Here is a 70,938-nt window from a genome sequence, read left to right on the forward strand (position 1 = left end):
ATATTCTCCCCATGTAGTGCTCATGCTGAGGGTGTTTGCCTTTGTTTCAGGCCAGCAATAGCGAGATACGGGCCAACGCCACCCTGCTGTTCACGGACGCTTTCCCACTGCAGGACCCTGCATTTGGAGGGAGGAGGCAGATGCGAATCTGCAGAGGCAGTTTGAGGAGCTCTTTGTGAGTGTCATGTGCATCGATCAATGCTTTTTTGTTGTTGGTAGAGTTGGGGATATTTACCACTATATATTGTGCTAGCAGTGCCATGTAGATCGTGAGAGCAGCTCCATTCATTAGCCTTTGCACACACTGGGGTTGATAGTCTCAACAAGGAACAGCCTCAGGAAGGCATTGGCTAGCTCTTGGCCACTTTTACCTGTCTCTTACCCATTGATGAAGTAGTAGAGCCGGGCAGATGAATATGTGGGCTCTCACCCGATAGGTGATTTTTTTTCTTCTACGAAAGGGACTTTGACTGACACAGTTAGATTTGCCGTACATGTGAGCCAGTTAACCACGAGCAGTAACCTGGGCCTTGAACTCAGAATCTCAGAGGAGATGGCCGAGTGTCTCAACATTGGCAATCGGATTTCTAAGCCATTCGTTTGCAATACACATCCATCATTGCCGACAGTGACAGATAATGAGCAAGCTACAGAATTTTGCTGAGTTAATTGTTTTAGGTGAAGAATAAGTCCAAAATAAATATTTGTCGTTATTATATTATTTATATTTTCAGAATATTTATTTAGACCAGAAGAATCTGATTTTACACTAAATTAAAACCTATTAATATATAAAGTAATGCATGTTTTTTCATAACTATTCTATGCACATTGCATGACGGTACAATTGAACTTAATAACGTTCATGTATGCGAATGTATATATGTACTGTCTGTACATGTTATTAAATAGTACTGTATATTAAAGCAGTCTTGCAATGGACTGTACTCTTTACTGCAATGCAACACTTTTGAGTATGGCCACATAAATACATACCCACTAATAAGCACACGGTAGTTTAATCAAGCTGAATACGCTTGTTGGCAAGCAGTTGCCATTTTCATTGCATTGATATTAATTACAAGTGATTTATCTGACTAGGATCCTGACACACTGAGCTGCATTACCAGCAATATTTAGGTAATATTAATTGCTGCATACAGATCATCTGGTCAGTAGAGTTAATGTCTTCTCCAAGAGCAAGCTGTTTGATTGGTACTTGTATTTGCTCACAATATGCTATAGCACAACACTAAATTAGTAGCGATGGGCCCTTGAACATGCAAACCTTTAATATGAAGCACAGATTCCCCGATAGCCTGCCTAATATTATGTTGGAATGAGAAAAATGTTGTTGTCGAATTCAGTATGTTAATGCTGTATTGCAGAGAAGACGGTAATGTTCGATGACTGTAAAGTAGCAGCGAATGTCTGACCATGATCTTGTACCATATAAATTGAACAGACTGAACTATAGGTTATGCAGTGTGATTGTACGTACTGTATATTTTTCTCTCACCAAACCCCTTGTGTTTGCTTGTGCGTGCGTACACACGCAGCGTGTGTTGGATGACCCGTGCCCTCGAGTGCGCTCGAGCGCGGTGCTAGGAGTGTGCCGCCTAACCTCGCGCTACTGGGAGATGATCCCCGGACGCCCGCTCTCCGAGCTACTCACAAAGCTTGTCTCCAGCCTCGCATTCGATGCCTCCTCGGCTGATGTGCGCTGTGCCGTCTACAAGGTCCCCATCTCCATCATGATTGTCATCATCACTACCACCACCATATACATTGTTTAAGGAAGGTGATGATCTGACTGGTTAGTCGTTTTTTTTATCCAGGAAAGAATGTTATGTATTTGTCTAGTAAAGCCTCACTGAATCTCAGGATTAATGAGTGTTTTTCACCAGCGTACCCAAGGAAAACCTACACGTATGAAGGGATAACACTCAAAGCTTTACACAGATGGTTAATCATTTATTTTGTTCTGCTATCTTGGATATCTCACAACCCAGCAGGTTTTGGAGTCCCACAAATCTCTGTGCACTTGTGTCGTAAGTGTGGACATTCATTTTACTATGGTAACAGGGACAGCATAAAAACACTGTGCTCGTCCACTGGACCCTCTGTACAAGCAGTAGACAGTTTCATTCCTATTGTAGCCCAGGAATTTCTGCATGGAATTAGCAAAACAATGGCATCTGATAAAGAGTGCATCCTAAATATTTTACAACCTCATTTGCAATAAGATCATTGTGGGACCCTGTCTTTGCCCATATCCCCAATTGTGAGTCCTACTCAAAATTTATTATGAATAAATAATACATTTATATTTCCTCAAATCTCCCTTAGAAAATATATGTTCTCAGTGAGGTTCCAATGTTTAACCAATTTTGCAATGTATTTTTTACATAATGTATATAAATGTCCTTATACATTGGCATTATATTTGCATGGTGCGGATTATTGTTACTTGTGTGACTGAAAGGAATATTGTCACCTTGATTTTTGAGGGTTGTGGCAGATAATGGTCTTAGCTGTAGCATATTCCATGCAAAAATAAAATTGTTCAGTTGTGTGGTTTTATAATTGTTAATTAGACAAGCACAGTCTATTATGTAATCACAACAGCTGCAGTTTTGTCACAGTAACATTTCTTTCCAGTGGTCTGCAGGGAATACTAACCATGCCTGTCAAGTCTCCATGCTCAAATAACCCAGGAACTCCTTAGCAAGAGTGTTTAGTTATTTGCTGGTGATGGTAACCACATTAAAAAAAAAAAATCGTAATGTGTACACAAAGGTAACATATCCTATTTACAACCTTGTAAACATGTAACAAGCTTAGGGTGACAAAACTAAGACATTGAATTCAGATTCTTTTTTTGTAAGTGTTATCCTGTGTTTAATGTTAAAGAACTGCCTTTGACAGAAAGCGCATTACATTTTCCTCGGCCACTTGGTCTTAAGCATACTGGCCAAGTAAATAATGTGCATGTGATATGTGCCACGCTTGAGTCAGAGGTACAGGTACCCCAAATATCACCAGCCTCTACACATACCTCAAGATTTACCAGCATTATTTCAGACATTTAAGGCCATGAAGGCCTTGTTTGTGTCACCATACAAAGCAGGATAGATCCCTAAATTCAAATTTCTTGTGTGTTTATGACTTAATTTGTGCTTGTGTGTGTGAGATTGCCTATATGGGTGTATGCACATGTGTTTCGGGGATGAGTCATGTACTCATCACGCTATGCTAGTGAACACGGTGTGATACCTATACGCGTATATGAATAGCAGTTGGAATCTTATGTGGTCTGTGTCAAGAATTACTCATAATAGTGACAGCCGAGAGACAGTCAGCCAAATGTAGTGCTTACCTCTTCACTGATTCATGTTGTGAGTTTTTATGTCTGCAAATAGCAATTGTTTCGTCAGTCATGATTTTATGTTTGTGGGTGCATGGTGTTCTCTTTCACAGTCCCTGCCAATTGTTCTCGACAACAAATTGAGTCACCCGTTAATGGAGAAGCTCCTTCCAGAAGCCAGGAATGGGCTACACGATGTAACTGAGAGGGTGCGTGTGGCTTTTGTCGACATGCTGCTTAAGGTCAAGGCTGTGCGAGCGGCTAAGGTATAATGCAGTTTCCTCATGCATTTTCACTTTTATCAACCTCTGTAGTGCTGCTACTCGTATCCATTAGCTGCCTTTGCAAGTATACCGACGAAAACCTTGTTGCTTGTTATCATACTCTTTGTTTTTTTCGGTAAAGTCGCGTAGGTAAAAAATTCAAATAAATGAAAGCACACACTTAAGCGGTGTGCTTTTGCTAAGTGATCCCCACCTGAAGAAGGATGCTTGTGTTGCGCCCGAAACGTCGTGATTTAATTAATATAAATTTTTTACCTACGTGACTTTACCGAAAAAACCAAAGAGTATGAATCCTTCCAGTCACGAAAACTTCAAATCTAGAATGCTTGTTATCTTTTGTGAATAAATATTCCATCCACACTGGCAAGCAGACTGGTTACTAAGAACAAATAGCTCTCTTTCACTTAATTATTAAACCCATTTTGTTCGATATGATGCAATTTTATTTCAAGTTACTGTGATAAAGATAAACTTGATGAAATAATGCTAAAAGTAATTAAATTGTTCCCCAATTTATCCATTTCACATTTGTAATTTTAATGTGTCCTGGGTCCATTGTGAAATAGTTAAGAGGAAAAGGTTTTTTCAAGTGGTAATTAAAGTGACTAAAGTGTGAAAAGTCCATTCAACTTTCAATGCAGACATTATTGTCATATCTAGCTTTTAGCATGTATTAGGGACATTACGATTATCATAACTTTTTTTCATCCACAATAATATTCACGAAACAATACATCAAACCATCGTGACAAAAATATAATGATTATTTCCAGTTCGGAGAATTATAATCATAGTACAAATATTACTTTTTATGGTTTGGACCACACTGGTGAGTGGCCAGAACCAATTCAGATATCACTCACTATGGGTGTTAGCCATTGTCAAAAATCTAAATCAGTCCATTGGGTTCATAGCGCAGCGCGCGATAGCACCATGGCTCCGCCTCTAGAAGGATTATAGCTAATAAATAGACAACAGTCTGTCTATCCACGTAACATTTTTGTTCCATTAACCCTTTTGGATAAAATTGTCTAGCAGCATACATTTTAAGTAGGAATACAAGTCATGATAAAAAAAAGAACAAAATAATGAGTCTACTTATATAATAAGTATGCTTAAATGTTAGTGTAAAGCATTCTGGGAGATGAGTTACGTAATTCAACGGGGGGGGGGGGGGGGTAGCAGGTCTCGCTTTACCTCATTTTCTTCTTGTTAAATTTCCATCCCGTTTGCCCCATTAACCTTTCTGTGACCCGCAGTACTGGAAGATCTGTCCGATGGAGCACCTGTTGGCGCGTCTGGCGATGGACAGCCCCGTAGTGACGCGCCGGCTGGTGCAGCTTCTGGCCAGCTCCTTCCTGCCGGTTGAGCAGCCCGAGGAGACGTGGCGTGAGCGCTGCATCACCCTTGTGCAGATGAACCCCACTGCCACCCGCTGTTTCTATCAACACTTACACAAGTTCGTGTCGCCGACGAATATCGGTAAGGTCTGATGTATTTGCACTATCGTCCACTGTACATGAATTGCTAAAATAAAAAACATTATATACCAATAATTTGCAATTACTCGATTGTAAAAGTAAAATACTGTAATATAATTTTTAAGCAGGTGCTACTGAGTTCCTCACTTCACTTAGATCCAGGTTGTCCAAATGTGTTTCCCTCAGTTCTTATGAGCATTCAATCTCTATGTGATTTGTTACAAAATTATTACCCATGGAGCATCGAGTTTTTGCTCATTGATGCTGCTGGCTGTTGGCTTCCCTGACCCTGTCATCTCAGTCGGCTGCAGTGTGTGCTCCTGAAGGCATGTTAAGTATGAGAGCTGTAATGGAAATGTGATGATTGATGTTGACGGCCTTTTGAGTAAACTAGTGGTGAAGTAAAGTTCTGTATATTTGATGTGGTCCTAAAGTGAGTTGAAATTTAAGTAGGGATTTTTAATGTAATTATCTGCAGTGGCAGTGCAGTTCATGATTTGCTTGTGTGTGCATCCTCCCGCAGCCAAACTGATTTTGCAGCTGTATCACTGCCTGAACACGTGTCTGCCAAAACACAAACGCCAGAATGAAGAGAAAGAAGCCGAGGGAGATGAGAAAGAAAATGAGAGTGTAAGATAAGTGCTGATATGTCCTTGGAAGACTTATAACGATTAAATTAGTCATAATTCGAGGTAATTGTGGAAAAATAGTCCTATTGTGGAAATTATAGTACGTTTTGTAGCTGCATAGGTCGCATGAACCGATTTCATGCAAATATATTGATTCTCACGCAAACTAATAATTGCATGCATATCAGAGAGTAATAATCAATTTTAGTTGATCATTTCATTCATCCTTACACTCCTACTAGTCCTTCCTGAATTGTAATTTGTAAGCCAAATTATTGTGTTCACCTGTTAATTCTGTCATATTACCACACTGTTGTCACGTGGCTCACTCGGCTTTAGTGCTGTAAGTGTTCAGGTAATGTGGGAATTGTGCATCAACACCTGCATCAGCACAGTCTGCACGTGAGCGTCGCATGCTGAACCCTCGAGCATGTGCCTTCCAGCAGGAAGATGATGATGATGAGGACGTACCTCTCGCCAAGGACCTGACGACAGTGGGCAGCTTGCTAGAGGTGGTGGTCATCCTGTGGAGCAGCATTCGCGAAGTGTTACTGGGAAACCCGCGCGTGTATCAGCAGCTCGTGATTAAGTTTTCCGACGTGGTGCCCGGTTACTTCAGAACGTTCAAGGTGATTATGCTGGGCGACATCTTTGAATACAAATTGTAATTATAATTGAGCATGCCAGTCCTCATTCAGATGTCTGCTTTGTCAAGTAGGCTTAAAGGGATAGAACATGGTTACGTTTTTATATTTACCGAGTATATATATAAGTTTTTTTTCATTTACATATGTACATATACATATCCTTTCATCAGAATGACACTGTGTGTTGCCTTCGAGTACTTCAGTGTCAAAAATCTTGCATGTCTCGTGGGTTGAACAACTTGGCTGCTACACTGTTTTCTTCCATAAAATAGAACGAGCGCTGTTACCAGGCACTGGTCATTCTTGCTTCCTACATGCCTCCCAACACCATCCCTACTTTCAGGTGAGGGCTGGTGAAATACTTTAATACTTTTTTTCCAGTTACTTCTCACAGAATACCTCACCAGTTTCAAGCTTTGTGTATGCTCACGGTTCCATCAATCGCTGATCTATCGTTTTTTTGCCTGTGTGGTTGGTGGCGGTGGCAGTGGCAGCGTGTTGTCACGGCTACGTGCCTTTGAACTGGGTGTGGATGACATAGATTTCACACCGTTGCTGGACTGCATGTGCTGCTGGGGCCAGGCGGGTCACATTTTGGAGCTCATTACAGAATGGCTGTCTGCCAATCTGGGCCAAAAATCTCCACAGGTTAGTCTGAGAGATAACAAGGGGGCAAAGATAGAATAACCTTTCAATTGACATTACTTAACAATAAATATTTGTCATGATTATTTTCAACGACTTTTTATTTCAATATTTTTACCATTAGCATTTACAGATACTATTTCATTGACTAAATAGTGTATGTACCCGTCTTTCAAGGATGGTCCCCCCCCACCCCCAATATCCCCCCACCTCTCCACCACTGGGTGTCCCCCCTTGCGTGGGACAATCCCCAGCACCCCCCCTCGCCGCAGCCCTCCCCTCCTACTTAGCCCCCTCTCCGCACAAATGCCCGTGGCCATTAGCTAATCAAAAGGCGCTGAGCAGTGAGTTGACGGCAGCCAATCGGAACGCAAAGACCAAGGAACTATACAGAGCCATGAGTACTTATATAAAATATATTATTATTGCTCAATGAAAAATTATACCACCTCTTTCCATCAGTGTTCTTATTTATGAGTATGACCATCGCAAATAGTGCTGCTTATGTTTCAACTATTACTGCTTCAATCACGAATCTTTCTAACAAAATTCGCGGGTGTAAAAATTGCTTGTGGGATTTAGACTCGCACTGAAATGTTTCATTGTCCGAACTTGACCTGTTCCTATCTGCAACTGTCACCCATCAGACAAGAGTCAACCGAGTGCGGATAAGTGTACCCATGTTGCCAAAGCCCGACCTGGCACTGCAGTACACAGAGTACATGCTCCGCTCACCTGTGTGCTGCGCTTCTGTGCTGGATTCTGGTCACAAGCTGAATGCTCTCACTGAGCTACTGGCCACCTCAAAGGTGCTTACGTGACTCGAACATTCGCACAAATAAATGGGGTAGTACAACGGAATGGGGTTGTATTTCTGTGAATGTCTGCTTTTGATTTATATAACAATTTACAACATTTGGTATTTGTGCCATTCTTATGGTGCAAGACTATCATGAAGGCACTTTGTTTCACAGACTGACATAGTTTGCCAAGAGGGAATGATAGTGCTGTGTTTTACCACAAGTAATTTAGGTGTAGTTTTTTTATTTGTACCAAGATGCAGGCTTATATGGCTGCTATTTTGAATTATGCCATGGGATCTTTAACATTCACTGCGGAGTAAACAGTGCATACACCCGCAGTATTGAACATGGCAGTCACAAATCACTAACCTCTGAAAAAAGCGGCAAATGCGCTACTGCTTGGCCATGTCACCTCTATTTAAGCACTGAAAGGCAACAGAGAGACGGCAAAGCTTTGCGACGCTTATAAGTACAAAGAGCGAGCAAGTGGTTTAATTTGCTGATAATCTCTCCCTGCACTCTTATACAGGACACTCTGCGAGCCTTCCTTAAAAACCCGAAGACGATCGGCGTGGACACTGCGAGTGCGACGGCCTTACGTGTATTCCGGCTGCACTGTCTACTACAGATCCTCATTCACCATAAGGTCAGCATCCCTGTGGAGAAGAGCCTGGGACAAATAGGCGATCCCAATTCCAGCCCATGGTGCATGTCTTCATTTATCAAAGCAGCGTCAATGTGGGATACCACTTAAAAATTGTATTCATCAACCATTTAAATGAATCTTAATATATAAATAAATGCCCTGATTGCTGTGGCCTATTTTAGCGGAGTAATAATTATATTGCCATACTGCACAATAACTTCAATATAAGTCAATGTATAAGCAGTACTTCCACAGTATTGTAATGTAGGTAATTCAAAAGCATTGCATTTACTGAATGACCAGGTAATTTTAAGTAATTACATTGAATGGTAATACCTATCTCGTAATGCAACCCATGATATGATGGACACGATAAATGCAGGTACTTGCCTGCCCTGCTTTGGTGTTGTCAAGTCATGGGTATCATATTGTTTAGAGTGATGAAATGATGATGATGGCCAGTGCGACACAGCACCCAGTTCAATGACAGGGATTTTGCGAGCAATAACTAGTATGGCTGTGTACTTATGTATTGTGTGTGTGTAAGCAGTGTGTAACCCAAAAACCTCTATTATAGTGTGTACATATGTTTGTTTGTATTTGGCAGCACAATGGAGAAGGCCGCGCGATTCAGGCCTCCTTTGAGAGCACAAGCAGCTGGGTGGTGCAGTACGTGCTGTGCGCACTCCAGGCTCCACACGACACTGCTAGCAACAAGGCTGAGGCTCAAGCGAGCTTCGCGCTCGACATTGCAACAGTGAGGAATGCTTAATGAGAATCTGTAGTTTCATTGTTCTTTTTGGTTACAAGTCATTCAGTTTCTTTTGGAGTCGCTTCTGTCGGAATTACATTTATCACCAACTGCCATGTTCAAGCCACTGCCAGATGATAGCTTTTTGTGTTGGCTTTGCTGTCTCAGGGCCTGTTCAGCTCCAATTAATTATATATCTCAATTTCTGCATCTTTTTTTATGCATCATTAAGCAGTGCATAAAATTGTGTGTGAGTGTTATGGATTTAAAACAATTACATATGGAGATTACATTTCTTGGTGACTAGTTGCATATCAGGCCATCAGTGGTTTTTACAAAACAATCATTGATTGAAGGGTTATTTTTGTAAACATTGCATGGCTGTTTGTGTATAGAATTTTATGCTTAATTTCATATACATTGTTACACTTACACAGTTTGGCAAAAAAAATTAAACCCAAGGACATATATATATATCCACATACCGTGTAAACATAAAAAAAAATTTGTTGTCTCATGTGCACACAATAAAGTACGTTTGTTGTTTATTAAATGAATGCCTGCTATATCCGTGAGCTGCCCAGACAGGCACTTTCAGCAGCTATGCATTGCCGTTTATTGCAGGATGTGGACAAGATCGCAATGCGTAATGAATTCCACTAATTTTTGTATTTAAGAAGTGCATCGGTTTTGATATTTGTTTAGCTTGGTTGCATTGGATAAATGATATTAGTTAGCACCAATTTAGGCCCCTATTGTGTAGAACATGAGAAAGTGGTGGGGACAGTCCAATGCCCTATCACCTTTGTCTTACCAGATCAAAAAATTGCATAGATGCTCATATCTGACTGTGTTACATAAGCAATGCCCGGTCCTTGCCACTTCTCTGCATACCCACAAATCAAACCTGGATTGTAAAAATGTTAGCGCAATGAGCTATCCCCTGCACTTGCACTCCCCATATGAAGTGTACATACCTACACACGTATATATACACCCATGGCAAGTGACTTGTGCAGCGAAGTGGCAGTGTTTGACTCATGAGCACACTTCACAGCCACAGCATTCAACATGAATAACACAGGAACATATACTGAATAAATAAACTATGCATTGTTGACACCAGTGTGTGCCTAATGAGCCAGACATCAAAGAAAGCATGTTTCTGTAAGCAACTCGTGTGTTGGCAATAATGAGTCAAGTTTCCTGAGAATTACATGCCGCATGAATGCTGTGTCCTGCATGCTAAGTGTTTTGTCTACTGTATCGCCGTAAAATAATTTCAGCAGCATCGTACGACATTTGCCCCGTGCCCATTCCAACCTCCAACCTCTACTCTTTCAAGCTTTGACCACTGAATCCTGATGTTGTCTTTCACAGGTGTATCTGAAGGCCTGTAAGGACATAGTGCTTGTGGGGCTTGCAGACCCTGACTTTATTGGACATTGCCTGGAATTCACCATCAGTGTGGTGGAAACAGGCAAGAGAGCTCAATAATATTGTATAGCACACAGTTCACTCCTTTCGTAAATTATACATCATGAGGCACCGAAAAAGTATATTGCAACAGTGCCTTTATTGTTTTATCATTTATAGTTTTTATTCTCTGAACACCATACATCTGCACTTATTTTCTGGCACCCATTTTCATAGTTATGTGCCATTGGCATCATGTAATGAGACTAATACATATTCACTTTGAATATTTAGCGAGGAGTGGACGACCCTGTATCAGAGAATGGCTCTTTAAGATATAATAAAATTGCTTCTGAAGTCAAAACGTGACACATTAATTAAAATGAACCCTTTTTAATGATAATCTTGACGTTGTGGCCGAATGGCCTTCTTCAGAAAAGTTCACTGAAGCAGCAACTTGATAACTTACTTCTGAGTCTTGAACAGGCTTCTGATTGTGCTTTCATGAAGTGATTCTGTTTTCATTAATTCATCTTTCGAACAGTTCCTTGTACACCTTGAACACAACAATAATGAACACAACTGTTTAATTCCCACGATTGCTCTCAGATAAAGGAGTGCAGTGCCTGCCACTGGGTTTGCAACTTCTGCAGAGCGTGCTGAGGCACTGCCTGTGCCAGGACCACGAGGACGCGACCGAGGTGCCCGGAGCGAGCGCCGTCGGCAAGAACGCAAAGGCCAGAGTGACACGTGCCCGGAGCAGGGCAGAACCTGTCGTTGATGCTGCCGCACGTAGCGCCATCGCCGCCTCGCAGGAGAAGCTCAGAGAACTCGTGCAGGTTGCTCCGACCGTGTTCCAAAAGCTCCTGCAAATGATGGGCCGCTGTACCCGCAAGCAGGCGGATGTCGCGCAACAGGTACCCCCCTTAACCACAGGGTCAATGTAGTTTTTAATCTCTCGATTAACATTTCTGGCTGTTTGCTAATGATGCGTATTATCTGTGGATGTATGTGCTGTGTGTGGTATATATGTGTATGTAGGGAGTGGTAGTTTAGCGGTTAGTGTGCTGCGCTACAAACCCGGCGACCCAAAATTCGATTCCTGCCCACGACCAACACCAGTGGTAATTATTTGAACCGGTTTTGGGCCTCCCCTAGGTCGACTCAGCCTCCAATGGGTACCTAGTGCATTGTGTAAACATCGCCACGAGGGAGACAGGCGGCCTAGTGTGCTCGCTAATAGCACTTGCCCCAACAGTCTGTTAAAGTTATTCGGGGGATCTATGTCTTTGTATATGTGTATATATTGGGAAAAAAATGGGAATGGAATAGCAAGTGTTGTGTAGGAGGTGACACTCTTGTTAGTACAGTGTTCATTTGAGTTGCGAAGGGATGTGGAAGGCAATTCATATCTGTTTAGTGACATCGCGGGATGTCACTGTGTGAAGCTGGGCAGTGAGAGGCACGGCGTGCGATGTAATGACATCGCTGACACCACTGGAATATGGATGCAGTACCGGCCCTAAGCGGGGCTCGGTGAGCGCTAATTGACAGCGACGGATGGTACCACGCGCTGCGTGCAGTGCCAGCCCCTAGAGGATAGGGTGCGAGGGTGCCGGCCACGGAACGGGGTTGCAAAGGGGCTATGGCACTCTGGTTGACCCCGGAGGACACGTGACCGGAGGTGCCTACCCGGGGACCCCCAAAGGGCGGCTGGGGGGATCACGTGTCTAGTTGGAGATGCTCCTCGAGGATTCGAGAAGGTGGTCGTGGCTAGGGGCGGAGTGAGCCCCGCCACACAGGATATAAACCGTGCCCCCAGTGGGACCGGCTGCTGTTGTTATCCTGAAGACTCTACGTTCTACGCCCTACGTCCAAAGACAAGTCACCAACACGGGGACTTGGACCCAAGCTGGGGTCCCGTCCATCGTAGCTACTGCCAGTGCAGTTATTGTAGTTAGCCTGGTGGACCACCACCATAGGTTGTTATCTGGTGAAGGGGCATTTACCCCTTTGTGTTAGTGTGTTGGTATTAATAAATGTCTTGCCTCCAGGAGTATGGCTGAGTCTCCATCTGTTACTCGTTGAGCTAAGACTAGTGGAACACACTTGTAATTCAGAATTTTGGAGGGAAGAGTTGGTTCATTTCGAAATCATTGAGTGCATGAGAGGCTACTAGGTGGCTAGTAAATGCAAATAGGCTGCTGGCCTATTTGTCCAGATTTTTTAAATCGTTATTCTCTAATGAGTGGGATTGTTTTTCAGTTCTGTGGTTTCCCTTCACATGTATATATTACCAATGAAGACCATAATATAGGTTTTTGGGGTTAGATTGCATAAATATATAAATGTGTCGTTAAATGAAGAATTGGTGTAGCAGCTTAAAGAACTAAGAGTATAGCTTAAAGCAGTACCCTCATGACATGGGTCTCAGTACTTCCCTGAATAAATAAAAAACTAGTGGTATGCATAGTATTCAAGTCGGTTGTCCAGTTTACCACCCTTACCCACATGGGGATGTGTTGGTGTTACAGGTGCTGCTGGAGCTTGGTCCTGCACTTGCAGGATTATTGGCCACCGTATGTCAGTGGAGAGCCTTCCAAGAGAGCCTCTTCCATGATATTGTCTCAATCACAATGTTCGCTGTGGTTGCTGAAACTAAGAACATCATACAAAAGGTATGAGGGATGAAAGGCTGGAGTTGCTCCTTAGGAAGAGTGGCGGACTGAGAGATTGTGTTTATGGACTTTGTCGCTGATTTCTATTAGGTATAGGAGTGTGCCAGAGGTGTGGACTCGAGTCATGTGACTTGGACTCGAGTCAGACTCGAGTCATGAATTTGATGACTTCAGACTCGACTTGGACTTGCATAACAATGACTTTGTCCCACCTCTGGAGTGTGCGTATACCTAATACGTGCGATGAGCAGAGTGCCGCTTTAGTCAGGCGCTGTGGCTCGCTGCAAATTATTGTTGAGAACAGCTGATTGGTAATGCTCACAAATTTTATCATTAGCTGAAAGTTTGGTACTGTTGATGTCTTGGAAGAATTTGATTTTAAAAAATCCATTATAGTGGATGGCTATATTAAAGACCATAAGTCGAATTTCTCTTAGTTTTCAATTTCAGGTAGTACAGTTTTAATGGACAATCACTTGAGATGTTTAATGCAAACAGCTAAAGATAATCAATTCAGGTAATGCTAGCCATACACTGTATGACTTTGTGTACATGTGGGGATACACCAATATGCTGCTTACTATATTTACGGTCTGAGTGTGAGCGTAAACTTTAGAAGAATGCAGGTGCTTATGTACCTTGACATTGTTTCTTTCTCGCTGTGGCATGAGGTTTTTAAATGATCGTTCGACAGGTGAGCATACTGCAGATGTGCACAGGGTGAGACTGGTGATCTCCAAGGCATACGGATTCCCAAACAGTGTTGAGCAGCTCACGTTGTGTGTTGTACTTCAGAACATGGCGGAGAGCACCCCCGTGCTCCTGGAGACGTTGTCCAACATGCCCCCACTTTCTGCCTGCATCCTGGCGACTGTGCTTCGTAACGATAAAATTACCAGGTGCGCAAAAAGAGACCGTCTGTTAACAGTGTCTAGTAGACACATAACAACGTATCCATTGATTATTTATATGTTTTGCATTCAAGGTAAATGTGAAATTAATTATTTTAGTTTCTTATTTACTGCGTGTAACTGGTTTACATGCTTCTTGCAGCCAAGAGGGCACTACATTTATCACAATTGCAATAAAATACTTTCATCCTGAATCTGATTGCACTGATGGGGGGCAAATCATTACATGCATTCACTGGCGAGGTTTAGTTCCTTCTTGGAATTGTAAAAATAGCGGTGACTTGTGTATATGATGAAGTAGATTCGGCATTTCATGGAGCAGGGCTTGGGAAGCAGACCTACTTATTGCAGTGAGGATGGATTGCCTGCACACATTTGATTTTGCTTAAAAAAAATTTTTTTAAGAGTATTATTGTTAGATGTTGACTTTAACCTATATCCCACACTTGATTATTCATAGTATTCAGTCTTGAATTTAAGATCACATTTAGGCTATGTAAAGAATGTAAAATTAACTACACGTACACTGGGAGTAGCTACAACGGACAGGACTCCAGCTTGGGTCCAGGTCCACGTGTTGGGGACTCGACACGGACGTCGAACGTAGATCTTCAGATGACAACGGCAACGCTGAACCCCGGCCCCTCTGGGGACCCGGCTTATGTCCTCACTGGTCGTGGCTGGCTCCGCCCTTGGCCACGACCACTTTCTCGAATCCTCCAGCAGGATCTCGCCCCGACACGTGACCACTCCTAGCCCCCACTTGGGGCCCCTGTGTAGACTTTACCAGTCACGTGTCCTCCGGGGTCAACCAGAGTGCCATGGCCTAACCCCATTCCATGGCTGACACACTCACACCCCATCCTGTAGGGGTCGTCACTGCACGCCGAGCGTGGTGCCACTCAGTGCTATGTCTCAGCGCTCGCTCACTGAGCCTTTCTAGGGCCGGTACTACACCCACATATACGGGGTGTCCGCGATGTGAGTACATCGTACGCCGTGCCTCTCCAGGGCCGGCATTACACAGTGACATCCGCAATGTCACTACACATAATGTGCAATTAACTTTAAGCACATAGTCTATTCTATGGATTCATAAAGATGGTACTTAAGAATCAAGCAGTGCAGGTAAGTGTGAGTTTTTATCCTATCCGAATCTTTTGTTACATAAGTGTGTAACTGGCACTCGTTGTGGTAAGGTTTCTTCCTGAAGTATATTTATGCCTGCAATAGTACAGACACATGGTATGTCACTCGTACTTTTAGCAGAAACACCTGCATGATTGGTCGTACTTACAAAAACAACAAAGCAGAGTGGTTATTAAAAAAACATTCTCACTAGATATGTTCCCAACTCTGGCTATTGTATACCATTCAGGTTAATACATCAATGCATTTATTTTGTACAGAGCACATGTTTTTAATAATCTTCAGTAGATATTGTCTTAATATTTTAATACTGACTTCCATGCAGACCATTATGTATACAACACTGAAAGGCACGTAGGTTCACCACTCCGCTGTGCGGCTCATTGTTATGCATGTTTTCTACCTATTTCATATTTATGCATGTGCGCATGCATGTGCATGTTTGCAATAATCTGTGTTGATTTCCCAATGACAAATTTACAGTGCCCAAAATATTTAAATAAACATTTCTACATAATTGATGGTATCCCATCCTATGTTTACTAATGGGATGAAAAGGTCAAACCCACATTGATCCTTTATTTTTTATGTACATCTTCTAAAATGAATTTTACCATTATAGTACTTGTGTGGTAGAGTTACCCACTCGATGTTCACAAACTGGGAGAGCAAATCGTTAACAAGGTTTTCCCGCTCAAACTAACGGTCAGGGTCTCACAAGCTGTGAGAGCTGACCGTAAACAAGGTTTTCCCGCGCGACCAAACGGTCAGGGTCAGATAGGGTGAATTGGGATCGAAAAGCAGATTGGGAACGACCAATCACAGGGTTCCACAAGGTGGCCGGGGATTGGACAACCCGGCCACGAACAAGTATAAAGCCAGAGCGCTCAGAGCTCCCGGGGAGTTCGACTACACGAAGACCCAAGACGGCGGAAGAAGCCTAGGACCCTGGACCAAGCCCTCCAGCCCTTATAAGGGCTAGGGTTCAGAGTAACCAATGGTCGGGGAGACATCTCCCTAGGTCCAGTCAGAGGACACTGAAAGAGCGGGATATTAAGTAGCCTGTAGGGTACGGGGGCTTGTACGTTCTGAGTGCATAGGGACTGTGTTAATAAGACGAATAAAAGTGTGTGCTACAAAAGACGTTGAAGAGTCCGTCTGTACAACACTACATTGGCGTCAGAAGATGGAAACAAGACGAATGAACCGCACGCAAAGTCCCGATGATGCAAGCTCTGACTCACCTGTGGGTGCTGCGGGCGGCGCTGAAGATGTTGGCGTGTTGCCAGCCGCCCCACCACCAGCTGTGCAGCCGATCGCCGCGAGCGACGGCACCCAGGCTGCTCACGCACGCCTCGCCCAGCTGCTGCATGCTGCAGCAGCCATCCTGGAGCAACTTAACCTGGGGGCTGCGGGCGGAGAGGATCGGTCGACAGCGAATGTCCCCGCCATCGCAAACCCGGAAGAGAACGTCCTTCCCGCCGATGGGTCACGTGGGGGCGGAAGCCAAGTGCATGCTGGTACCTCCGGGGGCCAATCACGACACACTGCATCATCAGAGAGCGACGCTGCCTCTGCTGGACCCTCCAGCAACACCGCGTCATCATGGCTGCAACGCCGTACAGTACATGTTGCCGACCAAGCCATCGCTGCGTTCGGGACCGAGTCCGAGCTTGACGAAGACGACGACACAGCTGCTCTACAGCAGCGACTGCCTGTCTTTCGCGAATTCTCGTCCACAGGGGGCGACTGGGCAGCATTTCAACGTCGCTTCCTCAGCCACCAGGAGATGGTGGGCTGGTCGGATGCACAAGCACTTCGTGCATTGCCAGCCACCTTGGACGATGACTCTCTCGCTGCACTCATCTCCATTCCCAAGCGACAAAGGGCGACACTACAAGCAGCACTTCAGCGGCTGTCTGATGTCTACGGACCTCCTTCCACCACACGCCACCAGTTCTACGAGAGACGGTGCAAGCCAAGGGAGTCGCCATTGGCGTTCCGCACCGCGCTACTCGCCATGGCAAGAGCGGCTTACCCCCGCATGGACGATGAGGCTATCGACGCACTCGTCCTTCAGAAGCTGCTGGAGATGGCGAGGAGGCTGCGCCTTGTCATCCAGGCCGTGGATGACGAGGACATGTGCTCACTGTGAGCTGCCCGGAGCATTCATGCTCACTTAATGCTGGACCAGGACGAGACCATCACCGCTTCGGCTACGACATCGGTGCCTGCCAGCAGGGACAACGCTCGCTCTCCTGATCGAGTCTTCTCGACGTTCAGCGCGACGCCCCAGCGATCACCAGATCGCACCAGTCGCCGCAACGACTGGGAGCGGGGACGGCCCTTCCCCCGCAGCGACGCGACGTGTTTCAACTGTGGCCGCCGAGGCCACTTCTCTCCCGACTGCCGTGCACCTCGCCGCCGCTCCGCCGGATCCCGAGACCGGGACTACAGAGCTTCCAGAGCAGCGCAGCATGACCAGGCAAGTCGCGGCACCCCACACGCTCGGTCCTCATACACACCACAACACACCATTGACTTCGCTCGGAACACGGCGTATGATGCGCGGCGTTTGGCCGACTTTTCGCGACCACTGCGACCCGGGCAGTGGTCAGAGCTGGCCCATAGAGTGGTTGCAGCGACGGCGGGTTCCTCGGTGGTCGTTGGTTCGATCGAGGGGGTAGAGGTGCGCGTGCTTGTCGATACCGGTGCATCAGCCACTATCATCTCTGAGTTGATTTACAATATACTGCCCGTGCGATGTCGATCTTTGGAAAAGGTTTCCGTTCCGTTTTTTCGCTGCAAATGGAAGTTCCCTGGGGATTCTCGGCCAAATTCGGGCGCAAATTGCCATTGGAGATATTAAATTGGCCGGCCCTGTTTTTGTGTCTTCTTCCCTTGCGGTGCCGTGCCTTCTGGGAACTGATTTTCTTGCCAAAATGCCCATTAAAATCCTTATCGATCAGGGATGTATTGAACTTCCCTCGGGCCGCCGGATGGCATTTTTACCCACGGCCACGCATTCACGGACGGAAAATGGTTCCGTACAGGCTTTTGCGGCTTGCCATGTACGCATTCCGCCAGGGGCACAAATGCTCGTACCCTTACGGTTAAAGAAACCGCTCGCTCCCACCGCCTCGGTAAATGGCATTTTATTGGGATCTTCCAACACAGCAGTTAACAGCCTTTCGTTGGTGGCCGCACAGACTCTTGTAGCGGGCGACAGGGAGCCATTTATACAAGTTTTGAATGTCGGTCTGTCAGACACCGTCATTCCACAGGGGACAGTGCTCGCTCATGCGACAGTGGCGCCCCTGGGGACCGGGGTTGTCGGACACGTAGCGAACAGTCAGCAGCCTCGCCCTCAACGTTGATGAGGGATGGATTGACGCTCTCTGCGCGGATGCCGGCGATTTATCCGGGTCACAGCAGAGTAAATTGCGGGCTCTTTTGCGGGAATTCTCGGATGTGTTCAGCAAATCACAATTTGATATTGGCTGCACCAAGCTGCTGCGTCACCACATTGACACTGGTGACGCTGCCCCAATCCGCCAAAACCCGTTTCGGCTCAGCCCTGCGGAGAAACAGCATGTTAAATGGGCAGTTGACGACATGCTGGCGGCTGATATCATTTCTCCTTCCAACAGCCCCTGGAGTGCCCCGATAGTGCTGGTCAAAAAGCACGATGGCAGTCTTCGATTCTGTGTAGATTTTCGGCGCCTATGTAAAGTAGTCACTTGGCGGGAGACGACTTTGACGGGTAGCACACCTTTTTATTAACACCAAACTGTTACACGGGTGGCAACTGCCACATAACCCACGAGGTTCCCCTGAGCTATACCCACACGGGCTCTCACGCCCCGTAGCTTCTTGGAACACACCCGGCTGGGTTATTAGTCTCGACTCTGGGTCCCACAACCTGGTTCCACATGGACACCAGGCCCCAGGTCCCACAGCCTCGCCTCTGAGCCGCACAGGGTCCCGGCCCTTACAAGGACAGCGGGGCTAGGGGTCTCAGGGCCCTATCTCTTCAACTCCGTCTTCGATCTTCAGCTGGTAATAACTCCCCGAGTGTTCTCGCGCGTCCCCCTTTATAGTCCTCCATGCGGACGTCGCTGAGAGCACCCACCCAAGTTGACCAATCACTCAGCGCGCTGCCCACGATCCTGTTTCCCATATCGTGTCTGCGTGCACAAGCACGCACCCAGCGCCGCCCCGTGATCCATCACTGTCGGTGTGCGTCAACACCCCCACACTCGATGTAGCCACGCCCGGCGCGCGCACACACACGCCCCCCACCTTGTCAGCGCGCACCGCCACTACATATGTGCCGGAGCAAATGCAAACAAACGGAATTAAATGAACTAAAGTAATGCCTTCACTACAGTAAAGTAATGCCTTCACCATTTAAGGCCACCCCACAGAGACGATCACCCCTCTCTGTACCTGTGTTGCCCGCTCTGTGTATCTTGGTGACATCTGTCTGCTTATATGTCTGTCTATAATTTTTTGCTGGTTAAATTTTATGTCGCTATTTCATTATACCTGATGATGATTGCTTGTGCTGCAATCGAAACGTCGTATGCTATTAATTAATTTATTATTTTTTCTTTATACGTGACTTTACCGAAAGAACCAAAGAATAATTCCTGCAGTCACGAAAGCTCCAAAGTTAAGATTTCACTACACTCATTCATTAAACATGGGGCCACTATTTAAAATATTATTAATAATTCCAAGCGTTTGGAGTGGAAACAGAGAAGGAATTATAATTGAATGCGCTTTTTTTCAAAAGTATAACGTACTTCAATGTTGTGGGGCATCTAAGATTTGTATCGTCAGTTTAACCTGTGAAAATAATTACAAAACCCCGCTATCCCAGTCTACTACTGTGTGTATGTACATGCATCTGTACTTCTGTGTATGTCCACCCGTGTGTTTATTCACACTTGTTTATGTGGATATGTACATGCGTGAATGTGTATGTACAATCATTTGTTTGCACATTTGTTCGTGTAGTAGAACGCAATCCCTTTGTACGTACACTGCTGTGTATGTACACTCGTGTGTGTATGCGCACTTGTATGCATGTGCACCCGTGTGTGTATGTATGAGGCAGTGTGTATGCACATTCGTGTATGTTTCTACAGCGCTGTGTATGTCCACTCGTGTGTGGGTGTGTGTACATGGGGGTGTATATGTGTACTCGTGTATGCTTATGTACTGGAACAAATGAGTTTTAATATTGTGTCGTACAAAGAATGTAGGGGCAACGTGGTAGGAATGAGACTCCCCGCTCGTGGTGCTCAATGAATGAAAACAGCGCCACTGAGCAGACAGAGCCCCGCCCCTACAGCTCGTGCGTGTGACGTCATGAGTGTGACGTCATGAGTGTGACCAGCGGACAGCCACGATGCTGCCAGGTGAGGGTCAACTTGTGTGCTGGAGATGCTTCGCCTGAAACTCGCCTCCACACGTGTTCGCTATGAAGATTGTAGCAATAAGCGACGATCAGTCATCTTTAACCTATCAGGTCTTTATTGTTCTGCAAGTAAATTAACGTTAAAAAGCGTAGAAACACATGCACACTCGTGTGTGAATGCACACCGCTGTATATACAGTCGTGTTTGGATGCACACTCGTGTGTGTATGTCTACTCGTCCGTGTTTTTTAAAGGAAACATGGTAGCAATAACGTACGATCAGTCATCTTTAAAAACAAATCAGGTCTTTATTAATCTGCAAGAAAACTCACGTTAATACTCGTATCGACATCTTTATTAATACGCATGCTCAAACAGGAAGGAACTAGGCAAATTATTTCCCAATAGGAATTCAACAGTTCAAAGATATTCTTAAAATCAAACGCTACCAATTTAAGCAGTAACTTGCCAATTTTTCAAACCTGATACCACATATAGATTCTCAAAGCAAACGGCAATATATATATATTTTATCTCAAATTGTATAAAGCGGTATGATTAACTTTGAATATCGACATGCGGTAAAAGGTTAACCAATTGATATCCTACCACTTTAATAGTTTAGCCTGGCAATTATTCAATAATAAAGGATTTTGGTAAACATTCAAACTTTTTTACATTTCTGTAAAATCGCCTGAAGCTGGTTGTAATCACCAGCAAAACATCATACTCAAATTGTAAATGTTGTGGGTTTACTCTCCAACACACTGGTAAGCTTAAGTAGTCACTAATTGGCACATTTTGTTTCCGCGACAAACCTTACTAATTGGCTGTCAGGTGGTGGTGTGTTAACACATTTATATTTACGCGATCTAACCCAATACACCTTTATGGATATTGGCCACGAAAGCTGATGTGTTAAACCAAATTAATTATACTGTTGTTGGTAAATAGAAAATGTTAGTTGTTTACATTTCCTCAGATACAAGCAGCACGAGACTGACCTGGAGGAGATTTTAGATCCAAATTCACTTTTAATTTCCTCATTTTTTGTTTCACCAGTAATATGGGATGTATTTTGTGAATTTTGGGTTTTCCACCTGCAATTAGAGGCTTGGAAATGTTTACCCTCCACCTCTACAGCATGCCCATGAATTTGTCTATTTTCTGTGACACAAATGTTCGTTCATCAGGATATAGCTGCTTTGGAACACAGTGCAAGGTAACATTATTAAGCTGTTTTTGTGATAGTGGTTTTTGAGGTGTTTCATACATTTTTGCTTCACCTTTTAGTTCAGAACTAAATTTCAGTGGGTGACTTAATATTTGGCTTTCACATGCATGCTTTTTCGCCTTTTCCTCCGCTTTTTCTTTGGCCTTGCGTGCCTCTTCCTCGGCGATCATTTTCCCAGTGAGTGCTTGCAGCTCCAGCTCACTTGCAGACTGCGTGTGCTGGTGGGAGTGTTCGGGAACGGCGTTACTGCTGCCGTTTGACACATCTGGGAGCCAAATGCCACCTTGATCCACATCCACAGACTGACTTGGCACGGAGATCAAACAGAACACAGTTTCTCCCACAGCTCCTCGCTGATGCATGCCGGTCCGGACTCCAAGCAGGCTACGTGGCATCTGACCACCACTTGCTTCATGTGTCTTGTCACCCTGAAGAATACCCTCCTTTTTATCTGTATGCAACACAGATCTATGTTCACCTGCTGTTTCTTGTATGTGGCCCTTTCTTGAGTGAAATGCATGATCAGCACTTGTTGAGGTACTGTCCGGATATTTTAACTGCATGTACGTTATGTCATCTGAATGCATTTTATGCTTGTTGATTTCATGGTTTGACTGCGAATTTCTCCAAAAATATGAATCCTGATTTAGTACAGGTAACACAAGTGATGGAGGTGGTATTTGCTTTGAGTACAACAATTGTTTGTCTAAGCCTTCTTTTACATGAATGTAGTTTACAAAATTGTTGTCATTTGTAGACTTCCTCACACTGTGACCATTGTCTTGATTTTGGCGCTCAGTTTCCCAGTGTGCCTTGGGGACAATTCGCACCCATGGGTCTGTGAATGGAATGTATTCAACACGAGCTGTTCTAAGTTTTTGTTTGCTTTCACCAGTAGAGTCAATGCTGTTTTCATTGCTTGCATGTTGATTTTGACGAGATGTATTCTCTTTATATTGAGGAATGTAATCTGGTGGTTTGATGTATGTGGGCAGCTGTACATTTTGATATTTCATTTGTGATTCAGGAGGCATAAATCTGTCTGGGGAAAATTCTGCTGATGACTTGTATTGCCCATTTTCATGTGTACTCGTATGACAACACACGTTTTTCAATTGAACTTGTGTTGTTGGTCCCTTGTAGCAATCTTTGCTTCTCATTTGGTACATCTCGTATGTTGGCGGTGGAGGCCTGAATGTTTGAGGTTTTTCAATCTTCTCTGTTGGTAGGGGAGTTGCTTCAAAGTATTGTTTTCCTGTGTACAATATTGCATGTGCATCTGATGTTGCCTGGAGGGAAGTGCTTCCTTTGCCTGGATTCACCAACATGTCCTTGCTGTCCTGACCACACTGACTTGAGGAGTAATACATCCCTGACATGTCCTGGTAGTCACTACAGCAATGGCTTGATACATATTTGGAATTCCCTTTTTCTCTGCTATTCCTGTGCATATTTTTACTTTGATCGGTCAATAACGCGTAGTCTGGATTTATTTTACTTTGTTGCAGCTGTGTAGTCTGTGGTGCAGAGTTCTGAGATAATTCCAGGGTCGGAGGTTCAGCCTTGTATGGTGGAGGCTGTGGGTAGGTGCTGGGGCGTGGGATTGTGTCTGCATTAGCTGGGTAGCCGTGCAATCCAGAGTATTCCGAGGGAAGAGTCGAGTCACGAGACACTGCAGGGTACGGTGGGGGGGTTGCCTCGCGAGACACTGCAGTCTGGTTGAAAGGGCCATGCTGCACTGTGTTGTGTGATGGGGCTTGATCTCGTAACCCTGCAAGGTAGGCAGGCGGAGGGACGTCAACATGAGGCGGTTGGTGGATTGCGTAGTCCAGCAGCACGCTGAAATCCTGCCCACGGCGCCGCCAGTAACTCACGCTTTCATCGGATCCCTCCAATAATGGAAGCTGGTTTTCAAAGTTCCTGCAGAACAAAATAAATATTGTGACCAAATTGCATCAACACTAGAACGCTTTTAGCATTTGTAACTTTCTGCTTTTTCTTTTCAATGAGCCATTGCTTAAATCCTGGGTCAGGGGTAGACATCAATCATGTGCGAGTGTGTGTTTTGTAGAGCATGCTGTTTTGCATTCATTTTTTATACATGTTTTTGAAACATTTAGGACATCTTAAAGAGTTTAACTATTGGAACAATATTTTAAGTGCTGGTGACTAATTAATCATATTCAAAAGGATTACAGTGTCTTTGTGAACGCCTTATACAGTGTATACAGCATCGCATCCCCTTAAGAATTTTACAACACTGTCTTTTAAGCAGTTTCTCTGCCAATTCGTAATCGGATGCAGACCATTCATTGAAAACAACGACGGGCCATTTCAAATCAAGACATGCCCTTTGGCTCAGTCTTTGTATTATATTTGCCATGTCTGTTACAAGGGTGACAACATTTTATTGGTATTTCATGGGTTTGGAAGAAACTTTCAGTATGTGGGGTGGGGGGCATGAACATCAGCATAATAATCCCCAAAACGGAAGCCAAGACCGTGAAGTTGATGTTGCCTTGGTGAAATCCAAACTTCAACATACCATGTCTGAGCTCATATGTCTTCAGGAGTACATCTTTCACATAGCCGGTGTACCACCCTGTTGCCAGTTGATTGTGATTACTTTCTACTCACCCACATAAATGATGAGAGTGTAAAACCAAACCGTGGCCGAATGAGTTGTGGCGTAAAGTTAGCACAGCAGTGGAAAACAAACAAACAAATAAAACTGGGAACTGCAGTTGTTCCACTGAGTAACTATCCATGGCATAAATGATGCATGCAGCACTTTAAAACGAGACAAAAATAAAATAATGTGCCTGGTACGGCTGCCAGGATGCAACCACAGCAAGCTTACCAGGGATTCTCATTTCGGTCAATTATATTGTATTTTAATTGCACCAACAGTGGGCATTCATATAATCTGCCCACAGGTGTATATCTAGGCATGTAACTGCATCGATTAACATTTGAAAATGATTCTTGTGATCAGAGTACTTGCAGAGAATTGTGCACGTAAGAATTAATAGTTTAAAATGTGTGTATATTGTTTGACTGGTCAGCATAAATCCTGCAGCCTATTGATGTGTTAGATAGGGGTGTTCAAGCATCACGTAAAGGTATCTATGTGGTGTTTGGAAATCTTAACTCCTGGTTTATTGCCAGAAAGGGTGAAACCTATTCTATTTAAGTATTAATAGTCGACGTAATGCACTCTTGTCACATTCTATGCATAAGCCAGTGTTTTTTTTATAGGCATACAGTAAGTACTGTATAAGCAGCATATATGCATACATATACATTTGTGTAATCTGTTCGTTTCTCAAAGGAAATTATGTTACAGCTGTTCAAACAGAGTACAAGCACATTTCATTTCAGGCAAATGACACAGCAGTCAAAGAAAGGAAATGATGTCTAAAAATGCTGAACTTTTTTGACGGTGCGTTTTTCTCCAGCGAGCTCCTCACCTTATGGTCACAGGGGGGCTTTGGGGCTGCATTTGCCCCTCTTCATAGTTCGCCTTTTCACTTACGAGCTCTGCCCTTTCCCTGGAGGGCTCGGCCCTTGCGGGGTGCTCTTGTAGTGGCAGGCTGGAGTGACGTGTGGCGCGGGGAGCGGGCGGTGCGTCGTGCCACACATCCTGGCCAGGAAACCCCTGCTCCAGCCCTGACCGGGGCGGCTCCATCCGGAGTGGAGGCTGTGTGCTGCTGCTGCTGCCGGATGTCGGCCTCCTGCCCGACCTGAAGCCATGGGAAGCCAGCAGGTCGGCAACGCTGTACATATTCTTCAGTAGCCGGCGGTTTTGTTCAAGGCCACTGTCCTTCACTGCGCGCACACTCCCACTCTCCGCTTCCTGCTGAACGGTTATTCAGGATGAGAGTGCCTGATTTGCAACAACAACAAAACATATTTAATTATTCTTGTAATTGTTTTCGGAATAAAGTACTTCACGAAAATGAATGTACCACAACAAGAAATGGAGTTGAAAATATATTTCATAGTCTAAATACAAAGTAATTTAAACACGTGGCATAATACCAGCAAGCTAAGCAATTACATGAATCGGGATCATCTCTACATTGTCTAAATGCCCTCTAAGTGAAACAAGTATGGAAATTAATGTAATGGAAATTGATGATAAAGACACGTGCCTTTTTTATCCCCACTCTTATCTGTGCCATCTCGTACCGCTTAAAAGTATATTTTTCAAGAGTTAAAGAAACATTGTATTCAAAGATCATTTTAAAACTCTTGTTTTTATCAAACTTAACTCCTCCTTTGCCATTATCTTAGCTCTACGCACATTTCATGGTGCACATTTCTCTGTAAATACTTTTTGACAGCAATGTGAATTTAAATGAAAGGTTCATCTGGAGAAAGGTTCACTCTGGCAAGCGTTCCCATTGTGCAAACACATGGACATTCCACACTGCCGATTTTTTTTCGTTTGAAAAATACTTAAGGTGGTGCCGTCCCACGCTGCAGACCCAGATTTAAAGAGCAATCTGGCCCAAGATTGCTGGGGTTTTTTCACCAACACAAGTCTGTAAATATGGGCAAACATTTTAATTACGGTATGTGCCGAGAATGCAGCCATGGCTTAAATCCCACTCCTCGTGCCATTAATTTCTTCAGACCCAGTGTGTGAATGTGTACAACAAAAAGGACTGTGTTCAATTGCCAGCAGCCTTCCTCAGGCTGCACCTGTACCAACTGGGGGAACTGCTTTCACCCGAGAGCCGTGACCTGCTATGCTGAGAATTTGATACATCTGGAGATTGGGGAAAGATGGAGGTTGGTATGGTTTAGTCATTACTACACCCATGATGCAATTTCAAAGCATTCCCGTAGAAGGAATTAGAAGCAAGGCCAATCATCTGGTTTTCATGTGCATGGTGGAAAATGTACAAAAAAGTCCTCTAAAAGCTATTCGTACTTTACGCACAAATGTAAGATATTCTAAAACGCTAGCTTTTTTCAGGAAGCAGATTAAAAAGGTGGGTAATTTAATTACAGTACTACATGAAGTGTTATTTGGCGGTAAATCCATCAATGAATATACATTTTAGAATTCCCTTGTCATCCGTTTTTGCTTCGGTGCCAATATAAATGTAAACTAATCAGACACAGGTGCATAATGGTACTCATACGTGAACTTCAAAGTCACAGTGGCAGGTGCAACTCTGAACCAGGTGTGGCACTGCAACAAAGTACTGGATGATTTACTGCAACACTCATTCAATAAACAGCATTGGTAAAGAAGCTCTCCTAACCGCTCATGGCCATTTACATCGTTGGAGAGTTGTATTTAAGTCAAGGAAATCCAAACAGCAGTTTTTAGATGTGTTGTTGCTGCCCTTGTATTACGTTCATAAAATAATTTGGTAGGACATAAAGACAAACTGTACAGTTGTCTGCCTTAAGGCTTTAACACAGGATATGAGACATCGTGTCTCTGGACCTTGCAGTGTACCTCAAGGGTGGGGTATGACATAGTTGTTGGGAGTATTTGGCCGAGATGACCTCAAACACCCACATTTAATACTTGTGCCATTATTGCAATGCGGAAAGACACACCTAAACTTTGAATCATGTTTTAAAAAGTACTCTGGAGTAAAATCATTAATGTCGACATCTTAGTCTGTGAAAAGTCTGCCTTTGTTTCATTGTCAGACGGGATATTGTTCTCACACAATAGGCCATTGTAGATTGTACAAAATCAGTATATTCGTGCCTGAGAGTAAACTTATGAGCATACACACACCAATGTAAAGCTATGTGGTAGGCAAACTTACGTGCCAAAGTGTGCGTCTTTGTGGGCTCTTAACTTTGTTTGCATTTGGGTGTGTGTCTCTTGATTATTCACCCAGCACACCATTACCTCATTCCTGCGGAGGGAGCTGGTAGGAACGTTGGGTTGCTCGGTCAATGGCCTGCAGGGTCAACGGCGGCGTGGTGTATTCCGCAAATATGCCCGACTGTGAGGGCGGGCACAAGCCGGCGTGAGTAGGTGAAACGTTGAGTTTTATAAGGGCACCACGGGGTGACCAGCCCCTCCCCACCCAGCCCCACCCCTCCCATTTCTGGATGCACGACGGACGGACGGACGGACACAATAATCCCCTGTGGGCTGGTGGAACCAGGAGGTTTCTAGCGGTGACATTAATGCTGCGTCACTCCACCAAGTAACGAATGGAGGATCAACCGACACAGCCGAGGCGCTCCCCGTGTCTCTCCCTCTCCCCGTGGCGGCGGCGTGGATTTACCTCCTGCCCCCCCCCCCCCCCGCGGTGCCCCCCTCCACTCGTTCAGAGTGAACAGCGGCACGCGGCGCTGAGCGCCTGTGACCCACAGACACCGACTCGCGGTGCCGCGTCCAGAGTGAACAGCGCCACGTGTTGACAAGCCTCACCTTGTTGTTGTTGGCAGGTCGCTTCTGAAAACGAGAGCGGTATAGCAGCTCGAGCGGGCTTGGGCTGATAAAAAACACGAAAAAAAACTGCGTTAATATCTACAGCGAACCAAAGTTACAGAGTAGCGAGCCGCGTGAAGACAAATTTATCTTGAGCGAGATAATTAAACTTGAACGCAGTCAGGCGAGGGCAGGAGGCAAGGCCCCGCGGGGCAAAGTTCCAATCTGGACATCGATTCCAACACTCGCTGCTACTCAGTTGACATCCCTGAGAGAGAGAAACAGCGAGGCTCTACCTTGGTACACAACAACAACCACAACAACAACAACCACCACAACGATGAGAAATTCTCACCTCAGATTTCAGTAAGCACGAAGCAGCAGCAGCAACGTCCTGTTACCTCGTGACGTCACGCGGCAGCAGCAGCAGGTGACATGACGTCACTCTCGGGTTACAAGCCACGCTCCTCCCACAATGAGCGACCCCGCAACTGAATAAATTATGTTAATGAGCGGCCCAACGTCACCACCACCAGCACCACCAGCAGCACCACCAGCACCACCACCACCACCAGCACCACCAGCACCACCACCAGCACCAGCAGCACCACCAGCACCACCAGCACCACCAGCACCACCACCACCACCAGCACCACCAGCACCACCACCAGCACCAGCAGCACCACCAGCACCACCACCAGCAGCACCACCAGCACCACCAGCACCAGCAGCACCACCACAGCACCACCACCACCACCAGCACCACCACCAGCACCCGCACCACCACCAGCAGCACCACCACCACCAGCACCACCACCCGCTCGTGACGAGTCGTTGTCAAAGTTGTGCAATCTTGAGGCTGTGGGCAACCAGACCACCCGCCCGCAACATCCTTCACTACACCGGCAAGCTCCCCCGGTAGCCTCCACACACTTTGTGGGGGCAAGTGCTGCTAAACACCACACAGACACACACACATACACACAGACACACACATAGACACACAGAGACACAGGTACACAGACACACTCGCCCACTCACCATCCACCCACCCACTCACCCACCCACCCCCCTCTCACCCCCCCTCTCTCACCCCCCCTCACTCACCCCCCCCTCCCCCCACTCACTCACCCCCCCTCTCACCCCCCCCCATCACTCACCCCCCCCACTCACTCACCCCCCCCTCACTCACCCCCCCCTCCCCCCACTCACTCACCCCCCCTCTCACCCCCCCACTCACTCACCCCCCCCACTCACTCACACCCCCCCCCACCTCACCCCCCCACTCACTCACCCCCCCTCTCACCCCCCCCTCTCACCCCCCTCTCACTCACCCCCCCCCCTCACTCACCCCCCCCCACCTCACCCCCCCTCTCACCCCCCCCTCTCACCCCCCTCACTCCCCCCTCTCACCCCCCTCTCACTCACCCCCCCCCCTCACTCACACCCCCCCACTCACTCACCCCCCCCCACTCACCCCCCCATCTCACCCCCCCCCCCACTCACTCACCCCCCCTCTCACGCCCCCCCTCTCACCCCCCTCTCACTCACCCCCCCCCTCACTCACCCCCCCCCCACTCACCCCCCCCTCTCACCCCCCATCTCAGCCCCCCTCACTCCCCCCTCTCACCCCCCCCCCCACTCACTCACCCCCCCTCTCACCCCCCTCTCACTCACCCCCTCCCCTCACTCACCCCCCCCCTCTCACCCCCCTCTCACTCACCCCCCCCCCTCATCACCCCCCCCCCCCCCACACTCCACCCCCCCTACTCACTCACCCCCCCTCTCACCCCCCTCGTCACTCACCCCCCCCCTCACTCACCCCCCCCACTACACCCCCCCCCCCTCACCCCCCCCCCCACTCACCCCCCCCACTCACCCCCCCCCTCTCACCCCCCCACTCACTCACCCCCCCCCTCTCACCCCCCCCCACTCCCCCCCACTCACCCCCCCCAACTCACCCCCCCCCACTCACCCCCCCCACTCACCCCCCCCCTCACCCCCCCCTCAACGCCCCCCACTCACCCCTCCCCCCCCCACATCACCTCAACCCCCCCCCACCTCACCCCCCACCCCACCACACCCCCCCACTCCCCCCCCCCCCACTCACCCCCCCCCCACTCACTCACCCCCCCCCACGCACACCCCCCCCCCACCATCAGTCACCCCCCCACTCACACCCCCCCCACTCACTCACCCCCCCCACATCACCCCCCCCACTCACCCCCCCCCACTCACTGCCCCCCCCCCACTCCCACTCACCCCCCCCCTCAACACTCCCCCCCACTCACACACCCCCCCCACTCACCCCCCCCCCCCCCCCCTCCTCACACCCCCCCCTCACTCACCCCCCCCCACCACTCACCCCCCCCCACTCACCCCCCCCCCACTCACCCCCCCCCCCACTCACCCCCCCCCCACTCACCCCCCCCCACTCACCACCCCCCCCCCCACTCACCCCCCCCACTCACCCCCCCCACTCACTCACCCCCCCCCCCACTCACCCCCCCCACTCACTCCCCCCCCACTCACCCCCCCCCACTCACACCCCCCCCCCACTCACCCCCCCCCCCCCTCACTCACCCCCACTCACTCACCCCCCCCCCCCCACCCCCCCCCCCCCCCCTCACCCCCCCACTCACCCCCCCCACTCACTCACCCCCCCCCCCTCACCCCCACTCACCCGCCCCCCCCCCCCCTCACCCCCCCCCACCACTCACCCGCCCCCCCCCCCCACTCACTTCACCCCCCCCCACTCACCCCCCCTCACTCACCCCCCCCCACTCACACCCCCCCCCACCTCCCCCCCCCCACACTCCCCCCCCACTCACATCACCCGCCCCCCTCACCCCCCCCACTCACCCCCCCCACTCACACCCCCCCCCCACTCACCCCCCCCCCTCCCACACCCCCCCTCACTCACCCCCACCCCACTCACCCCCCCCCCCTCTCCACCCCCCCCACTCACCCCCCCCCCTCACCCCCCCCCTCACCCCCCCCCCCCACTCACCCCCCCCCACTCACCCCCCCCACTCACCCCCCCCCACTCACTCCCACCCCCCCCCCCCACACCCCCCCCACTCACCCCCCCCCACTCACCCCCCCCCCCCTCACTCACCTCCCCCCTCCCCCTCCCACTCACCCCCCCCCCCCCACTCACCCCCCCCCCCACTCGCTCACCCCCCCCCCCCCCCCACTCACCCCCCCCCACTCACCCCCCCCCCCCCCACTCACCCCCCCCTCTCACCCCCCCTCACCCCCCCTTCTCACCCCCCCCCTCACCCCCCCCCCCACTCACTCACCCCCTCTCACCCCCCACCCCTCCACCCCCCCCTCTCACCCCCCTCACCCCCCCCCTCACCCCCCCCTCACCCCCCCTCACTGTGGCTACACACGAGGTGGCGGTGGGTGACCAGCACCACACCCGGCCGCCTTCGTCTCCCTGGTGGCGATGTTCGCTACACACCGCACCAGCTACTCGCTTTGAGGCTGAGTCGACCTAGGGGAGGCCCAGGACAGGTTCAGATAATCGTCACTTGCGGTGTTGGCCGTGAGCCGGAATCGAACTCTGATCGCCGGGTTCGTAGCGCTAACCGCTGCACCACCGCTCCCCACACCGCGAGAGACACACACGCGGAGACAGACACGGGGTGAGGTGTGCAAGAGACATCAAGTGTATTCACAGGTCACCACGGAACGCGCAGGGTTCAGGGAGTCACACCACACGCACGTGCCACCCACCGCGACGTCCCAACCCGTGCGCTCGACCCGTGTTCTTGCAACAGGCGAGTTTTCAGGCCCACACAGCGTACAGACGTTGCAATGCGGGCAACAAATCGTAATCGTCTATCTGTGTTTCTTTCCCTTGTGATGATGGGACTTTGCAGGATGAACGTTGAGGTTTATACGGTGCACGGGGTGACCAATACGGTCTGAGTTGGCCGCCGTGTGTGCGTGTGTGTCCCGGACCGTGGCGATGCCTGCTGCTGCTGCTGTATATGTGGAGTGTGCGTCTCTCTCTCTGTGGCTAAGAGATGTTGACTACCTCGCCTGGTCTACAGGAGGTCGTGGGTTCCATCCCAGACCCTGACGATGCCTGCTGCTGTATATGTGGAGTCTGCATCTCTCTTTGTAGCTATGAGATGTTGACTACCTCGCCTTGTCTACAGGAGGTCGTGGGTTCCATCCCAGACCCTGACGATGCCTGCTGCTGTATATGTGGAGTCTGCATCTCTCTTTGTAGCTATGAGATGTTGACTACCTTGCCTTGTCTACAGGAGGTCGTGGGTTCCATCCCAGACCCTGACGATGCCTGCTGCTGCTGTATATGTGAAGTCTGCGTCTCTCTGTGGCTAAGAGATGTTGACTACCTTGCCTGGTCTACAGGAGGTCGTGGGTTCCATCCCAGACCCTGACGATGCCTGCTGCTGCTGTATATGTGAAGTCTGCGTCTCTCTGTGGCTAAGAGATGTTGACTACCTTGCCTGGTCTACAGGAGGTCGTGGGTTCCATCCCAACCCTGGCGATGCCTGCTGCTGCTGTATATGTGGAGTCTGCGTCTCTCTGTGGCTAAGAGATGTTGACTACCTTGCCTGGTCTACAGGAGGTCATGGGTTCCATTCCAAACCCTGACGATGCCTGCTGCTGTATATGTGGAGTCTGCGTCTCTTTCTCTGTGGCTAAGAGATGTTGACTACCTCACCTGGTCTACAGGTCATGGGTTCCATCCCGGACCCTGGCGATGCCTGCTGCTGCTGCTGTATATGTGGAGTCTGTGTCTCTCTCTGTAGTTATGAGATGTTGACTACCTCGCCTGGTCTACAGGAGGTCGTGGGTTCCATCCCAACCCTGCTGCTGCTGCTGTATATGTGTCACCGGGTCCTCCGGGTTTTCCCCCTCCACATGTCGAGTTGACATCTGCACACGTTCAGATTGTTTGGCTGCTACTAGAAATGTTCACGTGATGATGATGGTTCTCCGTGTGTCTCTATGGATCTATACGAGTCCCTGGATGTCTGTGGGTCTGTGTGAGTCTCTCTGAGTATGGGTCTCTATGGGTGTCTATGGATCTCTGTGGGGTCTCTATGGGTATCTATGGATCTCTGTGGGGTCTCTATGGGAGTGAGAAGGGGGAGGGGGAGTGAGAAGGGGGAGGGGGGGAGAAGGGGGAGGGGGGGGAGAAGGGGGAGGGGGCAGAATGGGGGGAGTTTGTTTGACGATGAAACACAACAAGCGAGGAATAGTTTCCAAACGTAGAACCAAAAATCTATTTTATATTTTTTTCTGTTCTAATACGTCCGTTGTGATGTGTTTGTAAACAAAACAAGCCAAACAAATACATTTGCGAATTTTTCATGTTTTGAGATGACAGATACTTGGTTTACGGCGAGGATTGATGTTATCCTAGATGGGTTTGTTTATAACACGCTTTTATTATTTAACAAATTCCGTCTGGAGTTGTGTCCTCTGAGCAGCCGCGCCGAGGGGCGGGGGGGGGGGCAGGAGGGGGGAGGGGCGATGGGGGAAGGGGGGGCACGGGGGGCGGGGGGGGAAGGGGGGGGCACGGGGGGGGAGGGGCAGGGGGGGAAGGGGGGGGGCACGGGGGGGGGAGGGGCGGGGGGGGTGGCAGGAGGGGGAGGGGCGATGGGGGAGGGGGGCACGGGGAGGGGCATCTGGGACAGTGACATTTAATTAAAGCGTGGGGGGGGGGGGGGTTTGATTTAAAGTTTTCGTGACTGCAGGGATTCATCTTCTTGGTTCTTTAGGTAAAGTCACGTAGAAGGGAAATAATAAAATAATAAAAATAAAACTTTACAATACAGTAGTAAAATAAAAATAGTAAAAATAATTAGATAATAATAAAATATCTTTTTTTATTGTTGTCTTATTATTTTATTATTTCCCTTCTACGTGACTTCACCGAAAGAGCCAAGAAGATGAAAGCGTGGGGGGTTTTTTAATATTTCTAAAAAAAAAATTGTTCACCCGGAAGCTGCACACCAAAGTGAACTTTGCCCCGGGAGGATCAGCAGGAGGAGCACGTGGACACAAGTTCACACCCAGCGTGACCACACACACACACACACACCGCCACCTCGACCACGATGTCCACCCCTAGGAGGCTCACGTCCACCTTCTTGTGCCTCTCCCTGGCCACCCTGGTCGGCTTGGCCTCGGTACACGGCCAAGGAAACCCGCCGTCACTTGCACCCTTAGAGCAGTCCCAGGGGACAGACGCCCAGACCATGACCAGTCCAGCGATGGCCTCGTCCTCTCCTCCTCCGTCTTCCTCCTCCTTCTCGGCCTCCCCACCTGGACCCAGACCTCGCAGGAGGCCGCCCCCGTGCCTGGCGCCGAGCGGCGTGGGCCGCGTCTTCAAGCGCGTCAACGCGGCCGTGGCGAGCCTCGTCCTCCTCGTGGGGACCGTCGCTAACTCGGCGCTGCTGCTCGTCGTCTACAGGAACAAGTCGATGATGCGCGACGGGACCAGCGTCCTCATCGCCAGCCTTGCTCTCGGAGACCTCTTCTACATCGTCGTAGACATGCCCGTCAACGTGTACAAGGTGAGGAGGGGGAGGGGGGAGGACGCGCGCACGTGGTGCGGTATCAATAACAACTCGAGTTCTTAGTCACGTGCTGCTACCACGTGATGATTATGCAATTCGTGACAATATTGTCGGGTGTGAGAGGGGGGGTGACGGCAATAATTTTGGCATTGAAGCCACCACGGGTTGCCTTACCCCAAACAAACAAGAATGTGGATCGTTGTTTTTAATGAATATTGATACAACTCTCATTGACAGTCCTCTGTCAACCCACTGTGAGAAGGTGTTGCCTGGATGAGGGCCCTCCCCATAGCGCGTCAGCCACGCGGCCTGCTTGACCACGCCTCGCCGTGCTGGCCAGGGACAGGTTGGGGCAGGACCAGTTCAGATGTCACTTGTCACTGATGTTGACCATCGCTGGGAATTGAACTCAACTCGCCGGTTCAATATTACTGTGCGGTAACCACTGCCGCCACTACTACCACTCCACCACGCACCTCGTGTGTGACTTGATAAGTAGCAAGCTTTAAAGCGTTGAATTATATAGACTGCTTCAACATTTCGTTTGCTTCCATATGGGTGATAAACAGATGGACAGAAAATCAGCAACAATTCCCTCTGATGTATCCAGAAAAGCCCCGAGGAGTTGCAAGACTCTGTAGAACGAGCATCCTGCTTGAGGATGTTTGGCCAATCTGTGTAGCTTCTGCACGTGATGGATTCCAGAGACCACTTTGTGGACTGCCCATCTCCAGGGCGCCTCGCAGCCCCAGTGGGTTGGGAGTTTGACAAATCTCTGCGTGACCCACCAACCCTTGCCTCCAGAGCACTGCCCCACAGGCGAGCACCAGCGTGCCCCCCCCCCCCCCAGCTACAGCATGCGACGGATGTACAACCATCGTAGAGGGCGCGTGTTTTATATTTGCGCGATGTAATCCCAAAAACAATCCCCTTATGGATAATATTGGTCGCCAAAGTCTACGTGTGTGTGTGTACCTGTGTGTGTGTACCTGTGTGTGTGTGTGTACCTGTGTGTGTGTGTGTGTACCTGTGTGTGTACCTGTGTGTGTGTGTACCTGTGTGTGTGTGTGTACCTGTGTGTGTGTACCTGTGTGTGTGTACCTGTGTGTGTGTGTACCTGTGTGTGTGTGTACCTGTGTGTGTGTGTACGTGTGTGTGTGCACCTGTGTGTGTGTACCTGTGTGTGTGTGTACCTGTGTGTGTACCTGTGTGTGTGTACTGTGTGTGTGTGTACCTGTGTGTGTGTACCTGTGTGTGTGTACCTGTGTGTGTGTGTACCTGTGTGTGTGTACCTGTGTGTGTGTACCTGTGTGTGTGTGTGTACCTGTGTGTGTACCTGTGTGTGTGTGTGTACCTGTGTGTGTGTACCTGTGTGTGTGTGTACCTGTGTGTGTGTGTGTACCTGTGTGTGTGTGTGTACCTGTGTGTGTACCTGTGTGTGTGTGTACGTGTGTGTGTGTGTGTGCACCTGTGTGTGTGTACCTGTGTGTGTGTGTGTACCTGTGTGTGTGTGTACCTGTGTGTGTGTACCTGTGTGTGTGTGTGTACCTGTGTGTGTGTACCTGTGTGTGTACCTGTGTGTGTGTGTACCTGTGTGTGTGTACCTGTGTGTGTACCTGTGTGTGTGTACATGTGTGTGTGTACCTGTGTGTGTGTGTGTACCTGTGTGTGTGTACCTGTGTGTGTGTGTACCTGTGTGTGTGTGTACCTGTGTGTGTGTACCTGTGTGTGTGTACCTGTGTGTGTGTGTGTACCTGTGTGTGTGTACCTGTGTGTGTACCTGTGTGTGTGTGTACGTGTGTGTGTGTGTGTGCACCTGTGTGTGTGTACCTGTGTGTGTGTGTGTACCTGTGTGTGTGTGTACCTGTGTGTGTGTACCTGTGTGTGTGTGTGTGTACCTGTGTGTGTGTGTACCTGTGTGTGTACCTGTGTGTGTACCTGTGTGTGTGTGTACCTGTGTGTGTGTGTACCTGTGTGTGTGTACCTGTGTGTGTACCTGTGTGTGTGTACATGTGTGTGTGTACCTGTGTGTGTGTGTGTACCTGTGTGTGTGTACCTGTGTGTGTGTGTACCTGTGTGTGTGTGTACCTGTGTGTGTGTGTACCTGTGTGTGTGTACCTGTGTGTGTGTACCTGTGTGTGTGTGTGTACCTCTGTGTGTGTGTGTGTGTGTACCTGTGTGTGTGTGTACCTGTGTGTGTGTGTACAACACGCTCGCGTGTCTGCAGCCGATTAGCACGCTCGGCTATGTGTGGCGTGAAAGCGGTTTAACATACGTACGTACACTTGGATACTATATACACGTAACTATATATAGACTGTCATGGTTTTTTTTCACTTTGTTGTTCTAACGTTCTGACCCCGTGCCCCTACTGGACATCTGTGAAAAAGAGCTTCATAGCTCATCGGATTCCTCCTCCAGTGTCAATACATATTCAGACTTTGTTATACAAAGAGAATATTCGCAAAAAGTTAATTGGCTAATATCCAGTTGTTATTCACTAACTTAGGAATATTCTGGCCAAAGTAAAGTGTAAAAACTGTTGTTATATAACAAATAGAAATGCATAGATGAAACGACGATGCCTCAATTACAAAAAAGAAATGTTTTACCCAGTGGCGGCTCCTGCAAAATCTCTCAGGGGGGGCAAATGTCTGGATGATTGATAAGGATAAGGTCCACCCATGCAATGGATAAATTAACAGCTTAAGCATGTAAAGGCAACTTCACTTCTTTAATATTAATGAAAAATAAAGTGACTCTTACAATACATCTTGTTTGTTTCTATACTCACTATTAAAACAAACCACTCAAGTTTATTTTATTAAAGATTCCACTAGGTGGCCACAAATTATATTGTTGGATGAAACGTGCTTGCGTATGATGACGTAAGCACGTATGATGACGTTAGCACGTATGATGACGTAAGCACGTATGATGACGTAAGCACGTTAGTGCGAGCCCTCCCGGAAGCCATAGAGAATGCATTGCAGCGCCCGCCGTTCGAAAAAAAACATCTTTGAATGTAAGTCTATGGGGCCACTCGGGGCGATTCTCAGCCGGAGTGAAATCGCCCAAAAAGAGGCGGTACTCCACAGAACGTGACATGACGCTGATTGGACTATATCCAGAGGCTGCAGTGACGGCTAGCGTGACTCTGTGGTTGAATGACATTGGTGGTGCGTCGCCCAATCGCCCTAATGAAGAAACCGCCCCTGGTTTTACCCCATGATGGTGAAGTCAACAGCGGTGTTGCGATGAGCAGACTCGCCACTGTCATGGGAATGTGGAATTGGCGCGTTGTTTACGTGACAAACCTTACTGGCTGTGTCGGGTGGTGGAGGGTTAGGACACAACATTTCTACTTACGTGACCTAACACAAAAAACCTTTGTTGTGATCATTAACTCGATTGACTTTTACCCCCCCCCCAAAAAAAAAGGCCTCTAAAAGTTCTGGAGACTTTTGTTGTTGAAGACGGAAGCTTGTGTTGCCTCCGAAACGTCGTGATTTCATTTATTTTTATTTTCTTTTTCACCTACGTGACTTTACCGAAAAACACCAAAGAGCATGGACCCTTGCAGTCACGAAAACTTCAAATCTAGAACTGTTGTTGTTGTTGTTGATTCTAGATTTGAAGCTTTCGTGACTGGCTGTGACGGTCCCACCTGATGACGGAGACTTGTGTTGCCTCCGAAACGTCGTGATTTTATTGTTTTATTTTTATTAATTTTTATTTCATTTTTTGCCTACATGGTGTCTTTACCGAAAGAACTAAGAGTATAGTTGTTGTTGATGTTTGGGAGGACCCCAATTCATTTCCTCAATTCATTTCCAGAGAAAACCTGCGGGGTGCGTGCGGTGCGTTCTTATCTTTCCAGCTGCACGCCGAGAGCTGGCCATTCGGTGCCACCGTGTGCAAGACGGTGCCCTTCGTGCAGAAGGCCTCTCTGGGCATCAGCGCGCTGAGCCTGTGCGTGCTCAGCGGAGACAGGTGAGGAGAGACCCGGCCGCTCGCTGTTCCCGTTCACGGCTCAAATCTCGGAAGCGCTCAAAGCGCTTGTTGGCGTGAACTTTGTCTGGAGAGGCGTGTTCCTGAAGACATCGTGCTCACCGCGGAGAACTGTCACGACACGATTCCCAACGTCTTGTCTCTTCTCACAATTCAAGTTCCTAGACTCAACCCACCCGCGCCTGCAACATGGCTTCATCCCAGAGGTCGCAATAGCCACACTCCCTCCCGCATGGCCTTGTGGGAGCCTCGGTTACCGATAAAGTAATTTTATTTTAGTTGTTCTTCCAATTCCGTTCCGATGACGTACGTGTGCATGACATACGTGTGCATGACATACGTGTACGGAATCAGAAGAAAAATGTAAATGGGTTAACTACCTCGCCTGGTATACAGGAAGTCGTGGGTTTGATCTCGACCCTGACGCCTGCTGCTGCTGTATATTTCCAGTTTGCATATTCTCCCCGTGGTCGTGTGTATTTTTTCTCCGAGTCCTCTGGTTTTTCCCTCCAAATTAAGACAAAAAACATGCGTTTGATTATAAATGCTATTTGGCTGCTGCTCTAAATGTCCCCACGTGATCAGCTACTTCGTTGAGCTGTCGTTTGTGGCCAGGTCGTATACAGCTGAGTGGGCCTTGCCTGGTAACATACAAATAGAATAGGAACAGTCGTAGTACATCTCCAGAGTTTACATTCCTCCTCCTCCCTCCCTCCTCCCTTCTGCTCCTTCTGTTATAAGCAGCAGGCTACAACAGTATTTTAGATAATTAAGTGACGGTGTCATTCCTTGGGTGTCACCCAGAACCTCATTTCTCACTGAATATTGTCCGACTTCCTGGTAGACTGTTGTAGATGGCACCAGCGCCGTCTAGCAGCCACAGACATAGCGATCTGTATGATGGATGTGGTGAGCCGCTGTGCGTACACATTGTTTCAGGTTGCCAAACCGGACGGACGCGGCCGAAACTAATCCCCGCTTCCCAAACATGCGGACACGTGTCAACGTGTTGATCCAGCTCGCTCCTGCGAGCGAGACCCGTCCCGCTCACTCGCGAGTTCTCGCCTCGACAAACCAACCAGCACCAACTTGGCCGCCCCCTCCTCTGCTTCAGGACCCGAAGCGATCGCCCGTTTCCCGCTCACGGCCAACACCGGTGACGATTATTTGAACCGGTCCTGGGCCTTCCCTAGGTAGACTCGGCCTCAAATGAGGACGTGGTGCGGTGTGTAAACATCGCCACCGGCGAGACAACAGCCTGTTACAGGCTACACGGGTGGGGGGGGGGGGGTCATTGCCTTTATCTTTGGTGGCTGTGCAGGTGTAGTCGGTGTAGTAGGTTTATTAAACGGTTCACTCAGCACAGGCCAATGTATACAACACTCGCAGGGGTATCGTCCCCTTCACCCGTCTAACAGGGAGATCCCACAATCTATGTCACAGCTAGCCTACTCCCAGGTCCTCCACTCGAGAGCTAGGGGAGGCTAGTGATCCAGCTCTGGCCAAGCTGGGATCACGGCACCCTGAGTCACCAGACCGGCCACTTCACCCGTCTAACAGGGAGCTCCCACTGTCTCTAACCCGGCTAGCCTACTCCCAGGTCCTCCACTACAGGGCTAGGGGAGGCTAGCTGATCCAGCTCTGGCCAAGCTGGGATCACGGCACCCTGAGTCCCCAGACCAGCTCTTACAAGAACATCGGCTCTGGGCTCTGGGGGCCACGCCACTGGCTTGCCCTGGTTGCTCCTTAGAAGCACGGCGAGCCAGGGGAGTCCCAGGGCCTATCTAGCCGGTCTTCTCTCTTCTCTGGTTTAAGCTAAACACTGAACCCCGAGCCCACCGGCTCACCGCCTTATATAGCAACTCCCCCCCAAGGGGTGGTGCCGTGGGGGATCACAGCGCCATTACAGCCCCCAGGGCTAACCGATGCGGACGTGGATGTAAGCATCTTTCCGCGTGCAGGCACAAGCACCCCCGGTGTGTTTGTTCGCCCTCCCGTGACCCCTCTACGCAGGTACCGTGCGGTCGCGCACTGGGACCGCCTCCAGGGCGTGGGCCTCTCCCTGCTCACGGCGCTTAAAGTCCTGGCCATCTGGACGCTGTCGCTGGTGCTGGCGGTGCCCGAGCTCCTGGCCTTCGACACGCTGTCCTGGGAATACCGCAACCGGACGCTCGACACGTGCATGGTCATCCCGCAGACGAGCTTCGTGGAGGTGCGACACGGCGCGTCAAGAACGTGGCAACCACCGGCGTCGCCGTAACCGTGGGGGGGGGGGGGGGCGGGGTGGTTTCGCAAACTCCGGTCGGCACAAACGGGGATGTGAATTCGTCACCGAATGTTTTTTGTCCGGGTTGCTGTACTCGTACCCGGCCGCACCAGGGTCGCAAATGGGTACCCGTACCCGTATCCAGTCGTACCCGTACCCAGCCGGGTATGGGTAGGGTACGGGTATCGAGTACCCGATTGCGACCTCTGGGATGAAGCCACGTTGCAGGCTCGGGTGGGTTGATTCTAGGAACTTGAATTGTGAGAAGAGACAAGACGTTGGGAAATGAGTAACAAACGGTTACTCACCAGTGACTCACGGCCTACCCGTACCCGGCCGCACCAGGGTACGGGTAGTCGGGTATCGGGTACCCGATTGCGACCTCTGACACACAGTCTGTCTTTCAGTCACTCACAGAGACAGGCAGCTAATTAGATACTCCACCAACCCTGTGCTCGGCTATCCCACGAGGAGATTTGTCGCCCCGCCTGACTCTGACGAAACCTCTTGTCTGGGCCCTCGCAGTTTTACGCCAAAGCCAAGGACTGGTGGCTGTTCGGCTTCTACTTCTGCATGCCGCTGGCCTGCGCGGCGGTCTTCTACACGCTCACGACCGTCGAGATGCTTGGGATGAAGAAGCGAAACCTTGGCAGCGCCATCGACGAGCACCTCAAGCAGGTGTGAACCTCGGGACCTCCCTCCGGTACCGCCGGCCCCATCGGCTGGAGGCCGAACGGCTCCCCGTGGTTGTGCGGTTACGTAACCGATTTGCGGTGGCGGGCAGGAGGGGAGGGAGGGGTCCGTGACGTTCGCTCTCCGACTTTGTCACCGAACGATTCGTGAAACTGCGAGATGTTGATTCGACGGATGTTTGCGTGTGTTTGCGTGTGTGTGTATGTGCGTGTGTGTGTGCGTGTGTGTGTGTGCGTGTGTATGTGCGTGTGTGTGTACGTGTGTGTGTGCGTGTGTGTGTGTGTGTACGTGTGTGTGTGCGTGCGTGTGTGTGTGCGTGTGTGTGTACGTGTGTGTGTGCGTGTGTGTGTGTGCGTACGTGTGTGTGTGCATGTGTGTGTGTGTGTACGTGCGTGTGTGCGTGCGTGTGTGTGTGTGTGTGCGTGTGTGTGTACGTGTGTGTGTGCGTGCGCGTGTGTGCGTGCGTGTGTGTACACACAGCAACGGGAGGCAGGCAAGGCGGTGTTCTGCCTGGCGGTGGTGTTTGCGCTGTGCTGGCTGCCGCTGCATCTCAGCCGCATCCTCAAGAGAACCGTCTACGACGAGATGGACCCCAACCGCTGCGAGCTGCTCAGGTGGGGGGGGCACCCCCGAACCGTCCCCCCCCCCCCCCTCTCTCCCTCTCTACTCGTGCCCTCCTCGTCCCATGGGAGATTGAAGAGTCAATTGTATCGTCTTCGCGTGAATCAGAGGTCGCAAACGGGTTTTGATTCCTTACCCGTACCCGTACCCGGCCGCACCAGGGTCGCAAACGGGTACCCGTACCCTACCCGTACCCGTACCCTACCCGTACCCGTACCCTACCCAGACCCTACCCGTACCCAGACCCTACCCGTACCCTACCCGTACCTTACCTGTACCCTACCCGTACCCTACCCGTACCCTACCCGTACCCTACCCGTACCCGGCCGGGTACGGGTAGGGTACGGGTATCGGGTACCCGATTGCGACCTCTGGGATGAAGCCACGTTGCAGGCGCGGGTGGGTTGATTCTAGGAACTTATATGCGTGGCGGCTCGAGTCCTCTCGTCCTCTGGCTTGAGATGGCTGCCACCTATGGGTCAGAGATGATTGTCTGCCACCATTAAGCAATTGGTAATTAAATATTTAAAAGAAATTGCCTAAACAGTGTAAAAATGTAAAAAAAAAATTTCACGAAAATTGTCACGCACAACGAGTCTGTGTGCAAAATGTCAGCTCTATTGGATCACGGGAAGTGTGTTAAAAAACGACCGAAAGAGTTGCACGGTCGTAAGCAAGCAAGCAAGCGAACTTAATATAAAGGATTTAAAAAAGAGCTTATTCTCATGAGAGCAGATGAACAGATTATCTTAATAAGAAAGCAGTGGTTGTGTGTGTGCTGTGCGTGGTGGTGGTGGTGGGTGGTGGTTCCCCAGCTGTCCGCGTGAAAGCGAGAGAGATGAGGAGGGAGAGGGAGGGAGATGGGGCCACGGGACAGACAGACGGGCAGGTGGGGAAGCTTTCCGAGGGTCGATAAGTCACGTGACCTGACGGCTGGACGGGCTGTCACGTGACCCTCAAGCAAGAAACTCAGGTTCAGGCCTGTCCCTAATGTACACTTGCAATTACAAACATCAACACACAACAACAACAACAGTCATTCGCCACTAAGTGGCGGAGACGTCACCACGACGCTTGTGCCAGGCCAAGTGCACCTTGAGGCCACGTGAAGTGTCGAACGCCCGCTGGCAGGAGGTCACGGGGCAGACCCAGCAGGTGCCACGGGTCGACTGACTGAGACGAGTGGCTGATGCACCATCTGTGCCCCCTACTGTGCCAACTTGCTGTGCTTTAGCCACCCGGCGCTCCGCTCGTTGTGAGCGTCGCTCCTCCGCCCTCCGTTGTTGTTGGAGGGCGACTGCCTCCAACTGCCCAGTAGCGTCCTTCACGAGCCTCCTCCACTGAGGCCGATCTTGACACCGCTGGTACCAGTCATCGGCAAGTCCACTCAGCTCCACGTCCTCCTGTACCACATCACTCCATCTCTTCTCTAGCCCATGCCGCGCCCGTCTAGCCCCCTCGATCCGGCCGAACAAAAGCTGTTTAGGCATGCGGTGGCTGGGCATGCGGGCTACATGACCCAGCCAACGCAGCCTTGCCTGCCGGAGGAGCTCACTGATGGGACTTTGCCCAGATCTTTCAAGGACTTGTGAGCTCCTCACACAATCCAGCCTGGTTAAACCCAGGATGGATCGTAGGCAGGCCAGCCTAAATGTTTCCAACCGGCGAAGATGCTCCACTAGGGGGGTCCACGTTTCGCAAGCGTAGAGAAGGGAGGGAATGACCGTGGCTGAGAAGACCTGAAGCTTCGTGCGGAGCGACAGACCAGGTAGCTTCCACACAGCGTTACGCAAACCGATGAAAAGATATTGCCGCTCGACTGATTCGGAGTGAGACCTCTGCTGATAAACTGGAGCCGGTCATAAGCACGCTGCCCAGGTATGGGAAACTCTCCACTCTCTCCACAACTGCCCCATCACCAATTGGGAGTTGTGGGCGTGGAGTGTCCGATGGTACAAAATACCCAGGCAGATGTTTCGTTTTGGTGGGGCTGATGGTAAGGCCCCACCTCTTAGTGGCACGCTCCAGTCTCAGCAGCAGCGTCTCCAACTCCTCTTCTGAATGAGCAGCTATTACCAAATCATCGGCATACATAACATGGTTGACCAATAGGGAGCCATCCCTTGATCGCACCCGGGCGTCGATCAGCCTCCCATTATATCTGTACCAAATGGAAATTCCCCCGGTACAGCTATGGAAGGCTTCACGAACTACGCGGTCAAAATAGATGTTAAATAATGTGGGAGCCAGAGGACATCCCTGTCGCACCCCAAGGTGTACAGGGAAAGGCTCCGACTCCCGGCCACGTAGTTTTACCCGGGCCCGCTCACCATCATGAAGGTCCTTAATGATCGTGAGCAGAGGGTCAGGGACTCCGAAAGCACGAAGAACAACCCAGAGCCCAGTCCTACTGATGGTATCATAGGCCTTGACCAGGTCAATAAAGCAGAGATGTAGGTCTTGTTGGAATTCCCTACACCTCTGCTGTAGCAGACGGACAGAAAATATGGCATCTGTGCAGGACCGCCCTTTCCTGAAACCGCATTGGGGCTCCGCAAGCCTCTCCTCAGCGTGCCTAGCAAGTAATCCTTGCCAGGACCTTACCCGGCACACTGAGGAGTGAGATGCCCCTGTAGTTGTTACAGTCGGTACGGTCCCCCTTCTTAAAGAGGGGGACCACCAGGGCATCCTTCCAGTCCTGCGGAACCCGTCCAGTGGTCCAGACTGTTGTTATGATGTCATATAGGGCAGTCTGTGCACAAACGCCACCCTCCCTCAGCATTTCGCTTGGGAGATCATCTCTGCCCGATGCCTTCCCTGGTCTCAGACTCCGGATCGCCCTCAGTACTTCCTCAACAGCTGGCACCTCAGCCAGCCACTCACAGGGGGTGACCTCTTCCAATATTTGAGGCACCGCAGCCTCAGCAGGGTTATCACCACTTTGTGCCATGATGTTTTCCTGGCTGAGAGAATTTCCCTCCCCCAGGACCTCACAGAAATGCTCAGCAAATCTGCAAACCTGTTCCTGGGGGTCAAAGATTGGATCACCGTTTTTTCCTCTAATGATGGTAATAGGTGTGGCGCTGCAGGTTACTTTTTTGATGGAGTTAAATAGTGATTTGTGATCACGGGCCACTGAGGCAGACTCCATCTCCTCAGCAACCCGCGACCACCACCCATCCTTACAGCGCCTTACGGCTCTCCGAACTTCCGAGCGAAGGCTGCGGTAAACCTCCTCATTCTCTGACGTGGGATGCTATAGGCGATGAGAGTGGGCCTGACGCTTTTTCCCAATTAACCTGAACACCTCCTCTGTCAGCCAGGGTTTCTGGGGAGGTCTGGACCGCGTACCCAAAGCAGCCATTGCAGCTGCATGAGTCACAGTCTTAAACCTCGCCCATTTCCCCTCGACATCAGGTGGAGTGGGGGACGATGCCAACCCCAGCTGCAAGCGATGATGAAATTCTCGCTTGCAACTTTCATCAGCTAACTGAGACCAGGCCACTTTTGGTTGGAATGGGATCCTGGGTGTACACCCACCACCGGAGTGGAAGAAAGGCAGGCGCATCTTACAGATGACTAGTCGATGGTCAGAGGACAGATCAGCTCCACGGTAGGTCCTGGTGTCAAGGACATGGGTTCGCATCCGCTGGTCCGTCACTATGTAGTCCAGCAGATGTTCTTGCTTGGACCCGGCATGTATCCATGATGTTGTGTGGATGCGCCGATGCCGGAAGAGCGTGTTGGTAATTACAAGCCCATGGGCTGCACAAAAATCTAGCAGCCTCCTACCGTTATTATTGAGCTGATCTGGCCCATGCCTTCCAATCACTCCAGACCAGGTACCAGCATCATGACCAACTCGGGCATTGAAGTCACCCAACAAGATGACTCTGTCCCGAGTGGCCACTTTAGCCAGCACCTGTGACAGGAGGTCATAGAAAGAGTCTGACTCATCGGCTTTGCCTGCATCCCTCCACGGATGTTCGTCTTCGGTGGGGGCATAAGTAACCACGACCACCACTCCTCGCCTCTGGTTGATGGGAAGGCGAGCCCAAAGTATCCTGGGGCTTACAGCTTCCCACACCTCACCGCCACGCTCCCACGCCCCCTTCATTCTTTTGTTCAGAAGAAGAGCCACACCCTGTTGTTTGGCAGTCTCCTGCCCCGAGTAGAGGACTGTCCACCCCTCATGGTGGCAGGAGCCAGAACCGGTCCACCGGACCTCCTGAATGCCACAGAGATCCAGGCGGTACCGGTCCAGCTCCCGACAGAGGAGTGGCAGCCTCTCCTCCGCAGTGAGCGTTCGAACATTCCACGTGGCCATCCGCAATGGTTTTTTGTTGTTTCTGGAGGAGCCCCGAGGGTGAAAATTCAATCTCCTGGCTCCGCCAAATGGGGTTTGGCCAGGAGACGTCATAAAAGCCTGACCCCCCCGGGGCCTCCGGCACAAGCTTATTTGTTACAGGTTTATGTTTAATTCGTGGTTTAGTGGTGGTTAATTGAAGGTGGAGGGGTTACCAGCCCCTCACACCCGTCCAGAGCCCCCGTTTAGCCACTGTGGTGGTCACAGACGCCATGAGGGGAGAGGCCAATGGGCATTGGACTTCCCCCCACAGCACTGCCCACGACAGTGTTGCCCGTCCGGCACCGCGAGGAGGTAGGAGGTTGTTTTGCCGGACCTTACACACACACACATGGACACACACCCACGATAGTCTATTTCCATGTTATCTCAACGTAAATCGATTCCAATAGCTTAATCAACTATAAATCGATTCCCATGTTATCCCAATAGAAATCGACTCTATAAATCCACTACAAGAATCGATTCCTAATGTTATCCCATTAAGAATCGACGCAAGTGGAGTTAATCGAACCGGGAATCGAATTTCTCTGCACCACGTGACTTGAGAAACTGAAACACGTGGGTCCCAGGTGGGTGTCATGGCGGTGCGAGAACTCTTCTCGAGACTTGGCCTACTCTTCCTCTCCCTCGTCACGTGCACACGCGGTGAGCACAGCCAGAGGTGGTCGATACATCGGGTACCAGGTTGTGGTGGACGTGGGGAGCGGTGGTGCAGTGGTTAGCGCACTGTGTGTGTGTGTGGGGAGTGGTGGCACAGTGGTTAGCGCACTGTGTGTGTGTGGGGAGTGGTGGTACAGTGGTTAGCGCACTGTGTGTGTGGGGGGAGTGGTGGTACAGTGGTTAGCGCACTGTGTGTGTGGGGGTGGGAGTAGTGGTACAGTGGTTAGCGCAGTGTGTGTGTGTGGGGAGCGGTGGTGCAGTGGTTAGCGCAGTGTGTGTGTGAGTGGGGAGTGGTGGTGCAGTGGTTAGCGCACTTTGTGTGGGGAGTGGTGGTGCAGTGGTTAGCGCACTGTGTGTGTGAGTGGGGAGTGGTGGTGCAGTGGTTAGCGCACTTTGTGTGGGGAGTGGTGGTGCAGTGGTTAGCGCACTGTGTGTGTGTGGGGAGCGGTGGGGCAGTGGTTAGCACACTGTGTGTGTGGGGGGGAGCGGTGGTGCAGTGGTTAGCGCACTGTGTGTGTGTGTGGGGAGCGGTGGTGCAGTGGTTAGCGCACTTTGTGTGTGTGTGTGGGGAGCGGTGGTGCAGTGGTTAGTGCACTTTGTGTGTGTGTGGGGAGTGGTGGTGCAGTGGTTAGCGCACTGTGTTTGTGAGTGGGGAGTGGTGGTGCAGTGGTTAGCGCACTTTGTGTGGGGAGTGGTGGTGCAGTGGTTAGCGCACTTTGTGTGTGTGTGGGGAGCGGTGGTGCAGTGGTTAGCGCACTTTGTGTGTGTGTGGGGAGCGGTGGTGCAGTGGTAGCACAGTGTGTGGGGAGCGGTGGTGCAGTGGTTAGCACACTGTGTGTGTGTGTGTGTGGGGAGCGGTGGTGCAGTGGTTAGCGCACTGTGTGTGTGTGTGGGGAGCGGTGGTGCAGTGGTTAGCGCACTGTGTGTGTGTGAGTGGGGAGCGGTGGTGCAGTGGTTAGCGCAGTGTGTGTGGTGTGGGGAGCGGTGGTGCAGTGGTTAGCGCAGTGTGTGTGTGAGTGGGGAGTGGTGGTGCAGTGGTTAGCGCACTTTGTGTGGGGAGTGGTGGTGCAGTGGTTAGCGCACTGTGTGTGGTGAGTGGGGAGTGGTGGTGCAGTGGTTAGCGCACTTTGTGTGGGGAGTGGTGGTGCAGTGGTTAGCGCACTGTGTGTGTGTGGGGAGCGGTGGGGCAGTGGTTAGCACACTGTGTGTGTGGGGGGGGAGCGGTGGTGCAGTGGTTAGCGCACTGTGTGTGTGTGTGGGGAGCGGTGGTGCAGTGGTTAGCGCACTTTGTGTGTGTGTGTGGGGAGCGGTGGTGCAGTGGTTAGTGCACTTTGTGTGTGTGTGGGGAGTGGTGGTGCAGTGGTTAGCGCACTGTGTTTGTGAGTGGGGAGTGGTGGTGCAGTGGTTAGCGCACTTTGTGTGGGGAGTGGTGGTGCAGTGGTTAGCGCACTTTGTGTGTGTGTGGGGAGTGGTGGTGCAGTGGTTAGCGCAGTGTGGGGAGCGGTGGTGCAGTGGTTAGCACAGTGTGTGGGGAGCGGTGGTGCAGTGGTTAGCACACTGTGTGTGTGTGTGTGTGGGGAGCGGTGGTGCAGTGGTTAGCGCACTGTGTGTGTGTGTGGGGAGCGGTGGTGCAGTGGTTAGCGCACTGTGTGTGTGTGGGGAGCGGTGGTGCAGTGGTTAGCGCACTGTGTGTGGGGAGTGGTGGGGCAGTGGTTAGCGCAGTGTGGGGAGCGGTGGTGCAGTGGTTAGCGCACACCGAGTGCCGTTTTCCCCATCTCCCCAGCTGCGACTCCCCCTCTGAATGTCCGCGTGGAGTCTCGCGACCTGCTGACGCAACTCCGCTGGGACCACGACGCTGAAGTGGACGTCGCCACCAGCAGCAGCTCAAAGCTCCTGGACGTTACCTACAGGGTGGACAGCAAACTGTGAGATGCTCGCTCACTCATCCACTCGCTCACTCACTCACTCACCCACTCGCTCACCCACTCACCCACTCGCTCACCCATCCACTCACTCATCCACTCGCTCAACCACTCACTCAACCACCCATCCACTCACCCACCCACCCACTCACCCACCCACTCACTCACTCACCCACCCACTCACTCACTCACTCACTCACTCACCCACCCACTCACTCACCCACCCACCCACTCACCCACCCACCCACCCACTCACTCACTCACTCACCCACCCACCTACCCACTCACCCACCCACCCACCACTCACTCACCCACCCACCCACTCACCCACCCACCCACTCACCCACCCACCCACCCACTCACTCACCCACCCACCCACCCACTCACTCACTCACCCACTCACCCACCCACCCACTCACTCCTCACCACCACCTCCTCCTCCCCGTGTCTCTGTCTGTGCAGCTATGGACGAGCCCGCTGGCGGACCGTCTGCGCTGCCACCGCAGAGACACGGTGCGATGTCTCCTCAGCTCTGCGACATCCCGGCGACCGCTATCAACTTCGCGTCAGATCCACCGTCTTATCACCACCACCAACACCACCATCATCATCACCCTGGGTCGTGGTTGATGTGTTACCCTTGAAGACAAGTGAGTGGCATTGTCTGTGTCTCTGTCTGTGTCTCTGTGTCTGTGTGTGAGTGTCTCACTCTCTGTGTCTCTGTGTGAGTGTCTCTGTGTGAGTGTCTCTGTGTGTGAGTGTCTCTGTGTGTGTGTCTGTGTGTCTCTGTGTATGAGTGTGTGTGTCTGTGTGTGTGTGTCTCTGTGTGTGAGTGTCTCTGTGTGTGAGTGTCTCTGTGTGTGAGTGTCTCTGTGTGTGTCTCTGTGTTTGTGTGTGAGTATCTCACTCTCTGTGTCTCTGTGTGAGTTTCTCTGTGTGAGTGTCTCTGTGTGTGTGTCTCTGTGTGTGTCTCTGTGTCTGTGTGTGAGTATCTCACTCTCTGTGTCTCTGTGTGAGTTTCTCTGTGTGAGTGTCTCTGTGTGTGAGTGTCTCTGTGTGTGTGTCTCTGTGTGTGTCTCTGTGTCTGTGTGTGAGTGTCTCACTCTCTGTGTCTCTGTGTGAGTTTCTCTGTGTGAGTGTCTCTGTGTGTGAGTGTCTCTGTGTGTGAGTGTCTCTGTGTGTGTCTCTGTGTCTGTGTGTGAGTGTCTCACTCTCTGTGTCTCTGTGTGAGTTTCTCTGTGTGAGTGTCTCTGTGTGTGAGTGTCTCTGTGTGTGAGTGTCTCTGTGTGTGTCTCTGTGTCTGTGTGTGAGTGTCTCACTCTCTGTGTCTCTGTGTGAGTTTATCTGTGTGAGTGTCTCTGTGTGTGAGTGTCTCTGTGTGTGAGTGTCTCTGTGTGTGTCTCTGTGTCTGTGTGTGAGTGTCTCACTCTCTGTGTCTCTGTGTGAGTTTCTCTGTGTGTGTGTCTCTGTGTGTGTGTGTCTGTGTGTGAGTGTCTCTGTGTGTCTCTGTCTGTGTGTGTCTCTGTGTGTGTCTCTGTGTGTGTGTCTCTGTGTGTGAGTGTCTCTTTGTGTGAGTGTCTCTGTGTGTGTCTGTGTGTGTGTCTGTGTGAGTGTGTCTCTCTGTGTGTGTGTCTGTGTGTGAGTGTCTCTCTGTGTGTGTGTCTGTGTGTGAGTGTCTCTTTGTGTGTGTGTCTGTGTGTGTGTCTCTGTGTGTGAGTGTCTCTTTGTGTGAGTGTCTTTGTGTGTCTGTGTGTGTGTGTCTGTGTGAGTGTGTCTCTCTGTGTGTGAGTGTCTCTTTGTGTGAGTGGTTCTGTGTGTGTGTCCCTGTGTGTGTCTGTGTGTGTGTCTCTGTGTGTGTGTATGTGTGTGTTTGTGTGTGTGTCTGTGTGAGTGTCTCTGTGTGTGTCTCTGTGTGTCTCTGTGTGTGAGTGTCTGTGTGTGTGTGTGTCTGTGTGTGTGTCTCTGTGTGTGTGTGTCTGTGTGTGAGTGTCTCTGTGTGTGTGTCTGTGTGTGAGTGTCTCTGTGTGTGTGTGTGTCTGTGTGTGTGTGTGTGTCTGTGTCTGTGTGTGTGTCTGTGTGTGTGTCTGTGTGTGTGTCTGTGTGTCTGTGTGTGTCTCAGCCGTGCTGAGTGCTCCGACTGTCACCTTGATGCTCCACAAGGATGCGACGCTGGAGGAGGGTGGTGAGGAGGGTGGTGAGGAGGGTGGTGAGGAGGGTGGTGAGGAGGGTGGTGAGGAGGGTGGTGAGGAGGGTGGTGACGAGGGTGGTGACGAGGAGGAGGAGTGTGGTAGTGAGCGTGAGGACTACAAACATGACGACAAAGATGGCTACGAGAATGACGACGACGATGACGGTGATGGCGGCGATGACGGTGATGGCGGTGGCGACGAGGGAGAGCGGTGGGAGCTGTCCGTGCGGGTCTCCATGAGGAGCGAGTGGAGGAGGAGGATGGCGCAGAGTGACGTGATGTACCATCTACAAGCCGAGGTCTCCACAAGGAGGGGTGTGACTAGCACGGTGAGAGTGGGTGGGTGGGTGGGTGTGTGGGGTGAGTGGGTGGGTGAGTGGGTGTGTGGGTGGGTGAGTGGGTGGGTGGGTGGGTGAGTGGGTGGGTGGGTGGGTGGGTGAGTGGGTGGGTGAGTGGGTGGGTGAGTGGGTGGGTGAGTGGGTGTGTGGGTGGGTGAGTGGGTGTGTGGGTGGGTGTGTGTGTGAGTGGGTGGGTGAGTGGGTGGGTGGGTGAGTGGGTGGGTGAGTGGGTGTGTGGGTGGGTGAGTGGGTGAGTGGGTGTGTGGGTGGGTGAGTGGGTGGGTGTGTGTGTGTGTGAGTGGGTGGGTGGGTGTGTGTGTGTGTGAGTGGGTGGGTGGGTGGGTGAGTGGGTGGGTGGGTGGGTGAGTGGGTGGGTGAGTGGGTGGGTGAGTGGGTGGGTGAGTGGGTGGGTGAGTGGGTGGGTGAGTGGGTGAGGGGGGTGAGTGGGTGTGTGGGTGGGTGGGTGAGTGGGTGGGTGAGTGGGTGGGTGTGTGGGTGGGTGGGTGGGTGAGTGGATGAGTGGGTGGGTTGGTGAGTGGGGTGGGTGAGTGAGTGGGTGAGTGGGTGAGTGGGTGGATGAGTGAGTGAGTGGGTGGGTGGGTGGGTGAGTGGGTGAGTGGGTGGGTTGGTGAGTGGGTGGGTGGGTGGGTTGGTGAGTGGGTGGGTGGTGGGTGAGTGGGTGGGCGGGTGGGTGGGAGAGTGAGTGGGTGAGTGGGTGGGTGGTGATGCTACTACTACTGATGACGATGCTATTGCTGCTGCTGCTACTGAATGTCCAGAAATGGTTGAGTTCTGTCAGCTTCCACTTCCATGCTGAACTGGATGGATGGGTTTTGCGAGTTGAGATGATTTAGAAACGCGCTCAGTCTATCTTTGCCGTGTGGCCAGACCACCAACGTGTCATCCACGTAACCCGCACACTGAGACCATCTGCTTGCTCCTGCCAGGAGCGCTTTGTGGGATGTCGCTACCCGCCACGCGCTGCCTCAGCCTGCAGGCGCTGCTGAGTACTGCGTCCGCGTGAGAGTCACGGCTCGCTACCCGCGGTGGAAGACAGGGGAGTGGTCTCCACTGTCGTGTGTCTCCGTCCCTCCACCACACAGCGCCGTGGGTGAGTGGGTGGGTGGGTGAGTGGGTGGGTGGGTGAGTGGGTGAGTGAGTGGGATGGTGAGTGAGTGGGTGGGTGGGTGAGTGAGTGGGTGGTGAGTTAGTTGGTGGGTGAGAGAGTGGGTGGGTGGGTGGGTGAATGAGTGAGTGAGTGGGTGGGTGAGTGGGTGGGTGAGTAGGTGGGTGGGTGGGTGAGTGAGTGAGTGAGTGGGTGGGTGAGTGGGTGAGTGGGTGGGTGGGTGAGTGAGTGAGTGGGGTGAGTGAGTGGGTGGGTGAGCGGGTGGGTGGGTGAGTGGGTAGGTGAGCGAGTGATTTGGTAAGTAGTTGAGTGATTGAGTGGGTGAGTGGGTGGGTGGGTGGGTGAGTGGATGAGTGGGTGGGTTGGTGAGTGGGTGGGTGAGTGAGTGGGTGAGTGGGTGGGTGGGTGGGTGAGTGAGTGAGTGGGTGGGTGGGTGGGTGAGTGGGTGAGTGGGTGGGTTGGTGAGTGGGTGGGTGGGTGGGTTGGTGAGTGGGTGGGTGGGTGGGTGAGTGGGTGGGCGGGTGGGTGGGAGAGTGAGTGGGTGAGTGGGTGGGTGGTGATGCTACTACTACTGATGACGATGCTATTGCTGCTGCTGCTACTGAATGTCCAGAAATGGTTGAGTTCTGTCAGCTTCCACTTCCATGCTGAACTGGATGGATGGGTTTTGCGAGTTGAGATGATTAGAAACGCGCTCAGTCTATCTTTGCCGTGTGGCCAGACCACCAACGTGTCATCCACGTAACCCGGCACACTGAGACCATCTGCTTGCTCCTGCCAGGAGCGCTTTGTGGATGTCGCTACCCGCCACGCGCTGCCTCAGCCTGCAGGCGCTGCTGAGTACTGCGTCCGCGTGAGAGTCACGGCTCGCTACCCGCGGTGGAAGACAGGGGAGTGGTCTCCACTGTCGTGTGTCTCCGTCCCTCCACCACACAGCGCCGTGGGTGAGTGGGTGGGTGGGTGAGTGGGTGGGTGGGTGAGTGGGTGAGTGAGTGGGATGGTGAGTGAGTGGGTGGGTGGGTGAGTGAGTGGGTGGTGAGTTAGTTGGTGGGTGAGAGAGTGGGTGGGTGGGTGGGTGAATGAGTGAGTGAGTGGGTGGGTGAGTGGGTGGGTGAGTAGGTGGGTGGGTGGGTGAGTGAGTGAGTGAGTGGGTGGGTGAGTGGGTGAGTGGGTGGGTGGGTGAGTGAGTGAGTGGGTGAGTGAGTGGGTGGGTGAGCGAGTGATTTGGTAAGTAGTTGAGTGAGTGGGTGGGTTAGTGGGTGGGTGAGTAGTTGACTGAGTGGGTGGTTGAGTGAGTGGGTGCGTGAGTGAGTGGGTGGGTGAGTAGGTGGGTGGGTGAGTGAGTGGGTGGGTGGGTGAGTGGGTGGGTGAGTGGGTGGGTGAGCGAGTGATTTGGTAAGTAGTTGAGTGAGTGGGTGGTTTAGTGGGTGGGTGAGTAGTTGACTGAGTGGGTGGTTGAGTGAGTGGTGCGTGAGTGATTGAGTGGGTGAGTGGGTGGGTGGGTGAGTGAGTGAGTGGGTGGGTGAGTGGGTGGGTGGGTGAGTGGGTAGGTGAGCGAGTGATTTGGTAAGTAGTTGAGTGATTGAGTGGGTGAGTGGGTGAGTGGGTGGGTGAGTGGCGCACCCATTTAGCCCTCTCTATCCGGCTGAACAAAAGCTGTTCAGACATGCGTGGCTGGGCATGCAGGCTACATGGCCCAGCCAACGCAGCCTTGCCTGCCGGAGGAGCTCACCAATGGGACTTTGCCCAGATCTTTCTGGGATTTGTGAGCTCCTCACACAATCCAGCCTGCAGGTTAAACCCAGGATGGATCGTAGACAGGCCAGCCTAAATGTTTCTAACCGGCGAATATGTTCCATTAGGGGGGTCCACTTTTCGCATGCGTAGAGAAGGGAGGGAATGACCGTGGCCGAGAAGACCTGAAGATTCGTGCGGAGTGACAAACCAGGTAGCTTCCACACAGTATTATGTAACCGATGAAAAGGTAATGCCGCTCGACTGATTCGGAGTGAGACCTCAGCCAGTCATGAGCACACTGCCCAGGTATGGGAAACTCTCCACTCTCTCCACAACTCCTCAATCACCAATTGGGAGTTGTGGGGGTGGAGTGTCCAATGGTACAAAATACCCAGCAGGTGCTTAGTTTTGGTGGGGCTGATGGTAAGGCCCCACCTCTTAGTGGCACGCTCCAGTCTCAGCAGCAGCGTCTCCAACTCCTCTTCTGAATGAGCAGCTATTACCAAATCATCAGCATACGCAACATGGTTGAGCGATAGGGAGCCATCCCTTGACCGCACCCGGGCATCGATCAGCCTCCCATTGTATCTGTAACAGATGGAAATTCCTCTGGTACAGCTATTGAAGGCTTCACGAACTATGTGGTTAAAATAAATGTTAAATAATGTGGGAGCCAGAGGACATCCCTGTCGCACCCCAAGGTGTACAGGGAAAGGCTCTGACTCCCGGCCACGTAGTTTTATCCGGGCCCGCTCACCATCATGAAGGTCCTTAATGATCGTGAGCAGAGGGTCAGGGACTCCGAAAGCACGAAAAACTGCCCAGAGCCCAGTCCTACTGATGGTATCATAGGCCTTGACCAGGTCAATAAAGCAGAGATGTAGGTCTTGTTGGAATTCCCTACACCTCTGCTGTAGCAGACGGACAGAAAATATGGCATCTGTGCAGGACCGCCCTTTCCTGAAACCGCATTGGGGCTCCGCAAGCCTCTCCTCAGCGTGCCTGGCAAGGCGGTGTTGAACAACAACACACAGACAGGTACACACAGACACACACACAGACACACACAGACAAATATCCCCCGTGTAGCCTTAACAGACTGTTGGGGCAAGTGCTGTTAGCGAGCACCTATGAAGGTCAGAACTTTACACGAGGGGGTGGGTGGCCAGCACCACGCCCGGCCGCCTTTGTCTCCCCAGTGGCGATGTTTATACGCCGCACCAGGTACTCATTTTGAGGCTGAGGCGACCTAGGGGAGGCCCGGGAACGGTTTAGATAATCGTCACCGGTGTTGGCCGTGAGCGGGAATCGAACCTGGGACGCTGGGTTCATAGCGCAGTGTAGCGCTAACCGCTGCACCACCGCTCCTCATCCAACAACACTGCTCAGCATCCCACTCTGTCTGTGTCTCTGTCTGTGTCTCTCTGTGTCTCTGTCTGTGTCTCTGTCTGTGTATCTGTCTCTCTGCCTGTATCTGTCTCACTGTGTCTCTGTCTGTGTCTCTCTGCCTGTATCTGTCTCACTGTGTCTCTGTCTGTTTCCCCCGTGACTCTGTCTCCCCATGTCTCCCCGTATCTCCTCGTGTGTCCCCAATCTCGTAGCCACCACCCCCGCCACCACCACCACCACCACCCCCACCACCGCTGCCACCACCACCACCACCCCCCACCACCGCTGCCACCACCACCACCCCCGCCACCACCACCGCCACCACCGCCACCACCACCCCCACCACCACCGCCACCACCACCCCCACCACCACCACCCCCATCCCCACCACCACCACCGCCACCACCACCGCCGCCACCACCACCACCACAACCCCCACCACCACCACCCCCACCACCCCCACCACCACCACCCCCACCACCACCGCCACCACCACCCCCACCACCACCACCCCCACCACCACCACCCCCACCACCACCACCACCGCCGCCACCACCACCACCACCCCCACCACCACCCCACCACCACCCCACCACCGCCACCACCCCCACCCCCACCACCACACCACCACCACCCCCACCACCGCCACCCCGCCACCACCACCCCCACCACCACCACCACCCCCACCACCACCACCCCGCACCACCACCCGCACCGCCACCACCACCGCCCCATCCACCTCGCGTGGGGTGTCCACGGGGGACGTGGTGACGCTCTTTGCCAGCGGCCGTGTCGCCTCCATCAGCTCGCTGGTGGCCATGGCGACGCTGCTGGTAACGCTGCTGGTGCTGGTGCTGGCGCTGGTGTGCACCGTGCGGAACAGACGGAGCCCCGGCAATCGTCCCGGTGAGCGGCGGCGGCTACACAGATGTTGACTACCTCGCCTGGTGCGTAGGAAGTCGTGGGTTCGATCCAGACCCTGACGCCTGCTGCTGTATACTTGGAGTTTGCGTGTCTCTCTCTCATCATCATCTACTACACTATAAGAGTTTCTCTCCCACGCTGCGTGCGATCTTCTCGTTCCCCAGCGATGGAGCAGCCAGCGACCGCCCCGAGCCTGCTCCCTGACAGTCCCGCAGCCACCACCACCACTGCGACCACCACCATCACCGCCGCTGCGACCACGACCACCACCACCACCATCACCACGGTGGCGGCGGTGGAGGAGCAGAGCTGGCAACTCTAGAATCCCGCCCCCGGCCCTGGTTGACATTGCCGGATGAAAGCCGCTCACCGAGTCGTCTCCGCACCAACCCGTTCACCTCCTGCAGGGTGACCGTGGCGCTGGCCGCGAGACAGTGACCACCTCGCGTTGCACGCGCGACGTGCCGGGTTCCAGCTCGAGCCGTGACGACGACGCCCGCCGCTGTTGGCTCGGAGTTGGCGGCGTCCGTCTCTCCGCGTGGCGACGTCCGTTCCAGAGGAGAATGAATGATGTTTTACACGGCAAGTTATACATGTGTAGTGTTGTAAAGGACGGACTAATAAACCTCTTTATGGCACACACAGTTTATTGTCTTAATGACACAGTCCCTAACACACACAAGGGTTGTACGGTCCCCCTCACCCGTTACCCTGAGGAGGTACAGCCTCCTGACCTGCACAGCTCACACTTCACTCCTAATCTACGGAGCTACAGCCTCCAGACTTGCCGTCTATCCAATCTCCCCGCCATCCCAGCGTCCTCCAGACTTGCCGTCTATCCAATCTCCCCGCTAGCCCAGCGTCCTCCAGACTTGCCGTCTATCCAATCTCCCCGCCATCCCAGCGTCCTCCAGACCTGCCGTCTATCCAATCTCCCCCCTAGCCCAGCGTCCTCCAGACTTGCCGTCTATCTAATCTCCCCGCTAGCCCAGCGTCCTCCGGACTTGCCGTCTATCCAATCTCCCCGCTAGTCCAGCGTCCTCCAGACTTGCCGTCTATCCAATCTCCCCGCCATCCCAGCGTCCTCCAGACTTGCCGTCTATCCAATCTCCCCGCCATCCCAGCGTCCTCCAGACCTGCCGTCTATCCAATCTCCCCCCTAGCCCAGCATCCTCCAGACCTGCCGTCTATCCAATCTCCCCCCTAGCCCAGCGTCCTCCAGACTTGCCGTCTATCCATCTCCCCGCCATCCCAGCGTCCTCCAGACTTGCCGTCTATCCAATCTCCCCGCCATCCCAGCGTCCTCCAGACTTGCCGTCTATCCAATCTCCCCGCCATCCCAGCGTCCTCCAGACTTGCCGTCTATCCAATCTCCCCCTAGCCCAGCGTCCTCCAGACTTGCCGTCTATCCAATCTCCCCGCCATCCCAGCGTCCTCCAGACTTGCCGTCTATCCAATCTCCCCGCTAGCCCAGCGTCCCTCCAGACTTGCCGTCTATCCAATCTCCCCGCCATCCCAGCGTCCTCCAGACCTGCCGTCTATCCAATCTCCCCCCTAGCCCAGCGTCCTCCAGACTTGCCGTCTATCTAATCTCCCCGCTAGCCCAGCGTCCTCCGGACTTGCCGTCTATCCAATCTCCCCGCTAGTTCAGCGTCCTCCAGATTGCCGTCTATCCATCTCCCCGCCATCCCAGCGTCCTCCAGACTTGCCGTCTATCCAATCTCCCGCATCCAGCGTCCTCCAGTCCTCCCAGACCTGCCGTCTATCCAATCTCCCCCCTAGCCCAGCATCCTCCAGACCTGCCGTCTATCCAATCTACCCCCCTAGCCCAGCGTCCTCCAGACTTGCCGTCTATCCAATCTCCCCGCCATCCCAGCGTCCTCCAGACTTGCCATCTATCCAATCTCCCCGCCATCCCAGCGTCCTCCAGACTTGCCGTCTATCCAATCTCCCCGCCATCCCAGCGTCCTCCAGACTTGCCGTCTATCCAATCTCCCCCCTAGCCCAGCGTCCTCCAGACTTGCCGTCTATCCAATCTCCCCGCCATCCCAGCGTCCTCCAGACTTGCCGTCTATCCAATCTCCCCGCCATCCCAGCGTCCTCCAGACTTGCCGTCTATCCAATCTCCCCCCTAGCCCAGCGTCCTCCAGACTTGCCGTCTATCCAATCAACCCCCTAGCCCAGCGTCCTCCGACTTGCCGTCTATCCAATCTCCCCGCTAGCCCAGCGTCCTCCAGACTTGCCGTCTATCCAATCTCCCCGCTAGTTCAGCGTCCTCCAGACTTGCCGTCTATCCATCTCCCCGCTAGTTCAGCGTCCTCCAGACTTGCCGTCTATCCAATCACCCCGCTAGTTCAGCGTCCTCCAGACTTGCCGTCTATCCAATCACCCCCCTAGCCCAGCGTCCTCCAGACTTGCCGTCTATCCAATCAACCCCCTAGCCCAGCGTCCTCCAGACTTGCCGTCTATCCAATCTCCCCGCCATCCCAGCGTCCTCCAGACTTGCCGTCTATCCAATCTCCCCGCCATCCCAGCGTCCTCCAGACTTGCCGTCTATCCATCTCCCCGCCATCCCAGCTCCTCCAGACTTGCCGTCTATCCAATCTCCCCCCTAGCCCGCGTCCTCCAAACTTGCTGTCTATCCATCTCCCCGCCATCCCAGCATTCCTCCAGACTTGCCGTCTATCCAATCTCCCCGCCATCCCAGCGTCCTCCACTTGCCGTCTATCCAATCTCCCCCCTAGCCCAGCGTCCTCCAGACTTGCCGTCTATCCAATCTCCCCCTCCCAGCATCCTCCAGACTTGCCGTCTATCCAATCTCCCCCTAGCCCAGCGTCCTCCAGACTTGCCGTCTATCCAATCTCCCCCTAGCAGCGTCCTCCAGACTTGCCGTCTATCCAATCTCCCCGCATCCCAGCGTCCTCCAGACTTGCCGTCTATCCAATCACCCCGCTAGTTCAGCGTCCTCCAGACTTGCCGTCTATCCAATCTCCCGCCATCCCAGCGTCCTCCAGACTTGCCGTCTATCCAATCTCCCCGCCATCCCAGCGTCCTCCAGACTTGCCGTCTATCCAATCCCCCGCCATCCCAGCGTCCTCCAGACTTGCCGTCTATCCATCTCCCCGCCATCCCAGCGTCCTCCAACTTGCCGTCTATCCAATCTCCCCGCCATCCCAGCATCCTCCAGACTTGCCGTCTATCCAATCTCCCCGCCATCCCAGCGTCCTCCGGACTTGCCGTCTATCCAATCTCCCCCGCCATCCCAGCGTCCTCCGGACTTGCCGTCTATCCAATCTCCCCCTAGCCCAGCGTCCCTCTAGACTTGCCGTCTATCCAATCTCCCCCGCCATCCCAGCATCCTCCAGACTTGCCGTCTATCCAATCTCCCCCCTAGCCCAGCGTCCTCCAGACTTGCCGTCTATCCAATCTCCCCCCTAGCCCAGCGTCCTCCAGACTTGCCGTCTATTCAATCTCCCGCCATCCCAGCGTCCTCCAGACTTGCCGTCTATCCAATCTACCCCGCCAGCCCAGCGTCCTCCAGACTTGCCGTCTATCCAATCTCCCCCCTAGCCCAGCGTCCTCCAGACTTGCCGTCTATCCAATCTCCCCGCCATCCCAGCGTCCTCCAGACTTGCCGTCTATCCAATCTCCCCGCCATCCCAGCGTCCTCCAGACTTGCCGTCTATCCAATCTCCCTGCCATCCCAGCGTCCTCCAGACTTGCCGTCTATCCAATCTCCCCCCTAGCCCAGCGTCCTCCAGACTTGCCGTCTATCCAATCTCCCCGCCATCCCAGCGTCCTCCAGACTTGCCGTCTATCCAATCTCCCCGCCATCCCAGCGTCCTCCAGACTTGCCGTCTATCCAATCTCCCCCCTAGCCCAGCGTCCTCCAGACTTGCCGTCTATCCAATCAACCCCCTAGCCCAGCGTCCTCCGACTTGCCGTCTATCCAATCTCCCCGCTAGCCCAGCGTCCTCCAGACTTGCCGTCTATCCAATCTCCCCGCTAGTTCAGCGTCCTCCAGACTTGCCGTCTATCCAATCTCCCCCCCTAGCCCAGCGTCCTCCAGACTTGCCGTCTATCCAATCTCCCCGCCATCCCAGCGTCCTCCAGACTTGCCGTCTATCCAATCTCCCCGCCATCCCAGCGTCCTCCAGACTTGCCGTCTATCCAATCTCCCCCCTAGCCCAGCGTCCTCCAGACTTGCCGTCTATCCAATCACCCCCCTAGCCCAGCGTCCTCCGACTTGCCATCTATCCAATCTCCCCGCTAGCCCAGCGTCCTCCAGACTTGCCGTCTATCCAATCTCCCCGCTAGTTCAGCGTCCTCCAGACTTGCCGTCTATCCAATCTCCCCGCTAGTTCAGCGTCCTCCAGACTTGCCGTCTATCCAATCACCCCGCTAGTTCAGCGTCCTCCAGACTTGCCGTCTATCCAATCAACACCCCCTAGCCCAGCATCCTCCAGACTTGCCGTCTATCCAATCAACCCCCTAGCCCAGCGTCCTCCAGACTTGCCGTCTATCCAATCTCCCCGCCATCCCAGCGTCCTCCGACTTGCCGTCTATCCAATCTCCCCGCTAGCCCAGCGTCCTCCAGACTTGCCGTCTATCCAATCTCCCCGCTAGTTCAGCGTCCTCCAGACTTGCCGTCTATCCAATCTCCCCGCTAGTTCAGCGTCCCTCCAAGACTTGCCGTCTATCCAATCACCCCGCTATGTTCAGCGTCCTCCAGACTTGCCGTCTATCCAATCACCCCTAGCCCGCATCCTCCAGACTGTCAGTCTATCCCATCAACCCCCTAGCCCAGCGTCCTCCAGACTTGCCGTACTATCCAATCTCCCCGCCATCCCAGCGTCCTCCAGACTTGCCGTCTATCCATCTCCCCGCCATCCCAGCGTCCTCCAGACTTGCCGTCTACCAATCTCCCCGCCATCCCAGCGTCCTCCAGACTTGCCGTCTATCCAATCTTCCCCGCCATCCCAGCGTCCTCCAAACTTGCCGTCTATCCAATCTCCCCGCCATCCAGCATCCTCCAGACTTGCCGTCTATCCAATCTCCCCGCCATCCCAGCGTCCTCCGGGACTTGCCGTCTATCCAATCTCCCCGCCATCCCAGCGTCCTCCGGACTTGCCGTCTATCCAATCTCCCCCCTAGCCCAGCGGTCCTCCAGACTTGCCGTCTATCCAATCTCCCCGCCATCCCAGCATCCTCCAGACTTGCCGTTCTATCCAATCTCCCCCCTAGCCCAGCGTCCTCCAGACTTGCCGTCTATCCAATCTCCCCCCTAGCCCAGCGTCCTCCAGACTTGCCGTCTATCCAATCTCCCCGCCATCCCAGCGTCCTCCAGACTTGCCGTCTATCCAATCTCCCCGCCAGCCCAGCGCTCCAGACTTGCCGTCTATCCAATCTCCCCCTAGCCCAGCGTCCTCCAGACTTGCCGTCTATCCAATCTCCCCCATCCCAGCGTCCTCCAGACTTGCCGTCTATCCAATCTCCCCGCCATCCCAGCGTCCTCCAGACTTGCCGTCTATCCAATCTCCCCGCCATCCCAGCGTCCTCCAGACTTGCCGTCTATCCAATCTCCCCCTAGCCCAGCGTCCTCCAGACTTGCCGTCTATCCAATCTCCCCGCCATCCCAGCGTCCTCCAGACTTGCCGTCTATCCAATCTCCCCGCCAGCCCAGCGTCCTCCAGACTTGCCGTCTATCCAATCTCCCCCTAGCCCAGCGTCCTCCAGACTTGCCGTCTATCCAATCCCCCTAGCCCAGCGTCCTCCGACTTGCCGTCTATCCAATCTCCCCGCTAGCCAGCGTCCTCCAGACTTGCCGTCTATCCAATCTCCCCGCTAGTCAGCGTCCTCCAGACTTGCCGTCTATCCAATCTCCCCCTAGCCCAGCGTCCTCCAGACTTGCCGTCTATCCAATCTCCCGCATCCCAGCGTCCTCCAGACTTGCCGTCTATCCAATCTCCCCGCCATCCCAGCGTCCTCCAGACTTGCCGTCTATCCAATCTCCCCCCTAGCCCAGCGTCCTCCAGACTTGCCGTCTATCCAATCAACCCCCTAGCCCAGCGTCCTCCGACTTGCCGTCTATCCAATCTCCCCGCTAGCCCAGCGTCCTCCAGACTTGCCGTCTATCCAATCTCCCCGCTAGTTCAGCGTCCTCCAGACTTGCCGTCTATCCAATCCCCGCTATCCCAGCGTCCTCCAGACTTGCCGTCTATCCAATCCCGCTAGTCAGCGTCCTCCAGACTTGCCGTCTATCCAATCCCCCTAGCCCAGCATCCTCCAGACTTGCCGTCTATCCAATCCCCCTAGCCCAGCGTCCTCCAGACTTGCCGTCTATCCAATCTCCCCGCCATCCCAGCGTCCTCCAGACTTGCCGTCTATCCAATCTCCCCGCCATCCCAGCGTCCTCCAGACTTGCCGTCTATCCAATCTCCCCGCCATCCCAGCGTCCTCCAGACTTGCCGTCTATCCAATCTCCCCTAGCCCAGCGTCCTCCAACTTGCCGTCTATCCAATCTCCCCGCCATCCCAGCATCCTCCAGACTTGCCGTCTATCCAATCTCCCCGCCATCCCAGCGTCCTCCAGACTTGCCGTCTATCCAATCCCCCCTAGCCCAGCGTCCTCCAGACTTGCCGTCTATCCAATCAACCCCCTAGCCCAGCGTCCTCCAGACTTGCCGTCTATCCAATCTCCCCGCTAGCCCAGCGTCCTCCAGACTTGCCGTCTATCCAATCTCCCCGCTAGTCAGCGTCCTCCAGACTTGCCGTCTATCCAATCTCCCCGCTAGTTCAGCGTCCTCCAGACTTGCCGTCTATCCAATCACCCCGCTAGTTCAGCGTCCTCCAGACTTGCCGTCTATCCAATCCCCCCTAGCCCAGCATCCTCCAGACTTGCCGTCTATCCAATCCCCCTAGCCCAGCGTCCTCCAGACTTGCCGTCTATCCAATCTCCCCGCCCCCAGCGTCCTCCAGACTTGCCGTCTATCCAATCTCCCCGCCATCCCAGCGTCCTCCAGACTTGCCGTCTATCCAATCTCCCCGCCATCCCAGCGTCCTCCAGACTTGCCGTCTATCCAATCTCCCGCCATCCCAGCGTCCTCCAACTTGCCGTCTATCCAATCTCCCCGCCAGCCAGCATCCTCCAGACTTGCCGTCTATCCAATCCCCGCCATCCCAGCGTCCTCCAGACTTGCCGTCTATCCAATCTCCCCGCCATCCCAGCGTCCTCCAGACTTGCCGTCTATCCAATCTCCCCCCTAGCCCAGCGTCCTCCAGACTTGCCGTCTATCCAATCTCCCCGCCATCCCAGCGTCCTCCAGACTTGCCGTCTATCCAATCTCCCCGCCATCCCAGCGTCCTCCAGACTTGCCGTCTATCCAATCCCCCCTAGCCCAGCGTCCTCCAGACTTGCCGTCTATCCAATCCCCCCTAGCCCAGCGTCCTCCGACTTGCCGTCTATCCAATCCCCGCTAGCCCAGCGTCCTCCAGACTTGCCGTCTATCCAATCCCCCGCTAGTTCAGCGTCCTCCAGACTTGCCGTCTATCCAATCCCCGCTAGTTCAGCGTCCTCCAGACTTGCCGTCTATCCAATCTCCCGCTAGTTCAGCGTCCTCCAGACTTGCCGTCTATCCAATCACCCCCTAGCCCAGCGTCCTCCAGACTTGCCGTCTATCCAATCAACCCCCTAGCCCAGCGTCCTCCAGACTTGCCGTCTATCCAATCTCCCCGCCATCCCAGCGTCCTCCAGACTTGCCGTCTATCCAATCTCCCCGCCATCCAGCGTCCTCCAGACTTGCCGTCTATCCAATCTCCCCGCCATCCCAGCGTCCTCCAGACTTGCCGTCTATCCAATCTCCCCCCTAGCCCAGCGTCCTCCAGACTTGCCGTCTATCCAATCTCCCCGCCATCCCAGCGTCCTCCAGACTTGCCGTCTATCCAATCTCCCCGCCATCCCAGCGTCCTCCAGACTTGCCGTCTATCCAATCTCCCCCCAGCCCAGCGTCCTCCAGACTTGCCGTCTATCCAATCTCCCCCTAGCCCAGCGTCCTCCGACTTGCCGTCTATCCAATCTCCCCGCAGCCCAGCGTCCTCCAGACTTGCCGTCTATCCAATCTCCCCGCTAGCCCAGCGTCCTCCAGACTTGCCGTCTATCCAATCTCCCCCTAGCCCAGCGTCCTCCAGACTTGCCGTCTATCCAATCTCCCCGCATCCCAGCGTCCTCCAGACTTGCCGTCTATCCAATCCCCCCTAGCCCAGCGTCCTCCAGACTTGCCGTCTATCCAATCCCCCTAGCCCAGCGTCCTCCAGACTTGCCGTCTATCCAATCTCCCCGCCATCCAGCGTCCTCCAGACTTGCCGTCTATCCAATCTCCCCGCCATCCCAGCGTCCTCCAGACTTGCCGTCTATCCAATCTCCCCGCCATCCCAGCGTCCTCCAGACTTGCCGTCTATCCAATCTCCCCGCCATCCCAGCGTCCTCCAGACTTGCCGTCTATCCAATCTCCCCGCCATCCCAGCGTCCTCCAGACTTGCCGTCTATCCAATCTCCCCGCCATCCCAGCGTCCTCCAGACTTGCCGTCTATCCAATCTCCCCTAGCCCAGCGTCCTCCAGACTTGCCGTCTATCCAATCTCCCCCTAGCCCAGCGTCCTCCAGACTTGCCGTCTATCCAATCTCCCCGCTATCAGCGTCCTCCAGACTTGCCGTCTATCCAATCCCGCTAGTTCAGCGTCCTCCAGACTTGCCGTCTATCCAATCAACCCTAGCCCAGCATCCTCCAGACTTGCCGTCTATCCAATCCCCCTAGCCCAGCGTCCTCCAGACTTGCCGTCTATCCAATCCCCGCCATCCCAGCGTCCTCCAGACTTGCCGTCTATCCAATCTCCCCGCCATCCCAGCGTCCTCCAGACTTGCCGTCTATCCAATCTCCCCGCCATCCCAGCGTCCTCCAGACTTGCCGTCTATCCAATCCCCCCTAGCCCAGCGTCCTCCAACTTGCCGTCTATCCAATCTCCCGCCATCCCAGCGTCCTCCAGACTTGCCGTCTATCCAATCTCCCGCATCCCAGCGTCCTCCAGACTTGCCGTCTATCCAATCTCCCCCCTAGCCCAGCGTCCTCCAGACTTGCCGTCTATCCAATCCCCCCATCCCAGCGTCCTCCAGACTTGCCGTCTATCCAATCTCCCCGCTAGCCCAGCGTCCTCCAGACTTGCCGTCTATCCAATCTCCCCCTAGTCCCAGCGTCCTCCAGACTTGCCGTCTATCCAATCTCCCCGCTAGTCCCAGCGTCCTCCAGACTTGCCGTCTATCCAATCCCCCGTAGCCCAGCGTCCTCCAGACTTGCCGTCTATCCAATCCCCCTAGCCCAGCATCCTCCAGACTTGCCGTCTATCCAATCCCCCCTAGCCCAGCGTCCTCCAGACTTGCCGTCTATCCAATCTCCCCGCCATCCCAGCGTCCTCCAGACTTGCCGTCTATCCAATCTCCCCGCCATCCCAGCGTCCTCCAGACTTGCCGTCTATCCAATCTCCCCGCCATCCCAGCGTCCTCCAGACTTGCCGTCTATCCAATCTCCCCCCTCCCAGCGTCCTCCAGACTTGCCGTCTATCCAATCTCCCCGCCATCCCAGCATCCTCCAGACTTGCCGTCTATCCAATCTCCCCGCCATCCCAGCGTCCTCCAGACTTGCCGTCTATCCAATCTCCCCGCCATCCCAGCGTCCTCCAGACTTGCCGTCTATCCAATCTCCCCCCTAGCCCAGCGTCCTCCAGACTTGCCGTCTATCCAATCCCCCCATCCCAGCGTCCTCCAGACTTGCCGTCTATCCAATCTCCCCCCTAGCCCAGCGTCCTCCAGACTTGCCGTCTATCCAATCTCCCCACTAGCCCAGCGTCCTCCAGACTTGCCGTCTATCCAATCTCCCCGCCATCCCAGCGTCCTCCAGACTTGCCGTCTATCCAATCTCCCCGCCAGCCCAGCGTCCTCCAGACTTGCCGTCTATCCAATCTCCCCCTAGCCCAGCGTCCTCCAGACTTGCCGTCTATCCAATCTCCCCGCCATCCCAGCGTCCTCCAGACTTGCCGTCTATCCAATCTCCCCGCCATCCCAGCGTCCTCCAGACTTGCCGTCTATCCAATCTCCCCGCCATCCCAGCGTCCTCCAGACTTGCCGTCTATCCAATCTCCCCCTAGCCCAGCGTCCTCCAGACTTGCCGTCTATCCAATCTCCCCGCCATCCCAGCGTCCTCCAGACTTGCCGTCTATCCAATCTCCCCGCCATCCCAGCGTCCTCCAGACTTGCCGTCTATCCAATCTCCCCCTAGCCCAGCGTCCTCCAGACTTGCCGTCTATCCAATCAACCCCCTAGCCCAGCGTCCTCCGACTTGCCGTCTATCCAATCTCCCCGCTAGCCCAGCGTCCTCCAGACTTGCCGTCTATCCAATCTCCCCGCTAGTTCAGCGTCCTCCAGACTTGCCGTCTATCCAATCTCCCCGCTAGTTCAGCGTCCTCCAGACTTGCCGTCTATCCAATCTCCCCGCTAGTTCAGCGTCCTCCAGACTTGCCGTCTATCCAATCCCCCTAGCCCAGCGTCCTCCAGACTTGCCGTCTATCCAATCAACCCCCTAGCCCAGCGTCCTCCAGACTTGCCGTCTATCCAATCCCCCGCCATCCCAGCGTCCTCCAGACTTGCCGTCTATCCAATCCCCGCCATCCCAGCGTCCTCCAGACTTGCCGTCTATCCAATCTCCCCGCCATCCCAGCGTCCTCCAGACTTGCCGTCTATCCAATCTCCCCGCCATCCCAGCGTCCTCCAGACTTGCCGTCTATCCAATCTCCCCGCCATCCCAGCATCCTCCAGACTTGCCGTCTATCCAATCTCCCCGCCATCCCAGCGTCCTCCGGACTTGCCGTCTATCCAATCTCCCCCCTAGCCCAGCGTCCTCCAGACTTGCCGTCTATCCAATCTCCCCGCCATCCCAGCATCCTCCAGACTTGCCGTCTATCCAATCTCCCCCCTAGCCCAGCGTCCTCCAGACTTGCCGTCTATCCAATCTCCCCCCTAGCCCAGCGTCCTCCAGACTTGCCGTCTATCCAATCTCCCCGCCATCCCAGCGTCCTCCAGACTTGCCGTCTATCCAATCTACCCGCCAGCCCAGCGTCCTCCAGACTTGCCGTCTATCCAATCTCCCCGCCAGCCCAGCGTCCTCCAACTTGCCGTCTATCCAATCTCCCCGCCATCCCAGCTCCTCCAGACTTGCCGTCTATCCAATCTCCCCGCCATCCCAGCGTCCTCCAGACTTGCCGTCTATCCAATCTCCCCCCTAGCCCAGCGTCCTCCAGACTTGCCGTCTATCCAATCCCCGCCATCCCAGCGTCCTCCAGACTTGCCGTCTATCCAATCTCCCCGCCATCCCAGCGTCCTCCAGACTTGCCGTCTATCCAATCCCCCCTAGCCCAGCGTCCTCCAGACTTGCCGTCTATCCAATCAACCCCCTAGCCCAGCGTCCTCCGACTTGCCGTCTATCCAATCTCCCCGCTAGCCCAGCGTCCTCCAGACTTGCCGTCTATCCAATCTCCCCGCTAGTTCAGCGTCCTCCAGACTTGCCGTCTATCCAATCTCCCCGCTAGTTCAGCGTCCTCCAGACTTGCCGTCTATCCAATCTCCCCGCTAGTTCAGCGTCCTCCAGACTTGCCGTCTATCCAATCACCCCTAGCCCAGCATCCTCCAGACTTGCCGTCTATCCAATCCCCTAGCCCAGCGTCCTCCAGACTTGCCGTCTATCCAATCTCCCCGCCATCCCAGCGTCCTCCAGACTTGCCGTCTATCCAATCTCCCCGCCATCCCAGCGTCCTCCAGATTTGCCGTCTATCCAATCTCCCCGCCATCCCAGCGTCCTCCAGACTTGCCGTCTATCCAATCTCCCCGCCATCCCAGCGTCCTCCAACTTGCCGTCTATCCAATCTCCCCGCCATCCCAGCATCCTCCAGACTTGCCGTCTATCCAATCTCCCCGCCATCCCAGCGTCCTCCGGACTTGCCGTCTATCCAATCTCCCCCCTAGCCCAGCGTCCTCCAGACTTGCCGTCTATCCAATCTCCCCGCCATCCCAGCATCCTCCAGACTTGCCGTCTATCCAATCTCCCCCCTAGCCCAGCGTCCTCCAGACTTGCCGTCTATCCAATCTCCCCCCTAGCCCAGCGTCCTCCAGACTTGCCGTCTATCCAATCTCCCCGCCATCCCAGCGTCCTCCAGACTTGCCGTCTATCCAATACCCGCCAGCCCAGCGTCCTCCAGACTTGCCGTCTATCCAATCTCCCCGCCAGCCCAGCGTCCTCCAACTTGCCGTCTATCCATCTCCCCGCCATCCCAGCTCCTCCAGACTTGCCGTCTATCCAATCTCCCCGCCATCCCAGCGTCCTCCCAGACTTGCCGTCTATCCAATCTCCCCCTAGCCCAGCGTCCTCCAGACTTGCCGTCTATCCAATCTCCCCCCATCCCAGTCCTCCAGACTTGCCGTCTATCCAATCTCCCCGCTAGCCCAGCGTCCTCCAGACTTGCCGTCTATCCAATCTCCCCGCCATCCCAGCGTCCTCCAGACTTGCCGTCTATCCAATCTCCCCGCCAGCCCAGCGTCCTCCAGACTTGCCGTCTATCCAATCTCCCCGCCATCCCAGCGTCCTCCAGACTTGCCGTCTATCCAATCTCCCCGCCATCCCAGCGTCCTCCAGACTTGCCGTCTATCCAATCTCCCCGCCATCCCAGCGTCCTCCAGACTTGCCGTCTATCCAATCTCCCCGCCAGCCCAGCGTCCTCCAGACTTGCCGTCTATCCAATCTCCCCGCCATCCCAGCGTCCTCCAGACTTGCCGTCTATCCAATCTCCCCACTAGCCCAGCGTCCTCCGGCTGGACCTAGGGGAGGCACACCGACCCGGCGGGTCCCCGACCCTTGCTCACTCGAGACCTTCGCCCTCACGAGGGCGGGAAGGCTGGGAGCCAGGGTCCTATCCAGGACCTATCTCCCCTGACCACTGGTGACACTGAGCCCCAGCCCTGACAAGGGCTGGGGTCACCACACAGAGACCCACAGACTCCACACAGAGACCCACAGACTCACCACACAGAGACCCACAGACTCACCACATAGAGACCCACAGACTCACCACACAGAGACCCACAGACTCACCACACAGAGACCCACAGACTCACCACGTGTCCCAGCGTTGGTTGTGTCCCGGTCTGTCCATGGCCTGGCCTCCTCTCTCCTTGCCTGGCTGCTTGCCCCGTGAGTGAGGCTGCCTGCCCAGCTGTTTGTTGTTTACTGGGGGAGACATTGTGGTGCTGGTGGTGATGGTAATAAAGGTGGCAAGTTCACTTACCTGGGCTGGAACTGCTCTGAGCAGGTGGGCGCGTCGTGATGATGCTGTTGTTGTTGTGCACAAGACTTGAACTAGAAACTAAACCGCGTTTTATTTTAGCGGGCAAGGGCCTCATTGAGATGCTGTGTGTGTAAGCTCTCTTTTAGAAGGCCCTGACCTGGCCATTACCGATGACAGTTCTACCAATGAGGTTCATCATCATCACGTGAACCTTTATAGCAGTTGGCAAAGACTCTAGCAACTCACGGCTCTCAAATGTGGAGGGG

At 52.7% G+C, this 70,938-nt stretch overlaps 3 protein-coding genes across 3 annotated transcripts; 2 read left to right on the top strand and 1 right to left on the bottom strand.

Annotated features, from left to right (window-relative positions):
- Positions 1-113: 113 nt before the first annotated feature.
- On the top strand, positions 114-15,343 carry LOC133361981 (condensin-2 complex subunit G2-like; the record flags this gene model as incomplete). Its single annotated transcript, XM_061580955.1, has 16 exons — positions 114-175; positions 1,560-1,739; positions 3,481-3,633; positions 4,911-5,133; positions 5,656-5,762; positions 6,205-6,390; positions 6,681-6,751; positions 6,897-7,056; positions 7,701-7,862; positions 8,386-8,502; positions 9,110-9,259; positions 10,634-10,733; positions 11,279-11,586; positions 13,204-13,347; positions 14,143-14,246; positions 15,270-15,343. Coding segments are annotated over 16 exons (2,246 nt in total), but the record flags the coding sequence as incomplete, so codon positions are not given.
- A 6,626-nt stretch (positions 15,344-21,969) lies between these two features.
- Positions 21,970-28,547, bottom strand: LOC133361982 (uncharacterized). Its single transcript, XM_061580956.1, has 4 exons — positions 28,482-28,547; positions 27,951-28,047; positions 25,537-25,809; positions 21,970-23,986 (listed from the first exon to the last, which is right to left on the bottom strand). Exons 2-4 carry the CDS (start codon positions 27,953-27,955, stop codon positions 21,970-21,972), a joined length of 2,295 nt encoding a protein of 764 aa, XP_061436940.1. The 5' UTR covers positions 27,956-28,047; positions 28,482-28,547.
- A 6,038-nt stretch (positions 28,548-34,585) lies between these two features.
- LOC133361983 (endothelin receptor type B-like) lies at positions 34,586-49,498 on the top strand. Its single transcript, XM_061580958.1, has 6 exons — positions 34,586-35,044; positions 38,928-39,040; positions 41,072-41,270; positions 41,850-42,002; positions 42,498-42,631; positions 49,483-49,498. The coding sequence occupies exons 1-6, from the start codon at positions 34,586-34,588 to the stop codon at positions 49,496-49,498; spliced, it is 1,074 nt and encodes a 357-aa protein (XP_061436942.1).
- The last annotated feature ends 21,440 nt before the right edge of the window (positions 49,499-70,938 follow it).

The sequence above is a fragment of the Lethenteron reissneri genome, unplaced genomic scaffold (genome assembly GCF_015708825.2).
Source record: "Lethenteron reissneri isolate LAM-NWPU_2019-01 unplaced genomic scaffold, ASM1570882v1 scaffold_1318, whole genome shotgun sequence".
NCBI lineage: Eukaryota > Metazoa > Chordata > Hyperoartia > Petromyzontiformes > Petromyzontidae > Lethenteron > Lethenteron reissneri.

Bases quoted from the DNA above. Each gene is read 5' to 3' on its own strand.
- LOC133361982 (XM_061580956.1), bottom strand. The intron at 23,987-25,536 runs GTGAGGAGCTCG...TTTGTTCTGCAG, and splicing joins AGCCCCCCTGTGACCATAAG to GAACTTTGAAAACCAGCTTC.
- LOC133361983 (XM_061580958.1), top strand. From the start codon at position 34,586: ATGTCCACCCCTAGGAGGCTCACGTCCACCTTCTTGTGCCTCTCCCTG. The intron at 35,045-38,927 runs GTGAGGAGGGGG...TTATCTTTCCAG, and splicing joins TGCCCGTCAACGTGTACAAG to CTGCACGCCGAGAGCTGGCC. The intron at 41,271-41,849 runs GTGCGACACGGC...GGGCCCTCGCAG, and splicing joins CGCAGACGAGCTTCGTGGAG to TTTTACGCCAAAGCCAAGGA.